Consider the following 72,089-nt stretch of genomic DNA (forward strand, 5'->3'; position numbering starts at 1 on the left):
TTCACCGAGTCGGGTGGGAAGCTTGCGCGTGAACCTGCGAGGCTGCGCAGGAACGGGCTCACCGACGATTCATTGGCGCCACTGTTTGGCCAAAAGAATGCCCCCGCACTCTGCGCAAGCTTATGCTGTAAGCCGTCTGCGGCAGCGGGGTGACAAGACGTGGGAGAGGAGGACGAAAGGACACGTACAGATACGGTTAATAAAAAACGTTTGCAATTTAATTACCTACTATGCCCCTGTCCTGATTTATAAGTAGGATTTAACAAATAAAATACGAATGCATGTCGCCAAAGATTATATCTTTGGAGTCGTATTTTAACATAGTTTCCAGCTATAAAATTTTTGTAACATGCATTAACACTATTTTGGTTAAATCTAAGGTTATATACCAGCAAGCGTTTGCCCGCAACCCACACGGCTTATTCCATCACAAACAGCTCGGATGGATCAACTGTATGCCACGTATCGCACACGCAACTCTAATATGATTCGTGCTTGATGTCTCCGACATCGCTCGCACAGTTTGTCTTATTTGCCACGTATCACTGTGCCAGCCTCTTCTCGCGTCCCTCAGCAAGCTCTGCTCGCCGTTAGCTGCCGCAGCGCGCTGTGCTCGCTGATACGTCTCCAACGTATCTATAATTTATGAAGTATTCATGCTATTATATTATCCATCTTGGATGTTTAATGGGCTTTACTATGCACTTTTATATTATTTTTGGGACTAACTTATTAACCCAGAGCCCAGTGCCAGTTCCTGTTTTTTCCCTTGTTTCAGTGTTTCGAAGAAAAGGAATATCAAACGGAGTCCAAATGGAATGAAACCTTCGGGAGAGTTATTTTTGGAACGAAAGCAATCCAGAAGACTTGGAGTGTACGTAAGGGAAGCAACGAGGAAGGCACGAGGCAGGGGGGCGCGCCCTCCACCCTCGTGGGCCTCTTGTGGCTCCCCTGATGTATTTCTTCCGCCTATATATACACATATACCCAAAAACCATCGGGGAACAGAATAGATCGGGAGTTCCGCCGCCGCAAGCCTCTGTAGCCACCAAAAACGAATGGGGACCCTGTTCCGGCACCCTGCCGGAGGGGGGATCCCTCACTGGTGGCCATCTTCATCATCCCGGCGCTCTCCATGACGAGGAGGGAGTAGTTCACCCTCGGGGCTGAGGGTATGTACCAGTAGCTATGTGTTTGATCTCTCTCTCTCGTGTTCTTGAGGTGATACAATCTTGATGTATCGCGAGCTTTGCTATTATAGTTGGATCTTATGATGTTTTCCCCCTCTACTCTCTTGTAATGGATTGAGTTTTTCCTTTGAAGTTATCTTATTGGATTGAGTCTTTAAGGATTTGAGAACACTTGATGTATGTCTTGCATGTGCATATCTTTGGTGACAATGGGATATCACGTGATCCACTTGATGTATGTTTTGGTGATCAACTTGCGGGTTCCGCCCATGAACCTATGCATAGGGGTTGGCACATGTTTTCATCTTGACTCTCCGGTAGAAACTTTGGGGCACTCTTGAAGTACTTTGTGTTGGTTGAATAGATGAATCTGAGATTGTGTGATGCATATCATATAATCATACCCACGGATACTCGAGGTGACATTGGAGTATCTAGGTGACATTAGGGTTTTGGTTCATTTGTGTCTTAAGGTGTTATTCTAGTACGAACTCTAGGATAGATTGAACGGAAAGAATAGCTTCATGTTATTTTACTACGGACTCTTGAATAGATCGATCAAAAGGATAACTTTGAGGTGGTTTTGTACCCTACCATAATCTCGTCGTTTGTTCTCCTCTATTAGTGACTTTGGAGTGACTCTTTGTTGCATGTTGAGGGATAGTTATATGATCCAATTATTATTGTTGAGAGAACTTGCACTAGTGAAAGTACGAACCCTAGGCCTTGTTTCCTAGCATTGCAATACCGTTTACGCTCACTTTTACCACTTGCTACCTTGCTATTTTTTATATTTTCAGATTACAAAAACCTTTATCTACCATCCATATTGCACTTGTATCACCATCTCTTCGCCGAACTAGTGCACCTATACAATTTACCATTGTATTGGGTGTGTTGGGGACACAAGAGACTCTTTGTTATTTGGTTGCAGGGTTGTTTGAGAGCGACCATCTTCATCCTACGCCTCCCACGGATTGATAAACCTTAGGTCATCCACTTGAGGGAAATTTGCTACTGTCCTACAAACCTCTGCACTTGGAGGCCCAACAACGTCTACAAGAAGAAGGTTGCATAGTAGACATCAACCTCTTTTCTGGCGCCGTTGCCGGGGAGGCGAGGAAAGTGGCACTAACACCCCGTCAACGAAGCTCTGTTCTGGCGCCGTTGCCGGGGAGGCTAGGTAAGCGGCACTCACACCCCGTCAACTAAGCTCTTTTCTGGCGCCGTTGCCGGGGAGGTGAGTGCTTGAAGGTATATCTTTAGATCTTGCAATCGAATATTTTAGTTTCTTGTTTTATCACTAGTTTAGTCTATAAAAGAAAACTACAAAAAATGGAATTAAGGGTGCCTCATATGCTTCATCTTTTTAATGTCTTTCGTGAAAATGATGGGAAGGAAAATTGTGCTCAAGTACTAGAAGAAGAATTACATAGAATGCTTGGCATAAAATATGTGAATGATGAGCATGATTGCAATGTTGTTAGTATTAATTCTTTCAATACCCATGATGCTAACGATATGCAAAGCCACAAGCTTGGGGATGCTATGTTTGATGAAGATGATATGTTTTGTCCCCCAAGTTTTGATGAGCAAATTTATTATGATGAAAGCATGCCTCCTATTTATGATGATTATTGTGATGACACGCATGCTATAAAGAATAAACATAACCATGAAACTTGTCATCATGATTTTAATTTTCAATTGGATTATGCTTCACATGATATTTATTTTGTTTAGTTTGCTCCCACTACTATTGATGAGAATAAATTTGCTTATGTGGAGAGTAGTAAAATTTCTATGCAAGTAGATCATGAAAAGAATGCTTTATGTGCTGGTTATATGGTTTAATTCATTCATGATGCTACTGAAAATTATTATGAGAGAGGATCATATGCTTCTACAAATTGCAATAATATCAAGTTTCCTCTCTATGTGTTGAAAATCTTGAAGATTTGCTTGTTTTACCTTCCTATGCTAGTTGTTTCATGTTCCCATAAGTTGTTTGCTCACAAAATCCCTATGCATAGGAAGTGGGTTAGACTTAAATGTGCTAGTCATATTCTTCATGATGCTCTCTTTACGTTTCAATTCTTATCTTTTATGTGAGCATCATTGAAATCATCATGCCTAGCTAGGGGCGTTAAGCGTTAGCGCTTGTTGGGAGGCAACCCAATTTTATTTTTGTTCCTTGCTTTTTGTTCCTGTTTAGTAATAAATAAATCCTCTAGCCTCTGGTTAGATGTGGTTTTATGTTTTAATTAGTGTTTGTGCCAAGTAATACCTATAGGATCTTCTTGGATGATAATTATTTGATCTTGCTGAAAAGGACAGAAACTTTCTGCTCACGAAAACAATTGTTAAAAATCACCAGAAAGTGATAAAATACTGATTCCAATTGCAGTAGATCAATAATCAAATTATCTAGGTCGCCTATTTTCTCAGAATTGTTGGAGTTCCATAAGTATACGTTTGATACAGATTACTACAGATTGTTCTGTTTTTGACAGATTCTGTTTTCTATGTGTTGTTTGCTTATTTTGATGAATCTATGATTAGTATCGGAGGGTATGAACCATAGAGAAGTTGGAATACACTAGATATTACACCAATATGAATTTATAATGAGTTCACAACAGTACCTAAGTGGTGATTTATTTTCTTATACTAACGGAGCTTACGAGTTTTCTGTTGAGTTTTGTGTTGTGAAGTTTTCAAGTTTTGGGTAAAGATTCGATGGACTATGGAATAAGGAGTGGCAAGAGCCTAAGATTGGGGATGCCCAAGGCACCCCAAGGTAATATTCAAGGAAAACCAAGAGCCTAAGCTTGGGGATGCCCCGGATGGCATCCCCTCTTTCGTCTTCGTTCATCGGTAACTTACTTGGAGCTATATTTTTATTCACCACATGAGATGTGTTTTGCTTGGAGCGTCATTTTATTTTGTTAGTATTTGCTTGCTGTTATCTAGAATAATGTTTTCCATTTTTATTTTCAATAAAATGTCAAGGATAGCCTTTACCATGCTTATTTTGCAAGTATACATGTTGCTGTTTCAAAACAGAAAGTTTACCGCTATTGCAAAAATTCCCTAGAAAAGTCAGAATATGATAAAATGTTGAAACTTTTTGCATAATAAGATATGATAAATTTACTACAGTGGGAATTTTCTTTAATAATTTTTGGAGCTAGGGAAGTATGGATCTTGCTGCATTCTTTACAAACTGTCCTGTTTAGGCAGATTGCTATTATGTTTGCATTGTTTGCATATGTTTGCTTCTTTAATGATTCTATTTGAGGATAGGAGTATTAAATATGTAGAGGCATTTAGTATGCAATGTTGAATAATAATTTTAGTGATTTTCTACAGTATAGTATGATAAGGTTTTTGCATTGGTTTATACTAACTTATCTCACGAGTCTTTGTGGAGTTTTGTGTGGATGAAGCTTTTGTGATTTAGGGAAATCGCGATATAAAAAGAATTAAGGAGACGCAGAAGTTCAAGCTTGGGGATGCCCAAGGCACCCCAAGATAATATTTCAATAAGTCTCAAGCATCTAAGCTTGGGGATGCCCCGGTAGGCATCCCACCTTTCTTCTTCAACAATTATCGGTTAGTATCGGTTGAGCCTAAGTTTTTGCTTCTTCACATGATGAGTGCTATCCTTGAAATGTCGTTTTATTTTGTTTTGCTTGCTGTTTGAATAATATCCCAAGATCTGAAATTCTTAAATGAGAGAGAGTCCTCACATAGCTACATAATTATTTAACTACTCATTGATCTTCACTTATATCTTTTTGGAGTAGTTTGTCATTTACTCGTGTGCCTCACTTATATCCTATGAGTAAATGGTTGAATGATTTGAATGTCATAAATCTGAAATTATATATGTTTCATATGCCTTTCCCATGGGGAGTAATGCCTTCACATATAAGAAGTAGAGGTGGTAAATTTATTGAAGGTTAGCAAACATTGTATTGGTCACTTGAACAATTCATGAAAGAATATTGAAGGAAGAGAGATTTCACATATAAATATTCTATCTTGGACATCTTCTATGATTGTGAGCCCCATTAATTATTTTCAAACCTGAGCAAATTATTTGAATTTGGACAAGGAAGACAACATAATGAGTTATGCTTGAGTATATTTGTATATAAGTTATATTGTTATGGATCCTCTAACATGTGGTGCTTGCTATTTAGAATCCTTTGGTAGCCAAAATATCTGTACTAAGCGGGAATACTGCTTGTGCATCCAAATTCCTTGAACCAATTTTCTTCCATGAGTGTCCACCATATCTACCTATATGCGGTATTTACCTGCCGTTCCAAGTAAATTTGCATGTGCCAAACTCTAAACCTTCAAATAATAATCTGTTTTGTATGCCCAAATTGCTCATGTAGCGACTAGGGGCTGTCAGTATCTTCCATGCTAGGTGGGTTATTCTCACGATGAGTGGACTCCGCTCATCATTCACGAGAAAATGGCTGGTAACTGGGATGCCTAGTCCTATGATCAAAAGATCAAAAACAAATTCGCAAATAATTTAAACAAAACTCCCCCAGGATTGTTGAAAGTTGGACGGCACCCGTTGTTTCGGACAAGCCGTGGAGTGTGATTGTTGGTGGAGGGGGAGTAAAATCTTTACCTTTCTGTTTGGGAACCACCTATAATGTATCTAGTATGGAAGATATTGGGAACTCCTGGTCGTTATGTTGACAATGAAAGCATACCTCTCAAAATTATTTTCATCTCTGTTTTAGCTTTGAGCTTTGGCACCTCTGCAAATCCCTGCTTCCCTCTGCGAAGGGCCTATCTTTTACTTTTATGCAAGAGTCAGTAGTATTCCTTCTCATTCCAACCTACTTTTTAGTTGGCAAGCATCATGTGATGGAAAGATCTAAGCATATATGGCCATTCAAATATATTTGAGCATGAATTATTACTGTTGACATTACCCTTGAGGTAAAAGGTTGGGAGGCGAAACATTAAGCCCCTATCTTTCTTTGTGTTCAATGAATACTATTTGTTCTAAAAATATGCTTTGAGTGGTAGCAATCATGGAAGACTAAATGATAGTTGAGTATGTGAAGTTTGCTGAATCAAAGCTCTGACATAGACTCTTCCTGAAAATAAGATGAATTGCAATTGTTTGATGACTGAGAACATAGTTTGTTAGTTTTCAAGAAAGTTTATGATCTATACTTTAACATGTGAATAGTTTGTTACTTGATCATGCAAAGTTTTATGATATGGGCCACTGTTATGACATATAGTGATGCTAGAAAAGGTGATTGAAATTATCATTGATCAAAATTGTGAACCTGCTAGCATTCACACTTCATAAATTCTTTCTTTTATCATTTACCTACTCGAGGACGAGCAGGAATTAAGCTTGGGGATGCTGATACGTCTCCAACGTATCTATAATTTATGAAGTATTCATGCTATTATATTATCCATCTTGGATGTTTAATGGGATTTACTATGCACTTTTATATTATTTTTGGGACTAACTTATTAACCCAGAGCCCAGTGCCAGTTCCTGTTTTTTCCCTTGTTTCAGTGTTTCGAAGAAAAGGAATATCAAACGGAGTCCAAACGGAATGAAACCTTCGGGAGAGTTATTTTTGAAATGGAAGCAATCCAGAAGACTTGGAGTGTACGTAAGGGAAGAAACAAGGAAGGCACGAGGCAGGGGGGCGCGCCCACCCCCCTGGGCGTGCGCTCCACCCTCGTGGGCCCCTCGTGGATCCCCTGATGTATTTCTTCCGCCTATATATACCCATATACCCAAAAACCATCGGGGAACAGAATAGATCGGGAGTTCCGCCGCCGCAAGCCTTTGTAGCCACCAAAAACCAATCGGGACCCTGTTCCGGCACCCTGCCGGAGGGGGGATCCCTCACTGGTGGCCATCTTCATCATCCCGGCGCTCTCCATGACGAGGAGGGAGTAGTTCACCCTCGGGGCTGAGGGTATGTACCAGTAGCTATGTGTTTGATCTCTCTCTCTCTCTCGTGTTCTTGAGGTGATACAATCTTGATGTATCGCGAGCTTTGCTGTTATAGTTGGATCTTATGATGTTTCTCCCCCTCTACTCTCTTGTAATGGATTGAGTTTTCCCTTTGAAGTTATCTTATCGGATTGAGTCTTTAAGGATTTGAGAACACTTGATGTATGTCTTGCATGTGCGTATCTGTGGTGACAATGGGATATCACGTGATCCACTTGATGTATGTTTTGGTGATCAACGTGCGGGTTCCGCCCATGAACCTTTGCATAGGGGTTGGCACATGTTTTCGTCTTGACTCTCCGGTAGAAACTTTGGGGCACTCTTGAAGTACTTTGTGTTTGTTGAATAGATGAATCTGAGATTGTGTGATGCATATCATATAATCATACCCACGGATACTCGAGGTGACATTGGAGTATCTAGGTGACATTAGGGTTTTGGTTGATTTGTGTCTTAAGGTGTTATTCTAGTACAAACTCTAGGATAGATTTTACGGAAAAATAGCTTCGTGTTATTTTACTACGTGCTCTTGAATAGATCGATCAAAAAGGATAACTTTGAGGTGGTTTCGTACCCTACCATAATCTCTTTGTTTGTTCTCCTCTATTAGTGACTTTGGAGTGACTCTTTGTTGCATGTTGAGGGATAGTTATATGATCCAATTATGTTATTATTGTTGAGAGAACTTGCACTAGTGAAAGTATGAACCCTAGGCCTTGTTTCCTATCATTGCAATACCGTTTACGCTCACTTTTACCACTTGCTACCTTGTTGTTTTTATATTTTCAGATTACAAAAACCTTTATCTACCATCCATATTGCACTTGTATCGCCCTCTTCGCCGAACTAGTGCACCTATACAATTTACCATTGTATTGGGTGTGTTGGGGACACAAGAGACTCTTTGTTATTTGGTTGCAGGGTTGTTTGAGAGAGACCATCTTCATCCTATGCCTCCCACGGATTGATAAACCTTAGGTCATTCACTTGAGGGAAATTTGCTACTGTCCTACAAACCTCTGCACTTGGAGGCCCAACAACGTCTACAAGAAGAAGGTTGCGTAGTAGACATCACTCGCCATTAGGCGTCGCGGCGGGCACTGCTCGCGTCCGTCGGCGGGCTCTGCTCGCATCCGTCGGCGCGCTCGGCTTGTGGATAGCTTTTTCTTGCGTGTTCAACTTATATATATATATATATATATATATATATATATGTATATATACATAAACACTATTCTGATCACGGGACCTGAACTGCCTGAGTAACGCGTCTGAACTTCCCTCTGTACGAACCCGACCTTCGGTCTATCTTCGCAACAGTGGCTTCCCCCGCGAATTATTCTTGTTAGTCATGTTCTATATGATGTTAGTGTAATCTAGAAACGTTTTTAGCAACTAAATACCAGTTTTAAATAGGAATCTCGCTCGTTGGCGGATTTTGCTCTCGGGTCGTGATGAATTTGCGTTTTTTGCAATTTTACTGCCTGAGTTGTTCGACCTGAACTTCTCCCAGTGCGAGGTTGAACTTCTGCCAACATTGCCCAAATGGGGCTAGCGATATACCATTGGAAAGCTATGGACACCAGTATCATGGCCCAAGTTAAATTTTTGGCAAAATGTAAGCGGTTTAAGAGCAGTTTTGAAAACCATTTTTTCTTCATACAAAAAAGGTGAATCGTATTTTCAATCGCATTTCTAAACCGTTTATCGGAATGAGGCAAATAATATGGCGTTGGAAAACTGCTGCAAAACCGCTCCTTCCACATGTTGAAAGTTTTTTTAATTCCCTATGGTTAAAGAGTAATTTGGAAAATCGTTGAATTTCATAAACCGAACAGCCGAGTTCATATTTACGATGTCATTTCTCAGTGGCTAATCCAATTGAGGCAAGTGATATGGCATTGGAAAGATTATAAAAAATGCGCTACTTTCTCATGCTGAAAGTTTTTTCTAATTTTGAACGGGTTAAAAGTAATTTAGAAAACGGTACAAGTTCCACCGAGTTCGTATTTTTGAGATAAATTTTTAACCGTACGTCCGAATGCCACAAATGATATGGCGTTGGAAAGCTTGAGGAAATGTGAAACTTTTTGTTATATATTGTTTCTCCCAATTCATTACTGGTTTATGTCAATTTTGAAAATGGATTAAAACGTATTTTCTCCGTAATGTTTTCAAACTTTATTGGAATGGAGCAAATAATATACCATTGAAAAGCTGCGGAAAATGCGAAACTTTTTTGTATTGATGGTTTTCTCTGATTCCGAGCCTTTTTCAAGTAATTTCCAAAACGGCGGGATCATTCGTTCTGCCTTTATCGCGAAACAGATTTTTCAAAATGCACCGCGTGAAGACTTGAACTTCTCGGCATGTCTACTTGAAGTTCACTCTGTTTTTCACGTGATTTTTTTGCTCGTAGCTCTCCATCCAATCACCGAAATTGAGCAAGTGATATACCGATGGAAAGCTGCTGCAAAGCAACTTTCCCGTGTTGATCATTTTTTCATACTCGCGACGATTTTAAAAGTTTTTCATCTGAATTCATTCAGCGTAGTAGTTGAACTTCCTGCTGTTTTCATGTTGAACTTATATGACGTATTTTCGTTTTTAATTTTCTCATCCATTCGTCAGTGTTACACCAATGATATTTCTTTTGTACAAACATCTCTCACAATAATTTTTTTTAACTTTCTCCAACCGAGGACTTGAACTTACACAAATGATATTCCTGCCGTTTTGAAGTAAATTATAAAATGACAAGATCATGATTTCTGCCTTCATCGCGAATTAAAATGCACTGTGTGAAATAGTTAACCTTCTCGGGCTTGTCAGTTTGAACTTCACTCTGTTTTTGACGTGCGGTTTTTTGCCTGTAACTCCCAAACCACTTACCGGAATTGAGCAAATGATATACCGATGGAAAGTTGTTGAAAATACGCAACTTTTTCATGTCGATCAATTTTCATGCGTAAAAAATGTGTTTTTAACGGTATACATAAAACTTTTAAACCATTCATCGGAATATAGCATATAATATACCGTTGGGAAGCTTATGAATAGGAGCATCTTTTTCATGTAGACATACATTAAAAAGTTTTGTCGTTCGAGAGCAGTTTCAAAATGGCAAAAACAACGTTGTTTTTCGCCTGTTTTTCATGTACTTGAAGGTCGGATGTCTTGCACTAGAGATCTTGAACTTCACCGGTAGGAGCACATGAACTTCTTACAACAAACCTTTTAAGCTTTTTGTTTTCTATTCTTATATTCCTATCTAAAACGTATTTCGTGTAGTAGTTGAACTTCCCGCTGTTTTGATCTTAAACTTCTGTCACGTATTTTTGTTCAACCTCTCTAACAAGAATTTTTGAACTTCCCGGGCCAAGCACTTGAACTTCTAGCAACAAATATTTTAAACCTTGCCTTTTCATTCCTGTATTCTCATACGAAACGCACACGATGCAGTACATGAACTTCTAGCTATTAATAATTTGAACTTCTCTCTATTTCGTTTTACTAACGGAAAAAGACTGGGTTTTTTATAGAAATCGAACCGCTCTAACTTTTTAATTTGAACTTCTTTGTGTATTTTTAGAAATGTTAAAATTGTAGTTTTGTTAGAAACATCGAACTTCTTCGTTATTTTGAATTGAACTTATTGGTTTTATTCTTTAGTAATCGGAAAATTCCGAGTTTTTAAATAAATATCAAACTGCTATGCTTTTTCCAAATGAACTTCTTCGTTATGTTGAATTGATCTTATTGGTTTTATTCTTTAGTAACAGAAAAAAATCTGAGTTTCCAAATATAATATCAAACTGCTCCATTTTTTAAATGTGAACTTCTTGGTTTTATTTCTTTCGTTAACGGAAAAAAATTCTAGGTTTGTAATAAACATCAAACCGCACATCTATTTTTAATTTGCACTTCTGGTTTTCTTTATAAATTAGAAAAATCCATCGAAATCCATGGAATTGTTTGAGCTTTTTAATTTTTTCATTTTCTTTTAACCTCTCCATTTTATAAATTTTAAACTTTTAGAGTTAAGGCAAGTCCATGTATACATGAACTTCTGGACGATATGTCCCCAACCGGCTCAAGTTTTATGCATTCTTATACATAGAAACAAAAATGAAAGGGAAATAGAAAAGATATTGCGTTCATACGGACACCACCAACACTTTTTTCAATTATCATTATGTTTCGTGTGAGCTCTGCGTTTTTAGTCCTCGGGGATGACTATATAAGTATCAAGAATTAGAGAACATGTACTTTTCAGTACATCTTTTTTTAGAAATACACCTTTTTCTCTAAGCGAACTTCAACTTTTTTTATATTTGAACTTCATTGTGAATTTACATTTTATTTCTGGACAAGAATTTCGTACATGAACTTTTTATCATGTTACATATTTTGAACTTTTGCATTTCATATATTTGAACTTCTTTCTTTTTCTCTTATATACATAAGAAAATAGAACCACCCATTTTCTGCAACCACACACACACACAACGCACGCGCACACATAGTTCTCATAAGTATAACATCAAATAGGTAGATGTCATCAACTCGTACACAAGAACAAAGGAAATGTGAGATATCTACAATGGTCACACGTAAAGAGAGCGGAGGAGATCTTCCACAAGCATTTTTTTTATACTTGACGCAAGCATTTTTTGTATCTGCCACAAGAATTTTTCTAGGCCTGCAATGAATGCTCTACAACTATGCGATGGTGAATAACAACAGAATTAGCGACGGTAGGATTCACAGGTTCACAAGCTTGTCGGAGTCGGCTGCCGCACACCGCGGTTGCAGGGGCTACTGAGGGAGTCCTGGATTAGGGGGTCCTCGGATAGCCGGACTATATCCTTTGGGCGGACTGTTGGACTATGAAGATACAAGATTGAAGACTTCGACTCGTGTCCGGACGGGACTCTCCTTGGCGTGGAAGGCCAGCTTGGCAATACGGATATGTAGATCTCCTCCCTTGTAACCGACTCTGGGTAACCCTAGCCCCCTCCAGTGTCTGTATAAACCGAAGGGTTTAGTCCGTAGGACAACAACAATCATACCATAGGCTAGCTTCTAGGGTTTAGCCTCTACGATCTCGTGGTAGATCAACTCTTGTAATACTCATATCATCAAGATCAAATCAAGCAGGAAGTAGGGTATTACCTCCATCGAGAGGGCCCGAACCTGGATAAACATCGTGTCCCCCGCCTCCTGTTACCATCCGCCTTAGACGCACAGTTCGGGACTCCCTACCCGAGATCCGCCGGTTTTGACACCGACATTGGTGCTTTCATTGAGAGTTCCACTGTGCCGTCACCATAAGGCTTGATGGCTCCTTCGATCATCGGCAATGATGCGATCCAGGGTGAGCTTTTCCTCCCCGGACAAATCTTCGTATTCGGCGACTTCGTACTGCGGGCCAACTCGCTTGGCCATCTGGAGCAGATCGAGAGCTACGCCCCTGGCCATCAGGTCAGGTTTGGAAACTTGAACTATACTGCCGACATCCGCGGAGACTTGATCTTCGACGGATTCGAGCCCATGTCAGGTGCGCCGCACAATCGCGACAAGCATGATTTAGCTCTGCTGTCGAACAGTGTTCGGGAGATCACACCTGCAACTACTCCGGCCCTCAATCCGGAACAAATTGCGCCATCTGAGGATGGGTGGATGGACCCCGCCACGGAGGCCGCACACTCAGTTGCGATAGAGCCGAATACTGACTTAACCTCCTCCGAGACCCATGTTGCCGAACCGTTGGATTCGTCCCCGACCATGGACTCCGAGCCGCCTGCGTCCGTGCCTATCGAATCCGATTGGGCACCGATCATGGAGTTTACCTCCGCGGATATCTTTCAGTACTCGCCTTTTGACGACGTGCTAAACTTGTTGAGGTCACTCTCCCTGTCGGGAGACCCTTGGCCGAACTATGTCCGGCTAGAATGGGATGCAGACGACGAAGAAATTCGCTCCCCACCCACCACCCACTTAGTAGCCACTGTCGACGATTCAACCGACATGCTTGACTTCGGCTCCGAAGACATCAACGGTATGGACGACGATGCAGGAGACGAACAAGAACCATCGCCCACAGGGCGCTAGACTGCCACCTCATCATATGACATATACATGGTAGACACCCCCAAAGAAAACAATGACGAGGAATGGAAGGATGCAGCGAAGGATAGCTCCCTCGAGAAGCAACTAAAGCAACGGCGTAGGCGCCGCTCCAAATCCCGCCTCGGCAAAAACAGCGATAACAGCCCAAGAGAAAATAACACCCCAGTCGACTCTAGAGGAAACGTCGACCACATTGACCCAGCGATAGAGCAGGATGAACCAGCGAACGGCGAACATAGTACGGATCCGCTGTCCGAACACGGTGACACCAAGGATAAAGCTCATCAACCTCTCTCCGGAGAGGAAAACAGTCCGGACGGGGATGCACACATCATCCCGGAAAAGCACTTGGAACAAGAGAACCTCCGTAGAAGGCTTATTGCCACCGCGAGGATTCTGAAGAAGCAGAAGCAAAGGGTTAAAGCCGCGCAGAATACGCTCAACAGTAGATGGAACAAAGTGCTTGACACTGAAGAAAAGTATGGTGGCAGTCGCCACACAAAGAGCTATCCAAAGCGCAAGCTATTGCCTGAATTCGATGATGAGGCCTTAGAGCCCACACAGCCGAAAAATAAAACGGCCGACCGGTCGGATCGACTACCTCGTGGCCGCGATAGGGCGGCTAACGAGGCTGCACATAAGTCAGCACATGATCCAAGCAAGGACTTGCATCAAAAGGCTGGCATGACCAGATCCATCTACGGATCTAGGAAGCGCGCTCCAGCGCATAATCAAAACCGAACTCTACAACCGTCAGAACGCCATGACACATCCAAATACAGGGGTGACGCGCACCCCCTATGTTTCACCGATGAGGTGCTGGATCACGAATTTCCAAAGGGATTCAAACCCGTGAACATAGAGGCGTACGATGGAACGACAGACCCTGGGGTCTGGATTGAGGACTTCATCCTCCATATTCATATGGCTCGCGGAGACGATCTCCACGCCATCAAATACTTGCACCTCAAGTTGAAAGGACCAGCTCGGCACTGGCTGAAGAGCCTCCCCAAAAATTCAATTGGAAGTTGGGAGGAGCTTGACGATGCTTTTAGGACTAACTTTCAAGGGACCTATGTCCGACCTCCGGATGCAGACGATTTAAGTCATATAATTCAACGGCCCGGAGAGTCAGCCCGAAAGCTTTGGAACAGATTTCTCACTAAGAAGAACCAAATCGTTGACTGCCCGGACGCCGAAGCCTTAGCACCTTTCAAACACAGCGTCCGAGACGAATGGCTCGCCAGACACCTCGGCCAAGAAAAACCAAGGACAATGGCAGCCCTACAAGCCTTATGACCCGCTTTTGCGTGGGCGATGATAGCTGGCTGGCCCGTAGTAGCACCAGCGACCCAGGCACATCTGAAGTCAGGGATGATAATGGAAAACCACGACGTAATAAAAGCAATCGTCGGAATAACGAAGACATCCCAGACAACATAGCGGTAAACGCCGGATTTAGGGGCTCTCAACCCGGTCAGCGGAAAAAGCCTTTCAAAAGCAACAGAGATGGACCGTCTAGCCTAAACAAGATTCTAGACAAATTATGTCAGATTCATGGCACCCCCGATAAACCTGCAAATCACACCCACAGAGAATACTGGGTCTTCAAGCAGGCCGGCAAGTTAAACGCCGAACACAAGGGGAGGGATACACCAAGTGAAGATGAGGATGAGCCTCGCCAGCAAAGCACTGGGGACAAAAAAAATTCCCACCAGAGGTCAAAACAGTGAACATGATTCACGTGACGAAGAGGAGAAGCAAACATGCACTCCGAGACATACGTGCCGTAGAGCCCGTCACCCCTAAATTCAACCCTTGGTAGGCCTACCCGATCACTTTTGATCGCAGGGATCACGTGACAGGTATCCGTCACGAAGGATTGGCTGCCTTGGTGCTAGACCCAATTATTGAAGGATACCATCTCACCCAAGTCCTCATGGACGGCGGCAGTAGTCTTAATCTGATATATCAGGACACAGTCCGCAAAATGGGGATAGACTTGACAAGAATCAGCCACAGTAATACTACCTTTAAAGAAGTAATACCAGGCCCAGAGGCCCACTGTTCGGGCTCTCTAGTACTAGAGGTTGTATTCGGTTCTCCCAAGAACTTCTGAAGTGAATAGTTAACCTTCGACATCGCTCCATTCGGAAGCGGCTATCAAGCACTACTCGGAAGAACAGCTTTTGCTCGTTTTAATGCAGTACCACATTATGCTTCTCTTAAGCTTAAGATGCCCGGTCCACGTGGCATCATCACAGTTAGCGGAAATATTGAGCGTTCCTTGCGCGCGGAAGAACGTGTGGCGGCTTTAGCAGCCGAACACTAAACGTCCTCTCCAACCAGAATAAATGATCGGTCGTCAAGACCGCGGACACGGCTAGACGAGTCCGGCGCATCACTAGCTGTAACAACTTAGTTAAACATGAGATCAGTTTGATGGATATACCCCCATAGGCGGTACCAGGGGCTTCCCGCATGTAAAAAAGACTACAGTTCGACTCGACCTTACTTATCTTGAATTTTAATGGTTTATCGAGAATAACCAATTTTTCGCACGACAACTTTTACCTAAGTTCTTCTCTTTTACAGATGATAATCGTGCCGCACCCTTCCAGGATACGGCACAACGGAGACAGAGGCGCAGACGTGCAACAGGGCCCCGCTCAAAGGTTTCTTTTTTAGATTAAGACCCTGTGTAAACCTTTTTTACTGTCTCTTGTTGTTTCACATCCTCCGGATACTGAGTATAACCGAGAGAGATGCTGACGTTATTGGCATTTCGCCACGTCAGAATAATGCATGTACCTGGACACTCGGGGTTCATTATCAAGGGCGTTACTTACCCCGGTATATGTTGTAAAGATCGAATACCTTAGGGAGTGTTCGGCGTCGCGAGTTTGGCCTTATATGCATCAGCTCCGAATCATGTCTTTCCTATTCTACGGTTACGACTACAATAATAATTATTTACTTTGCAAGGACGTAAGTGTGTCAGACTGCTAAATTGTTTTATTATTCCTACAATATAAACTAGGGGATATAGGGGGTAACACTGTCCCTATAAATTCCTTTTTCCTTTTCTTTTTTTGTCCAGAATTGAACAAAAAAGAAATTATGGAAGATGTTTTCTTCCCCCATTAAGTCCGAGCCATAGAGTAAGAGTGAGATGAGTTTTCCAAATTCATCATAGACTTTCCCTACGGCTTGATAGATGGTCAAATGTTGGGTTTGCCCGGCTCCCGCATTTTGCTACCTTACGTTCCGCTCTATCGGCTAAGGTGGCACCGGGAGAACTACTGCGATTGTGCCCTGGTTCATCCGGACGAGCACCTCAGTAGAGAAAGCCGAAAACTAACTGTCATGATAAAGCGTGAGACTGGTCAACCACTCGAGGACTCATCAGAATCTTCAGGATTCCTCCGCATTAACGAAGGACCAGTTTCCCCGGTCATGTATGTACGCGCACCGTACTTGGATAGCCGCGGAAATACCAGGGGCTATATAGTAGCCCCACTGTCAAACTCCTATGGTTAAGTGAAAGTGTTAAAGCAATATAGTCCGATTGCCTCGTTCGCCGCGCTACCACCTCCTTAATGGACCAAGACGTCGGATCAAGTGTGAAGACGCGCTTTGGCGAACACCCCCGCATTATATGCGTGGGGGCTGAAGCCTATACATAAATGACCGCACATGAGGCACAATAATGCTTTCAGTCAAAAGTATGAACACAGCCTTTATAATTCAAATAATATTGTTAAAATTGGGATACATGTCACTAGAACATGATACTCTTCGAGCAGTGAGCCTCTATTAAACGAGCGCCTTCTAACACTTCTTCAAAATAGTGCTCAGCCAGTACCCGGCTTACCGCCGAACTCTGGGATGCAATAGCGGTGGCCTCCATCTCTGCCCAGTATGTCTTGACACGGGCAAGAGCCATCCGCGCACCCTCTATGCACGCGGACCTCTTCACAGCGTCGATATGCGACACGGCACCAAGGAATTGTTGCACTAAGCCAAAATAACTATTTGGCTTTGGTCCTTCCGGCCAAAGATGATCCACAACAGACCTCATGGCAAGCCCGGACAACCTATGGAGCTCGGCCCACTCGGCCATTTGCTCATTTAACAGCAGCGGACGCGCCGGAGCATTGAACTGCGACCAGAACAACTTTTCCACTTCGTGATCTTTTTGATCTTTGAAAACTTGGTCGCATCAGCAGCACTTGCTGCCAAATCCAGGTACACATCCGCAGAACTCCATAATTGCTCCAGAAGGGCATACTTAGGATCTCCGAACTTTGTCCGGAACAAAAAGGGCTTCCCAGCCGTGATATTTCCGGCTTGACGAAGCTCCTCCTTCGCCGCTCTGATTTTAGAGCGGGCTTCCTTTTTCTGCTACCGTGGCTTTCTCCAGGTCCGCCGTCTTCGTTCGGTTTTCCTTTTCAAGAAGCTCATAACGGTCGGCGGAATCTTTCAGCTCAACAACCATCTTGGATATTTTCTCTTGCTCTGGTAATGGGTGGCCTGTTCGGCTCTTAGCTCTTCAACCGCCTTTAGGGCGGCCGCATCACTCCTCCTGGCTTGTTCCTTGGCTCGGGCAAGTTCCGCCCGAAGGTTCTCCACGGCGGCAGCTCCATCTGTAGTCACAGCATATTACAGATACTAGCATCATGCTCCTCTTAATATGTGTTGATCATAGGCGAATACATACCCTGTGCCTCGTCAAACCGCTTGTTTACAAGCATGATGTCAGCATCCGCCGCATCAAGTTGCCGCTTCAGTTTGGCAAACTCACTAGTCCGGCTAGCCACCGGACCCTGGGCCGCCTGCACAAGAAAGCAACACGGTTATTACCTGGGACTATGATCCTCTATTTGCCGTCTTTTTTGACAGCAACCAGAGTCTCAGGGGCTACTATCTGCATAGGGCACACCTAGCGTCTACGGTACCGTCAAAAATACATATTACTTTGCGTACCTGGAAGCCTCTCAGCAGGCTCATAAAAGCTTCATGCAGCCCGCTTTCGGCGGAAGAAATCCTCTCAACCACCGTACCCATTAGCGTACGATGCGCTTCTGAGATAGCCGCTTGCTCCAGAAGATTCATCAGTGCGTCTGGTCGCGCACTGGGCAGTCCTGGACTCTTTCTGTTGCTCTCCTTAGGAGCCGAATACTCCGGACTCCGGGTGGCCTAAGGGTTACCCTCTGGCCTGGGCGGATCAGGAGAAATCCTCCGTGACGACACCTCAGGGTCGTCCGCCTCACGAGGCGGGGAGGCACGGGGAGGCGTTTCGCTCTCCATCATCTCCGAAAGAAGATCCCCCGAAGACGAACTCTGTCGAGAAGGGCTCGATCTGGACTACAAGACAAACGTCTCGGTTATTGTTCTCGGAAATAAAGCAGGGTATATTTACTATGAAGTACTTTTGTTTACTTACAGCTCGGTGGAGGGTTGGTCCCCTTGCGGGTACTGTGCGGTAAGGACGCCCTTCGGGGTAGGGCCCCCTGACGAAGGTTTCTTCCCTCGTTTGGAAACCATTGTTTCCAAGTCTTCAGAGGCGGCCCTCTTCCTTCCTTGGGGAGAAGGAATTTTAAATTCTTCTCCCTGGTTATCCTCCTTCACGGAGGCACTAATTCCCCCGGTTTGGATGAATAATGAGTGAGGCTCGCTTTCGGCTTCTTTAATCCCCCCTTTGTCCTCCCCTGATGGCGCTTGATAAGGCGCGAGCTCAAGCATTCTGGCCAGTACTGGATCTGTTGGGCCTTCGGGAAGGGGGGCCGAACACCTGATCATCTTCGCCTTTCTTACCCAGTCCTGGTCAAAGAGCGACTTCTCAGAATGATGTTGTGATAAATAAAAAGACATCATGTTCGGCTGAAGAGTTACTTACTTGGGTATCTGGACGATTACAGCTCAGACCCGCATCCTCGGTGGTGTCCGGACACTTTATTTGTGATCCGAAGAACAATCCGTACATCTCTTCGTGCATCATGCCGAAGAAGTGCTGAATAGTTCACGGTCCTTCCGGGTTGAACTCCCACATGCGGAGAGGTCGACGTTCGTAAGGCAGGACTCGACGAACTAGCATGACTTGCATTACCTTGATAAGCCTGACATCTCTCTCGAGGAGATCTCGGATGCGGCTCTGCAACGTCGGCACATCATTTACTGCCCCCCGGTCCAGCCCCTTGTTGACCCATGACGCCAGTTGTGGCGGAGGGCCCGAGCGGAAAGTAGGAGCGGCAACCCACTTAGTACCACAGGGAGCTGTGATGTAAAACCACTCCCGTTGCCATAATATGGACACCTCCGGGAAGGAACCCTTTGGCCATGGAGCATCAGCGCCTTTGCTTATTATGGCACCTCCGCATTCTGTGTGTCGCCCATTAATCATCTTCGGCTTCACATTAAAGGTCTTGAGCCACAAGCCGAAGTGTGGGGTGACGTGGAGGAAGGCCTCACACACGACGATGAACGACGAGATGTGAAGGATGGAATCCGGGGCCAGATCATGGAAATCAAGCCCGTAATAGAACGTGAGCCCTCTAACGAAGGGATCTAGACTAAAACCTAGCCCTCGGAGGAAGTGGGAAACGAATACGACGCTCTCGTTGGGCTCGGGAGTAGGAACGACCTGCCCTCGAGCAGGCAGCCTGTGCGAGATCTCGGCGGTCAGATACCTGGCTTCTCTTAGCTTCTTGATGTCCTCCTCTATGACAGAGGAGGGCACCCACCGACCTTGAAGGTTGGATCCGGACATGGTTGAAGGTCCGACACGCCTAGCCTGAGCCTTGGTTGTTGGAGCTCGAGGTGGGGGAAGGATTCGATTGAGTGCGAGAAGACAAGGACAGGCCTTGGCCCCTTTATAAAGAGGGTGAATATCAAGCATCCTCCGCGTGACCGTTTGAACTTTCCTAAAATCGAGGAGTCATACCAGCAGGCACGATGGGGTTACCCACGCCCGTATTGATGAGAATCCCGTGAAAAAGGGACACGATCTCTGCTTCGACAGGACGTGCCAATAAAACCGCCTCGCGACACGTGTAGTGGTAGGCTCGGAAAAACTGTTCGTCATGACCAGACCACGGCAGTACGTCACGTTATGAAAAGCTGTCAGCAGATTAGATTTGTGGAAATATTATTCTCTCTATGGTGGTATGTGGAATTTGTTTTGCAGAGCCGGACACTATCCTTGTGTTCAAAAGCTTCTGTGGAGTATTCGGAGAAGGAACCCGCCTTGCAATGCCGAAGACAATCTGCGCGCCGGACTCCTCGTCATTGAAGCCTGGTTCAGGGGCTACTGAGGGAGTCCTGGATTAGGGGGTCCTTGGATAGCCGGACTATATCCTTTGGGCGGACTGTTGGACTATGAAGATACAAGATTGAAGACTTCGACCCATGTCCGGACGGGACTCTCCTTGGCGTGGAAGGCAAGCTTGGCAATACGGATATGTAGATCTCCTCCCTTGTAACCGACTCTGGGTAACCCTAGCCCCCTCCAGTGTCTATATAAACCGGAGGGTTTAGTCCGTAGGACAACAACAATCATACCATAGGCTAGCTTCTAGGGTTTAGCCTCTACGATCTCGTGGTAGATCAACTCTTGTAATACTCATATTCATCAAGATCAATCAAGCAGGAAGTAGGGTATTACCTCCATCAAGAGGGCCCGAACCTGGGTAAACATCGTGTCCCCCGCCTCCTGTTACCATCTGCCTTAGACGCACAGTTCGGGACCCCCTACCCGAGATCCGCCGGTTTTGACACCGACAGCGGTGACAGACGCGCAGATGCGCGGGAGGTGAAGACGTGTTGCGGTAGGCAGCAGTCGGCATGGGTGGCGCGCACGGCGTGGACCAATAGCGGTCGATCTATGCTTTGCTTCTTCTCCATTTCTTCCTTGTGTGTAGCAAGAACCAGGCAAGATCCGGCTGGATTTTTTATTTCAACAAGTGAGTGGAGTAGATAACAACGTATACTGCTCTCTTTTTTGTAGCTGAACTAGCGCATCAGGTGATGCCGACCTTCGACAATGGCCGTTTTTCAGAGGACAGACACAAACAGATGAGATGCACTGGAGTTTCGCTGCATACAAAGAAGTAAACTTCAGTAATTCGAAAATAAAAAATAGCACAAAAGTGCGAAGCAAGTGATCACACGTTTTTGCACAGGCAACAATGTGCAGATTTTAAATTATTCGGCGGCCACGGTTGATTGATTTTTGGTGACTCATTCCTTGTTGTTGGACCTAATATATCTTCAAAGAAAGCACACAATCAAAAATATATAAAAAGAAACCCGGGATGTTTACTGGCATAGTAAAAATCTTGAAGTTCATAGGTGGAATGTTTGAACTACTACTACTGGACAAATTAGATAGAGGTAAGTCCATGGAAAAAAATTAGATAGAGGTAAACACATACATGGTTCGGTAACAATTTTGTTCCTAGCCTGATCTATCTTGAACAGTAACAATAGAAACTAGCTATCCAGTGCATTGAGGCAAACTAACAAACATATGGTGTGCAGTTCACTCACAGATGGCCATGGAATCTTGCTCGTCGTTGCCTACAACTGGCTAATGCCCAGCAACGACCACGAGGAACTCGCAGCTGTCTTCCATTGCCCATACTCCTGGCTGCCTAGTCTAAATTGGTGACAGAAGAGAGGAGCCGCCGGAGCGAGCCAGATCAAGTCGCAAACAGGATAAGAAATTGTTCAAGAACTGTAGAACATCTAAAAAACTAAATACTTTGAAAATAAAAATCAAACTATATGTAGTGAGAGTTTAACTTGAACTGCTCATCCAGCCAGACTCTCCCTTCTTTCTTTCATACATTTCCACATGGAAAAATTATGAAGAAGACGCCATGAGCTTTGCTCGAGGTGGATTATTGGAGGAAATTCCTTTCATCATATATGAAAAATTCATAGGTGAACAGCCTTCTACCGCATACGATGCTCACCCGCACGTGTATGACGACGACGACGGCAACCTGTGTCAGCCATGACACTCCGGTGGTGGCAGCATAAGTTGCTACTAGTGGTCGAGGTGGCCACGATCTCCTCCTCTCTTGCTGCTCATAGCCTCCAACAAGCACACCTGCGACGATAGCTGGGGTGGTTGTGGAGGTGGGGCTGCCGGCTACGGCGGCGAGGCCCATGGCAGTAGGGTCATCCCCACACTACCCGACCACCCACACACAATGCTGCCTGCCTATAGCACCCCGCTGTTGGCTTGGGTGGTGCGCACGGCGGTAGCTGGTGGTGCTGGATCAGGCGGGGCTGCGGGAGTAGGCCAGCGGCCGGGCCGCACGAGGATGGCGGTGGTGAGGCCGCGGGAGGAGGCCAACGGGGCAGCACCGGGAAGTCGGGAGGAAGATGCACGGGAGGCGGATGATCCTAGTGGTGGGGATGCGAGCAGCCAACGACGACGAGCGCGGGGCGGCGGCGCCGGTTGGAGACAGGGCGGGGGCGGGGGCGGCAGCCGGATCCTGGCCGGCGGAGCGGTGCGCGGGGTTACAGCGGGCGGCGGCGGCGTGCTGGTGGGGGAAGGCGCCGATGTGTCGGGGTGGAGTGGATCGAGGGACTACGGGAGGTGGGGATCGAGGGACTGCGGCCTGCGGGAGGTGGGTCGTGGGGATTTTTTTTCTTCCTTCCAGCGTGTTCGGAAACTCGGGAACATCTGATCCGCGCTATATATATATGGTTGCTCGTCATTGAGGCGACCCTGGAGCGCTCTGCTCGCGTCTCTCCGCACGCGCTCTGCCAGCGGTTGGGCGTGCACACGATCACGTCGGGGGGCCCATATGCATGCGGTTGCGCTGTGCGCGTTGCCACGCGATGCAATTACGTGCGGCACGATGGAGTACTGATAACCCACAAGTATAGGGGATCGCAACAGTTTTCGAGGGTAGAGTATTCAACCAAAATTTATTGATTCGACACAAGGGGAGCCAAAGAATATTCTCAAGTATTAGCAGTTGAGTTGTCAATTCAACCACACCTGGATAACTTAGTATCTGCAGCAAAGTATTTAGTAGCAAAGTAGTATGGAAGTAACGGTAACGGTAGCAAAAGTAATATTTTTGGGTTTTGTAGTGATTGTAACAATAGCAACGGGAAAGTAAATAAGCGAAGAACAATATGTGAAAAGCTCGTAGGCATTGGATCGGTGATGGAGAATTATGCCGGATGCGATTATTCATGCAACAGTTATAACATAGGGTGACACAGAACTAGCTCCAATTCATCAATGTAATGTAGGCATGTATTCCGAATATAGTCATACGTGCTTATGGAAAAGAACTTGCATGACATCTTTTGTCCTACCCTCCCGTGGCAGCGGGGTCCTAATGGAAACTAAGAGATATTAAGGCCTCCTTTTAATAGAGTACCGGACCAAAGCATTAACACATAGTGAATACATGAACTCCTCAAACTACGATCATCACCGGGATTGGTCCCGATTATTGTCACTTCGGGGTTGCCGGATCATAACACATAGTAGGTGACTATAGACTTGCAAGATAGGATCAAGAACACACATATATTCATGAAAACATAATAGGTTCAGATCTGAAATCATGGCACTCGGGCCCTAGTGACAAGCATTAAGCATAGCAAAGTCATAGCAACATCAATCTCAGAACATAGTGGATACTAGGGATCAAACCCTAACAAAACTAACTCGATTACATGATAAATCTCATCCAACCCATCACCTTCCAGCAAGCCTACGATGGAATTACTCACGCACGGCGGTGAGCATCATGAAATTGGTGATGGAGGATGGTTGATGATGACGACGGCGACGGATTCACCTCTCCGGAGCCCCGAACGGACTCCAGATCAACCCTCCCGAGAGAGTTTAGGGCTTGGCGGTGGCTCGGTATCGTAAAACGTGATGAATCTTTCTCTCTGATATTTTCCTCCCCGAACACGAATATATGGAGTTGGAGTTGAGGTCGGTGGAGCTCCAGGGGGCCCACAAGGCAGGGGGCGCGCCCAGGGGGGCAGGCGTGCCCCCCACCCTCATGGACAGGTGGTGGGCCCCTGGCCTTGATTCTTTCGCCAATATTTATAATATTTTCCAAAAATAAGCTCCGTGGAGTTTCTGGTCATTCTGAGAACTTTTGTTTCTGCACATAAATAACACCATGGAAATTCTGCTGAAAACAGCGTTAGTCCGGGTTAGTTCCATTCAAATCATGCAAGTTAGAGTCCAAAACAAGGGCAAAAGTGTTTGGAAAAGTAGATACGACGGAGACGTATCAAGTACGCGCTGCAAATTAGAACTGCCATCAGGGCCTGCCGATATTCCTGCCGTCTGACTTCCCCTTTAATTCTCGCGGCCATTATAACCTTAGTCTCTTCAACCTTTTGATCGTGGCCCACAACACAACAAGCACACCCACGACGACACATAGAGAAGGGATGTCCAGCGGCGCTCCAATGGACTTCGGCGAGCATACATTGGAGACCCACGCGAGGGAGACAGATCTCTCGGTGGTGTACACCATCGACCCGGCTGTGGTGGACGACTACATCAACAACGTTGAGCAGTTGCTTGCTCGAGACAAGTACAAGGTGGTCGGCATCGACCTCCAGTACACCGCCAGTCGTCCCGGCATAGATCAGAAGGTTGCCGTCGCCCAGTTGTGCGTGCGCCATCATGTCCTCATCTACCACTATTGCATGGCCACAGAGCCTTGCGACCGTGTCAACAAGTTTGTCAACAGCACCGACTACAAGTTTGCCACAGTGGAAACCAAAGACGATGTAAATGCACTCTGTGTTACGGGCTTGGCCTGCAAGAACCTTGTCGAAATCTGTGACCACTACAGGGTCTGGGGCAGCACGAAGAAGGACTCCCTGGTCGAACTCACCTCGGCCATCATCGACCCCTACTAGGAAAAGATGAAGCAGGATGCCCAGAGAACAAGTCCCCTATCCTGGCACAGGGCCAGGATGTGGCAACTGGATGAACCTCAGCTGAGGTTCTTGGCCAAGAGCGTGTACACATGCTACGAGATGCACATGCATATCGTTGACATGAGGAAGTTCCTCGTTACCCAAATCGACGAGCCTGGATCGAGCCACAAGCAGAGCAAGTGTCACAAGAAGTAGTAGATGATCAGATGATCGTTTATGCTAGTTAATCATGCATGTAATATATAGTTTACTTTCTTGGTGTGTGGAAATGTCATGTGTGTAGTAGCCACCTATGTAATTATGCATGTAATAGTTTACTTTGGTGTGTGCAAATGCCATGGTTGTAGTAGCCACCTATGTAAGTGGATGTTTAATTTGGTTATGCAAGCATGTCCTTATAAGTGTGTGTGTGTGTGTATATATATATATATGTTGTTGTTCTGTATGCAATCCCATCACACTTCACACATGTCTTATTAGCCGCAACCGTCTGTGTTATTATCGGTCTTCACACACATTTCTGATTACAGACCTGGTTGCCGCGTATCACACACATCTTATTAAGTTGAACTGTTTCCGTTCTCATGTCTCAACGCAAACAGTTCATTCGAGTGAACCGCATGCCGTATATCGCACACACCTTCATCTGGCTGACCGTTTCTTTTGTGTTGCCTAATCACAAACTGTTCATCCGATGAATCGTATGTTGTATATCGCACAGACCACCATCTGGCTGCTAGTTTCTTTTGTTCCTCCTCATCGCAAACAGTTAATTGAACTGAAACGGATGCCCTGCATCGCACACGCAACTAAAATATAAACCGTGTTTGATGGCTCCGCCATCGCAAACGTTTTGCACCTTTTTGGTGGTTTTTTTCACCACCATTTGCGATTATGGCATCACACACAATTTCATCGAAGGGTCTCTGATTGTAGTGTCGCGTTAGCAGCATCCTGCAGTAGTGAGTCCTATTTCTAAGGAAGATCACAGAGAACACCATTGAGAACCTCATTGCTAAACAGCTACACCTGGAAGCTATGACCGACATGCTAGGCTGATACGTCTCCAACGTATCTAAATTTTTGATTGTTCCATGCTATTATATTATCTGTTTTGGATGTTTTATTTTCATTAATATGTTATTTTATATTATTTTTGGGACTAACCTATTAACCTAGAGCCCAGTGCCAGTTCCTGTTTTTTCCCTGTTTTTTGATTTTCATAGAAAAGGAATACCAAACGGAGTCCAAATGGAATAAAACCTTCACGATGTTTTTTGTTGGATCAGAAGACACACCAGAGACTTGGAGATCAAGTCGGAGGAGCCATGAGGCGGCCACAAGGACGGAGGGTGCGCCCCCACCCTTGTGGGCCCATCATGCACTTCCTGACCTAGTTTCTTTGCCTATATATTGCCATATATCCCCAAACCAACAGAGGCATCCACGAAAACACTTTTCCACCGCCGCAACCTTCTTTACCCATGAAATCCCATCCAGGGACCTCTTCCGGCACCCTGCCGGAGGGGATTCAATCACGGAGGGCTTCTACATCAACCCTAATGCCCTTCCGATGAAGCATGAGTAGTTTACCTCATACCTACGGGTCCATAGCTAGTAGCTAGATGGCTTCTTCTCTCTCTTTGATTCTCAATACCATGTTCTCCTCGATGTTCTTGGAGATCTATTCGATGTAATACTCTTTTGCGTTGTGTTCGGCGAGATCCGATGAATTGTGGATTTATGATCAGCTTGTCTATGAATATTATTTTAATCTACTCTGAATTCTTTCATGCATGATTTGATATCTTTGTAATTATCTTTGAACTATCGGTTTGGTTTGGCCAACTAGATTGGTTTTTCTTGCAATGGGAGAAGTGCTTAGCTTTGGGTTCAATCTTGCAGTGTCCTTTCCTAGTGACAGTAGGGGTAGCAATGCACGTATTATATTATTGCCATCGAGGATAAAAAGATGGGGTTTTCATCATTTTGCTTGCGTTACTCCATTCTTTATGAACTTAATACTCTAGATGCATACTGGATAGCGGTCGATGTGTGGAGTAATAGTAGTAGATTCAGGCGGGAGTCGGTCTACTTGACACGGACGTGATGCCAATATTCATGATCATTGCCTTAGATATCGTCATAACTTTGCGCTTTTCTATCAATTGCTCCGCAGTAATTTGTTCATCCAACATATTATTTTCTATCTTGAGAGAAGCCTCTAGTGAAACCTATGGCCCCCGGGTCTATTTTCCATCATATAAGTTTTTGATCTACTATTTTGCAATCTTTTACTTTTCGATCTATAAACGAAAAATACCAAAAATATTTACTTTACTGTTTATCTATCTCTGTCAGATCTCACTTTTGCGAGTAACCTTGAATGGATTGACAACCCCTTAATCGCGTTGGGTACAAATTGTTTGGTTGTTTGTGCAGGTATTCGGTGACTTGTGCGTTGTCTCCTACTGGATTGATACCTTGGTTCTCAAAACCTAGGGAAATACTTACTCTAATTTGCTGCATCATGCTTTCCTCTTCAAGCGAAAAACCAACGCAAGCTCAAGAAGTAGCACAAATAATTTCTGGCGCCGTTGCCGGGGAGATCTATGCCAAGTCAAGACATACCAGGACCCATCATAAAGTCTCATCTCTTGCATTACATTATTCACCATTCGCCTCTCGTTTTCCTCTCCCCCACTTCTAACTCGATTTTCGAAAAAGATTTGCCTTTTCTGCGGCCCTCTTCCGTTCGTCTTCCTCGCTTTCTTCTTGTGTGATCGTGTGTTGGATTGCTTGCTTTGTCACGATGACTCAAGAGAATAACAAATTGTGTGGCTTTTCCAACACCAATAATAATGATTTTATTAGTACTCCGATTTATCCCGCAACTAATGCGGAATCTTGTGAAATTAATGCCGCTTTGCTGAATCTTGTTATGAAAGATCAATTGTCTGGCCTTCCTAGTGAAGATGCCGCTTCCCATCTAAATAATTTCATTGATTTGTGTGATATGCAAAAGGAAAAAAGGCGTGGATAATGAGATTTTTAAATTGAAGCTATTTCCGTTCTCGCTTAGATATCGTGCTAAAACTTGGTTTTCATCTTTGCCTAAAAATAGTATTGATTCATGGAATAAGTGTAAAGATGCTTTTATTTCCATGTATTTTCCTCCCGCTAAGATCATCTCCCCTAGGAACGATATTATGAATTTTAAGCAACTTGATCATGAACATGTTGCACAATCTTGGGAGAGGATGAAATTGATGATACGAAATTGCCCTACTCATGGTTTGAATCTGTGGATAGTTATACAAATTTTTTATGCCGGATTGAATTTTGCTTCTAGAAATCTTTTAGATTCCGCCGTGGGAGGTACTTTTATGGAAATTACTTTAGGAGAAGCTACTAAAGTCCTAGATAATATTATGTTTAATTATTCTCAATGGCATACCGAAAGATCTTCCACTAGTAAAAAGGTGCATGCGATTGAAGAGATTAATGTTTTGAGTGGAAAGATGGATGAACTGAAATTATTTACTAGCAAGAGTGCTCCTATTGATCCTAATGATATGCCTTTGTCGACTTTGATTGAAAATACTAATGAATCTATGGATGTGAATTTTGTTGGTAGGAACAATTTTGGTAATAACGCGTATAGAAGTAATTTTAATCCTAGGCCGTTTCCTAGTAATTTCTCTAATAATTATGGTAATTCCTACAAAAATTCTTATGGAAATTATAATAAGATGCCCCCTGATTTTGAGCATATTGTTAAAGGATTTATGAGTTCGCAAAAGAATTTCAATGCTTTGATTGAAGAAGAATTGCTTAAGATTGATGATTTGGCTATGAACATGGATACAATTTCTCTTCATGTTGATTCTTTGAAACTTAGATCTATTCCACCCAAGCATGATATCAATGAGTCTCTTAAAGCTAAGAGAATTTCCATTGATGAGTGCAAATAAAGAACCGCTATGATGCGTGCTAAAATAGATAGGTTCACAAAAGCATGTTCTTCTAGTTTCCGTGAAAATAATGATGAAGATCTTAAAGTGATTGATGTGACTCCTATTGAATCATTTTTTCCAATATAAATCTTGATAAATATGGGACTGGAGATGAGTCAACTTTAGTTAAAAGGCGCCTCAATGATTCTGAGTTTTTAGATCTTGATGCAAAAATTGATAAAGTGGCATCAGATAGGTCAAAACATTAAGTAGCAATGAACCCACTCTTTCGGATTTCAAGGAATTTAATTATGATAATTGTTCTTTAAAATATTGTATTTCCTTGTTGCAATCCATGTTGAATTCTCCTCATGCTTATAATCAAAACAAAGCTTTTACTAAACATATCGTTGATGCTATGATGCAATCTTTTGAAGAAAAGCTTGAATTGGAAGTTTCTATCTGTAGAAAACTTTATGATGAGTGGGAACCTACTATTAAAATTAAGATTAAAGATTATGAGTGCCATGCTTTGTGTGATTTTGGTGCTAGTGTTTACATGATTCCGAAAACTTTATGTGATGTGCTAGGTTTCTGTGAATTTGATGATTGTTCTTTAAATTTGCATCTTGCAGGTTCCACTATTAAGAAACCTATTGGAAGGAATAACGATATTCTTATTGTTGCAAATAGGAATTATGTGCCCGTAGATTTCATTGTTCCTGAAAAAATTGCAATCCTACATGTCCTATTATTCTTGGTAGACCTTTCCTTAGAACGATTTGTGAAATTATTGATATGAACGAAGGAAACATTAGATTTCAATTTCTGTTAAGGAAGGGCATGTAACATTTTCCAAGAAAGAAAATTAAATTTCCATATGAATAGATTATTAGAGCTACTTATGGATTGCATACCAAAGATGAGAATACCTAGATCTATTCGTGTTTTTATGCCTAGCTAAGGGCGTTAAACAATAGCGCTTGTTGGGGGGAAACCCAATTTCATTTTTGTTTTTGCTTTTTAGGTTCTGTTTTGTATTAAATAATTCATCTAGCCTCTGGTTATATGTGGTTTTGTGTTTTAATTAGTGTTTGTGCCAAGTAAGACCTTTGGGATAGCTTACGGTGATAGTTGATTTGATCTTGCTGAAAAACAGAAACTTTGGCACCCAGGAAAATAATTCTCATTTTTAACATAAGTGTGATTTTGAGTTGATTCTTTTATCAGAAGACTAATGAACAAATTTCTTAGGTTATCCTAATTTTTCAGATTTTTTGGAGTTACAGAAGTATTCTAAATATCCAGAATTCTACAGACTGTTATGTTTTTGACAGATTCTGTTTTCTACGTGTTGTTTGCTTATTTTGATGAAACTATGGGTAGTATTGGGGGGTATGAACCATGGAAAAGTTGGAATACAGTAGATATTACACCAATATAAATAAAGAATGAGTTCACAACAATACCAAAAGTGGTGATTTATTTTCTTATACTAACGGATCGTATGAGATTTTCTGTTGAGTTTTGTGTTGTGAAGTTTTCATGTTTTGGGTATGGATTTGATGGACTATGGAATAAGGAATGGAAAGAGCCTAAGCTTGGGGATGCCCAAGGCACCCCAAGGTAATATTCAAGGACAACGAATATCCTAAGCTTGGGGATGCTCCGGAAGGCATCCCCTCTTTCGTCTTCGTCTATCGGTAACTTTACTTGAGGCTATATTTTTACTCACCACATGATATGTGTTTTGCTTGGAGCGTCTTGTATGATTTGAGTCTTTTCTTTTTAGTTTGCCACAATCATCCTTGCTGTACACACTTTTTGGGAGAGACATGCATGAATCGTGACTTATTAGAATACTCTACGTGCTTCACTTATACCTTTTGAGCTAGGCTATTTTGCTCTAGTGGTTCACTTATATCTTTTTAGAGCACGGTGGTAGTTTTATTTTATAGAAATTTTTGAACTATCATGATTCACTTATATTATTTTGAGAGTCTTTGAACAACACGGTAACTTGCTTTGGTTATAATTTTAGTACTAATATGATAGGCATCCAAGAGGGATATAATAAAACCTTTCACATAAAGTGCATTGAATACTATGAGCAGTTTGATTCCTTATGATTGTTTTGAGATATGAACATGGTGATATTAGAGTCATGCTAGTGATTAGTTGTGAATTTGAGAAATACTTGTGTTGAGGTTTGTGAGTCCCGTAGGATGCACGTACGGTGAACCGTTATGTAACGAAGTTGGAGCATGAGATATTTTTTGATTGTCTTCCTTATGAGTGGCGGTCGGGGACGAGCGATGGTCTTTTCCTACCAATCTATCCCCCATTAGCATGCGCGTAGTACTTTGTTTCGATGACTAATAGATTTTTGCAATAAGGATGTGAGTTCTTTATGACTAATGTTGAGTCCATGGATTATACGAACTCTTACCCTTCCATCATTGCTAGCCTCTCTTGTGCCGTGCAACTTTCGCCGGTACCATAAACCCTCCATATCCCTTCCTCAAAACGGCCACCATACCTACCTATTATGGCATTTCCATAGCCACTCCGAGATATATTGCCATGCAACTTTCCACCGTTCCATTTATTATGACATACATCATCATTGTCATATTGATTTGCATGATCACGTAGTTGACATCGTATTTGTGGCAAAGCCACTGTTCATCATTTTTTATACATGTCCCTCTTGAGTCATTGCACATCCCGGTACACCGCCGGAGGCATTCGTATAGAGTCATATTTTGTTCTAGTATCGAGTTGTAAGTAAATAAAAGTGTGATGATCTTCATTATTGGAGCATTGTCTCATCTGAGGAAAAAAAGAGAGAAGGCCAAATAAAAAAAGAGAAGGCCCAAACAAAAGGAGAAAAGAAAAAAAATGAGAGAAAAAGAGAGAAGGGGCAATGTTACTATCCTTTTACCGCACTTGTGCTTCAAAGTAGCAGCATGATCTTCATGATAGAGAGTGTAACGCCCACGATGCGGCTATATCTCCCACGTGTCGAGGCACGACTTAGAGGCATAACCGCATTGTGGTTTTGTCGCAAGAAGGGTCATCTTCACACAATCCCATGTAATGCACAAGAATGGGATAAAGAGTTGGCTTACAATCGCTACTTCACACAATACATAAATATAAATCATACATCATCCAAAATACACACATAGACCGTCTACGGTCAAGATCCAAATGAAAATAAGATAACCCCAAATGCTAGATCCCCGATCGTCCCAACTGGGCTCCATATTGATCATCAGGAAAAGACACATAGTAACGACCACGTTCCTCATCGAACTCCCACTTGAGGTCGATCCCATCATCTGCACTGGCATCGTCGGCACCTGCAACTGTTTTGGTAGAATCTGTGAGTCACGAGGACTCAGCAATCTCACACCCGCGAGATCAAGAGTATTTAAGCTTATAGGAAAGGATGGTGTAATGAGGTGAAACTGCAGCAGGCACTAAGCAGATATGGTGGCTAACATACGCAAATGAGAGCGAGAACAGAAGCAACAGGACGGTCGCCATCTAGTAATGACCAAGAAGTGATCCTGAACTCCTACTTACGTCATCCATAACTCAAACCGTGTTCACTTCCCGGACTCCGCCGAGAAGAGACCATCACGGCTACACACACAGTTGATGTATTTTAACTGGGTCAAGTGACAAGTTCTCTACAACCGGACATTAACAAATTCCCATATGCCTCATAACCGCGGGCACGGCTTTCGAAAGATAATACCCTGCAGGGGTGTCCCAACTTAGCCCATCATAAGCTCTCACGGTCAACGAAGGATAAACCTTCTCCCGGAAAGACCCGATCAGTCTCGGAATCCCGGTTTACAAGACATTTCGACAATGGTAAAACAAGACCAGCAAAGCCGCCTGAATGTGCCGACAAATCCCGATAGGAGCTGCACATATCTCGTTCTCAGGGCACACCGGATGGGCAAGACGTTGGGTTGGCATAGACCCTGGTTGCCCAGGGGGCGCCGGACATCGCCCAATTTGGGCCAGCACTGGAGGGATCACTGGTCCGGGGGTTTAAAATAAAGATGACCCTCGGGCTCGCGAAAACCCGGGGGAAAGGCTTAGGTGGCAAATGGTAAAACCAAAGTTGGGCCTTGCTGGAGGAGTTTTATTCAAGGCGAACTATCAAGGGGGTCCCATAAATCACCCGACCGCGTAAGGAACGCAAACTCAAGGAACATAATACCGGTATGACAGAAACTAGGGCGGCAAAAGTGGAACAAAACACCAGGCATAAGGCCGAGCCTTCCACCCTTTACCAAAATATATAGATGCATTAATTAAATAAGAGATATTGTGATATCCCAACATATCCATGTTCCGACATGGAACAAACTTCAACTTCACCTGCAACTAGCAACGCTATAAGATGGGCTAAGCAAAAGCGGTAACTTAGCCAAACAACGGTTTGCTAGGAAAGGATGGTTAGAGGCTGACATGGCAATATGGGAGGCAAGATATAGCAAATGGTAGGTAGCGCAGCATGGCAATAGAGCGAACAACTAGCAAAGCAAAGATAGAAGTGATTTCGAGGGGTGGTCATCTTGCCTGCAAGGTTCTCAGAGTTGTCGAAAGCTTGATCCTCGTAAGCGTACTCGACAGGTTCCTCGTTCACGAACTCGTCTCCCGGCTCTACCCAAGACAAGAACACAAGCAACGGAACCACAATCAATCACGAGAAATGCACAAGCAACATGATGCAATACATGAATGATATGCAAGATATGAGATGCGGTGCGTATGCGTGCTCTGGAAGGAAAATGATGAACAAGGCAGTAACTTGGCAACCAAGCATGCCACTGGAAAGATGAGATGATTTCGGTCGAAATCGATATAAAGATCACCGGAAACGGATGCACGGTTTGCAAATGGCAAGCAAAACAAGAATGACACGGAATCTGTGATTATCAGCATGATAGCACTTAAAATGCAACAAGTAACAATGCTACTGCACTCCAACGTAGCAACAAAGCATATGGCAGTAATCTACAGGAGATGCTTGACAAAAGATGAACACTGAGCTACGGCTAGATCACAACATAACAAGCTCAAACAAGCATGGCAAAAGTGCAAAAGATAACAGGTTCACAGACTTGGTGAAATTACTGGACATGGCAGAAAACAGCATCAGGTAGCAATGTTTAGAGCACGAAAACAACATGCTACAGGAACTTAACATGGCAAAACAAGGCATAGAAGTGTTCTACTAAATGCATATGACAAAAGTCCCTTACTGACCATAAGCCAAAAAGGACCAGAAGATATGATGGCGACCATGTAAACATAGCAAGTTTCGTTAACAGGTTCCAGACTTTGCAGAAAACAGAGCATGGCAGAAACAATAATATGAGGGCATCTTGGTGAGCTTGATGCACTCACCACAAAGCAATGCATGACAAAACAAGCATACCTACAGTAAGATGGCATGTTTATGAAGCTATGCATGGTAAGAACAAAAGCATAGCATTTATGGATCAACTACAACAAGCTTGGCAAATATTTTATAGCAAAAGTAGAGCAAGATTGAGTCATGTTATGGCACTCCATAATTGCAAACAAGGGCAGGAATGGATCAACTACAACAATATCTACAAAACATCCTTACTGAACATCACCAAAATATGCATGGATCTCTCTGTATCATCAAGTTTACAAGGCAACAAAATAACAGCAGACAAAGACTTATCTTTCCAGCGTTCAAAGCTCCAAGTGCTAGAATCAATGGATGCATGCCCAGCTCCAAATATAGATGCAAAGCCTCCAGACGGAGAGAAAATACCAAGTCCCTGAAATCAGAAACATTACGGAGCCTAGTTTGCATGCTTGTGCTAGTCACCACAGAGACCACAAAAATACATGGCATACACCACTGGAAAGATAGTAGGGCATACAACAAAACACATGTAGAGCTCATGCCCAAAAGATGCACAGATTAAATGATACAAAAATAACAAATCTCCAAGTTCTGCTAAGTAACAGCAGATAACAGCAAATAGCACTCTTGCACCAGAGATTTGGGCATCAAGATGGACTCAAATGAACATGGTGCAATTTAACAAAATGTAGAGCATCACGAGACAAACAATTTGACATATTACACGTGCCAAACGGAGCTATATGCAGAGAGTTATGATGCTATGAACATGAGCACATACTGAAGAATTCTCAGGACACTGGGATTTTTGGGGAGATGAAAAGTCAACCTTCGGCAGTTTTCCAGATCCGATCGGGATGGGGCTCGAGGGAGCTCGCCGGTGGCGAGGGAGGACGCCGGAGGAGAGGGACGGCGAGGGGAGGACGGTGGCCGGAGGGGGGGCGGCGAGGGGAGGACGGTGGCCGGAGGGGGGGCGGCGTCGGCGTGGCGGCGGCGGCGAGGCGCAGGGCGCTGGAGGCCGCGGCTCGCGGGCGGCAGGGCCGGCGGTGGCGGCGGCGGCGCAGCGGCGGTGCGGCGGCGCGGCGAGGCGGCGGGGCAGGCGCGGCACGGGCGCGAGGAGGCACGGCGAGGGCGCCGTGGGCCGCGGGGGCCGGCCCCGGGCTTCGGCGGGCCGCGGCGGCGCGGGCGTACGGGCGGCGGCCCGGGACACGTGGCGCTGCGCGATTGGCCGGGCGGCGGAGGCGACTTCGTCCAGCGGCGGGCGGACGTGTCCGGCGGCGGCGGGCGGAAAAATGCTAGGGTTGGTCTGCGAATGTTTTCGGGAGGGGATGCAATTATATAGGTAGAGGGAGCTAGGAGAGTCCAAAGGAGGTGCGGTTTTCGCCCACACGATCGTGATCGAACGACCTACAGCATGGAAGAGAGTTTGGTGGGTTTTGGGCTGGTTTTAAGGGGGGTTTTGCTGCAACACACAAACGGATTTTGCGGTTACCCGGTTAACCGTTGGAGTACCAAACGACCTCCAAATGGAACGAAACTTGACCGGTGGTCTACCGGTGGTATACCAAGGCCACTTGACAAGCCTCGGTCCATTCCGAGAACGTTTGACACCCACACACGAAAGAAAATAAGAGGGGTGCGCCGGAGGAGGTGGGAGCGCCGGATTGCAAAACGGACAACGGGGAAAATGCTCGGATGCTTGAGACGAACACGCATGCAAATGCAATGCACATGATGACATGATATGAAATGCATGACATGAACAAAATGCAAAACGAAAGACAAAACCCGACCACGGAGGGAATATCATAACACATAGCCGGAAATGGCAAGAGTTGGAGTTACAAATATGGAAAGTTACATCCGGGGTGTTACAACACTCCACCACTACGAGAGGATCTCGTCCCGAGATCTAGGACTGAAAGAACTCCGGATATTCGGAATGGAGGTGGTCCTCGCGTTCCCAGGTGGCTTCCCGGTCGGAATGGTGCGACCACTTCACTTTCAGGAATTTGATTGACTTGTTGCGAGTCTTGCGCTCAGTTTCTTCAAGAGTAGCAACGGGGTGCTCATGATAAGACAGATCTTCTTGGAGGTCAATCTCTTCGAAGTTGATAGTGCGCTCAGGCGTCTTGAAGCACTTGCGGAGCTGTGACACGTGGAACACATCGTGCACGTTCGCGAAGTTGGAAGGAAGCTCAAGTTGATAGGCGAGGTCGCCTCTTTTGCCAATGATCTTGAAAGGACCCACGTATCTAGGGGCAAGCTTCCCTTTGATACCGAAGCGACGAGTGCCTTTCATTGGAGAGACGCGGAGGTAGACATGGTCTCCGATCTCGAAAGCCAAATCACGGTGCTTACTATCATAGTAACTCTTCTGGCGCGATTGCTCGGCTTTGAGATTATCATGGATGACTTTACACATTTCTTCAGCTTCTGTGATTAAGTCATTGCCAAGAAGTTGGCGTTCACCAGTCTCTGACCAATTGAGAGGAGTACGACACTTTCTGCCATAGAGAATCTCGAATGGGGCTTTGCCCGAACTTGCTTGGAAGTTGTTGTTGTAGGAGAATTCAGCATATGGAAGACAATCTTCCCATTTCATGCCAAAGGAAATGACACAAGCCCTGAGCATATCTTCAAGAATTTGATTGACTCGCTCGACTTGGCCACTAGTTTGAGGATGGAAAGCTGTGCTGAAGCGAATGTTTGTGCCCATGGCCTTCTGGAAGGAGTCCCAGAACTTAGAGGTGAAAATGCTTCCACGATCTGAAGAAATCAATTGTGGAATGCCGTGCAAGGAGACAATTCTAGAGGTGTATAGCTCTGCCAACTGAGCTGCTGTGATGGATTCTTTGATTGGAAGGAAATGAGCCACTTTAGAAAGCTTGTCGATGACAACGAAGATAGCATCATTTCCGCACTTGGACTTTGGAAATCCAGTCACGAAGTCCATTTCGATATGATCAAACTTCCACTCTGGGATAGCAAGAGGTTGGAGGAGACCAGCTAGTCGTTGGTGTTCTGCTTTCACTCTTCGACAGACATCACATTCATTCACGAATTGAGCGATTTCTCGCTTCATTCGAGTCCACCAATACGACTGCTTGAGGTCAAGATACATCTTCGTACTTCCAGGATGAATGGAAAGGAGAGAATTGTGCGCCTCGTTCATAATGACTTTCCTTAGATCACCTTTAGGAACCACAATCCGGTCCTCGAAGAATAGAGTGTCTCTGTCATCAATGCGATAGCACTTGTATTTGGAAAGACCCTTGTCGATACCACGTTTCACCTTCTTCACCATGGCATGTAGGAGTTGTGCCTCACGAATTTGATCTTCCAAAGTAGGAGAGACTATGAGGTTGGCAAAGAAAGCCTTGAGGAACAACTTGGAGATTCAGCTTGCGGAAAACTTCACAAAGATCCGATTGGAATGGCTTGAGAATTAAGCTGTTGCAATAAGCCTTCCTGCTCAAAGCATCTGCAATGATATTGGCTTTGCCTGGAGTATATTCAATACTCGGATTGTACTCTTGAATCATCTCGACCCATCGAGTCTGCCTGAGGTTGGGTTTGGGCTGAGTGAAGATATACTTGAGACTCTTGTGATCGGTGAAAATGTCCACTTGTCTTCCCAACAAGAGATGTCTCCACGTTATTAATGCATGGACAACTGCCGCCAACTCAAGATCGTGAGTGGGGTAGTTCTTCTCATTGGGCTTCAACTGACGAGAGGTATAGGCCACAACTTTCTTCTCTTGCATTAACACAGCACCGAGACCTTGGAGAGAAGCATCACAGAAAACTTCAAATGGCTTGGCTTCATCAGGAGGAGTCAAGACATGAGCGGTGACGAGTTTCTCTTTGAGAGTGTTGAAAGCAACGTCACACTCAGGAGACCAGACATACTTCACATGCTTCTGGAGGAGGTTGGAAAGAGGCTTTGCAATCTTAGAGAAATTCTCAACGAATCTTTGACAATAGCTTGCAAGACCAAGAAAACTGCGGAGCTGCTTGACATTCTGAGGAGGTTCCCAATTCACAATTGCGGACACCTTCTCGGGGTTAACAGTGATGCCCTTGGCAGAGATGATGTGACCAAGGTAAAGAACTTCATCCAGCCAAAACTCACATTTGGAGAACTTCACATAGAATTTATACTCTCTGAGCTTGTCGAGCACCAATCGCAAATGTTTGGCATGGTCCTTCTTATTCTTGGAGAAGACCAATATATCATCGAGATACACCAGGACGAATTCATTGGTATAAGGGTTGAAAATGAAATTCATCATCCGAGAGAATGTTGGAGGAGCATTGACAAGGCCGAAAGACACGACAGTATATTCATAAGAACCAAAGCTTGTTCTGAATGCTGTCTTGGGAATATCTTCTTCACGAATGCGAATCTGATGATAACCCATACGAAGATCAAGCTTCGAGAAAACTTTGGCACCTTTGAGTTGCTCGAATAGCTCATTGATGTTGGGAAGTGGATACTTGTTCTTGATTGTCTTCTTGTTCAATGGACGGTAGTCGACACAAAGTCGGTCCGTGCCATCCTTCTTCTTTACAAAAAGAACACCACAACCCCATGGAGATGAACTCGGTCTGATCAAACCCAGACGCTCTTGTTCATCGAGCTGTTTCTTCAATTCCTTCAGCTCATTGGGTCCAAGCTTGTATGGACGCTTGCAAACGGGTTCAGTGCCCGGCTCAAGATCGATAACGAACTCAACTGGCCGGTGAGGAGGCATACCCGGAAGCTCTTCTGGAAAGACATCTTGGTACTCGCAAACGACTGGAATCTGAGATATGGCATTCAATTCGCCCTTCTCATTGAGAGAAAATAACCGAATGGTTTCATCACGAGCGGCATAAATGATCACATCCTCAGAAGAGTGTGTCAATTGAATTTCCCTGGCAGCTCAATCAAGTTGAGCCTTGTGCTTAGAAAGCCAGTCCATCCCGAGAATTAGATCAATATCCGAGTCACCAAGAACCATTGGAGAAGACAGAAATTTATAATTGCCCATCTTGATAGAAACATCCGGAGCCATCATTTTGGTATTCATGAATAATCCCGGAGAGGAAACCGCTATCGGTAGGCAAATCAACAGTATGCAAATTGTTCATGGATGCAAAAGGTCTTGATATGAAAGAAATAGATGCACTAGTATCAAACAAGACTTTTGCAGGAATATCATTAACAGGAAGATTACCCAATATCACATCAGTAGATTCCTCCGCTTGAGCTGCATTCATCATGTTCACCTTTGCAGACTTTGGATTATGCTTGACCACTGCATTGCTGGAAGATCTGACAGGAGGATGAGGCGGAAGGCGCCTTTGGTTTGAAGCATTTGTTAGCATAGTGACCTTTCTGCTGACACTTGTTGCAAGTCACCTCTGAGAGTGGACGATGATAAGGAGCATTGGACTTTGGAGCTTGATTCTGAGACTTGTTCTGATAGCCAGAGTTGGAAGAGTTGGAAGAACCATGGCCACCTTTGTTCTTCTGCTGGTAAGGCTGACGAAACAGAGGAGGAGGAGGCAACCAGAACTTCTGTTGCTTAGCAGCCACAAGTGAGGAAGAAGAAGACTGAACTGCGTCCCTGACTCTCTTCTTAGAAGCCTCACACTTGGGCTGAGCAGCCTCTTGCTTCAGTGCCATATTATAGAATTGATCAAACTGAGTAGGCTCAACAAGAACGAGAGCTAACTGCAGATCCTCTCTAAGGCCACCTCTGAAATGATAGATCATGCTCTTTTCATCAGGAACGTCTTGTTTAGCGAAGCGAGCAAGTTTCTGAAACTGGATGTTGAATTGATACACCGACATGTTGCCTTGCTTGAGATTGCGGAACTCCTCACGCTTGCTCTCAACAACACTTTGTGGAATGTGGTGCGCTTTGAAGTCCCGACAGAAGTCAGTCCAAGTGATCACACGACCTCCTCTGGAATCTTTGTATTGTTGATACCAATCAGCAGCTTGGTCCTTGAGCTGAAAAGAAGCGAACTTGACATAGTCCTCAGGCCTGACATTGCTACATTCAAAATGCTTGTTGATGTCCACGAGCCAATCATCGGCATCCGTGGCCTCGGCACAGTAGCTGAAAGACTTGGGCTGATTTGCGAGAAACTGGTTGAGTGTAGCGAAGTGAGGCTGATTGTTGCCTTGACCTTGATTTCCTTGATTGCCTTTCCCTTGGGTGTGTTCTTGCAAGAGTTGCAGAATCATCTGAGCATTGGCGTTGGTGGCTGCCATGATAGCTTGCCATGCCTCCGGAGGCGGAGGTGGTGGCGGAGGGTTCGCCTGACTCCCATCATTGCGTTCTGGATTCTGACGCGTTGGCGGAGCCATCCTGAAGAGGGTGACATCCGTTAGCATCTTGATAGACAAATAGACAAGTAGAATCAACGGATAGAAATTGCAACATATAGTCTTCACAATAAACATTCGAACGAGGATGAACGAATGAATTCCATAGTTAATCATCACACTTCCATAAGTTGAGAAGCCACTTGAAAAAGATATGGAATCAACATTTGACTTCGAAGCAACTCGAATACCACAAATCAAAACAAACAAAGTATTGGCTTGCAGAATAAGCCGGAACAAACATATGATAGATATTTCGTCCGAAGTTTTCGTGGTGGGGCCCACGCGGGCTCGATCATACAGCACAATCATGTACAAGGCTGTGCACATGACATACGAAGCGTCCCTGAGTCGGCATACCTAAGGACTCTTTAAGACACTACGAGACTACTGTAAAACCAACCATGTACAGGCGGACCACTAGACGTCGAACCCCAATCTCATATCATGCGTCTGTCGGAAAGATATCCTAAGAGCTACTTGAATTCCCACTTATAAACTCCCGAAACTTTCTGGTTATGCAATCTGGTGTTGGGGATACAGGGGACACAAAATATATCACCCAAACTAGCAATCCCTAGATCCAGCTGTATCCATCCGTCAACACATAACCAAGAAACCTTCGGAAATCGTTTACCTCAACCTTCGAAAAGCATCCGTTATACGAGTTATGGCAATACTCCCGAACTCCCGCCCCATTACTGGGTGGCATCAAGGTGATCTCACCAACAACTGCATAAAAGAGATTTCGATGTCGACGAAACTCAGGTATTCCAGAACTGGAACGATAAAATTGTGGCGACAACACCTCGGAGCTCAACTCCCCGGGACACTGCCACAACCCCTAAATGTCAGGAGGCACCAAGAACAATGTTCTCGTCACAAAACCATCGGAACGATTCCAAGATACCCGCGTGATCCTAAATTTTTTTAGTGAAAATTGAGGAGAGAATAGTCAAAACTTCTACGTCAGGAGACCTCACCAGAGCGACGAAGGGACTGAGGAGTAAAATGAATCCTACTCTCCGATATATATAATCCTAAGACTCAAAACATTTTTGTTCTAGACTCAACAACGCCAGCGATTCGATCAAGTAGGGGACTCCTAAGTCGGGGATGGCTCTGATTACCAACTTGTAACGCCCACGATGCGGCTATATCTCCCACGTGTCGAGGCACGACTTAGAGGCATAACCACATTGTGGTTTTGTCGCAAGAAGGGTCATCTTCACACAATCCCATGTAATGCACAAGAATGGCATAAAGAGTTGGCTTACAATCGCCACTTCACACAATACATAAATATAAATCACACATCATCCAAAATACACACATAGACCGTCTACGGTCAAGATTCAAATGAAAATAAGACACATAGTAACGACCACGTTCCTCATCGAACTCCCACTTGAGGTCGATCCCATCATCTGCACTGGCATCGTCAGCACCTGCAACTGTTTTGGTAGAATCTGTGAGTCACGAGGACTCAGCAATCTCACACCCACGAGATCAAGACTATTTAAGCTTATAGGAAAGGATGGTGTAATGAGGTGAAACTGCAGCAGGCACTAAGCAGATATGGTGGCTAACATACGCAAATGAGAGCGAGAAGAGAAGCAATGGAACGGTCGCCATCTAGTAATGACCAAGAAGTGATCCTGAACTCCTACTTACGTCATCCATAACTCAAACCGTGTTCACTTCCCGGACTCCGCTGAGAAGAGACCATCACGGCTACACACACAGTTGATGTATTTTAACTGGGTCAAGTGACAAGTTCTCTACAATCGGACATTAACAGATTCCCATCTGCCTCATAACCGCGGGCACGGCTTTCGAAAGATAATACCCTGCAGGGGTGTCCCAACTTAGCCCATCATAAGCTCTCACGGTCAACGAAGGATAAACCTTCTCCCGGAAAGACCCGATCAGTCTCGGAATCCCGGTTTACAAGACATTTCGACAATGGTAAAACAAGACCAGCAAAGCCACCCGAATGTGCCGACAAATCCTGATAGGAGCTGCACATATCTCGTTCTCAGGGCACACCGCATGGGCAAGACGTTGGGTTGGCATAGACCCTGGTTGCCCAGGGGGCGCCGGACATCGCCCAGTTTGGGCCAGCACTCGAAGGAGCACTGGTCCGGGGGTTTAAAATAAAGATGACCCTCGGGCTCGCGAAAACCCGGGGGAAAGGCTTAGGTGGCAAATGGTAAAACCAAAGTTGGGCCTTGCTGGAGGAGTTTTATTCAAGGCGAACTGTCAAGGGGGTCCCATAAATCACCCGACCGCGTAAGGAACACAAACTCAAGGAACATAATACCGGTATGACAGAAACTAGGGTGGCAAGAGTGGAACAAAACACCAGGCATAAGGCCGAGCCTTCCACCCTTTACCAAAATATATAGATGCATTAATTAAATAAGAGATATTGTGATATCCCAACATATCCATGTTCCGACATGGAACAAACTTCAACTTCACCTACAACTAGCAACGCTATAAGAGGGGCTGAGCAAAAGCGGTAACTTAGCCAAACAACGGTTTGCTAGGACAGGATGGTTAGAGGCTGACATGGCAATATGGGAGGCATGATATAGCAAATGGTAGGTAGCGCAGCATGGCAATAGAGCGAACAACTAGCAAAGCAAAGATAGAAGTGATTTCGAGGGGTGGTCATCTTGCCTGCAAGGTACTCAGAGTTGTCGAAAACTTGATCCTCGTAAGCGTACTCGACAGGTTCCTCGTTCACGAACTCGTCTCCTGGCTCTACCCAAGACAAGAACACAAGCAACGGAACCACAGTCAATCACGAGAAATGCACAAGCAACATGATGCAATACATGAATGATATGCAAGATATGATATGCGGTGCGTATGCGTGCTCCGGGAGGAAAATGATGAACAAGGCAGTAACTTGGCAACCAAGCATGCCACTGGAAAGATGAGATGATTTCGGTCGAAATCGATATAAAGATCACCGGAAACGGATGCACGGTTTGCAAATGGCAAGCAAAACAAGAATGACACGGAATCTGTGATTATCAGCATGATAGCACTTAAAATGCAACAAGTAACAATGCTACTGCACTCCAACGTAGCAACAAAGCATATGGCAGTAATCTACAGGAGATGCTTGACAAAAGATGAACACTGAGCTACGGCTAGATCACAACATAACAAGCTCAAACAAGCATGGCAAAAGTGCAAAAGATAACAGGTTCACAGACTTGGTGAAATTACTGGACATGGCAGAAAACAGCATCAGGTAGCAATGTTCAGAGCACGCAAACAGCATGCTACAGGAACTTAACATGGCAAAACAAGGCATAGAAGTGTTCTACTAAATGCATATGACAAACGTTCCTCATTGACCATAAGCCAAAAAGGACCAGAAGATATGATGGCAACCATGTAAACATAGCAAGTTTCGTTAACAGGTTTCAGACTTTGCAGAAAACAGAGCATGGCAGAAACAATAATATGAGGGCATCTTGGTGAGCTTGATGCACTCACCACAAAGCAATTCATGACAAAACAAGCATACCTACAGCAATATGGCATGTTTATGAAGCTATGCATGGCAAGAACAAAAGCATAGCATGTATGGATCAACTACAAAAAGCTTGGCAACAATGAATATCATGTTAAGAATCTGCCAGAAATATTTTATAGCAAAAGTAGAGCAAGATTGAGTCATGCTATGGCACTCCATAATTGCAAACAAGGGCTGGAATGGATCAAGTACAACAATATCTACACAACATCCTTACTGAACATCACAAAAATATGCATGGATCTCTCTGTATCATCAAGTTTACAAGGCAACAAAATAACAGCAGACAAAGACTTAGAGAAAATACCAAGTCCCTGAAATCAGAAACATTACGGAGTCTAGTTTGCATGCTTGTGCTAGTCACCACAGATACCAAATAAATACATGGCATACACCACTGGAAAGATAGTATGGCATACAACAAAACACATGTAGAGCTCATGCCCAAAAGATGCACAGATTAAATGATACAAAAATAAAAAATCTCCAAGTTCTGCTAAGTAACAGCAGATAACAGCAACTAGCACTCTTGCACCAGAGATTTGGGCATCAAGATGGACTCAAATGAACATGGTGCAATTTAACAAAATGTAGAGCATCCCGAGACGAACAATTCGACATATTACACGCGCCAAACGGAGCTATATGCAGAGAGTTATGATGCTGTGAACATGGGCACATACTGAAGAATTCTCAGCACTTTGGGATTTTTGGGGAGAGATGAAAAGTCAACCTTCGGCAGTTTTCCAGATCCGATCGGGATGGGGCTCGAGGGAGCTCGCCGGTGGCGAGGGAGGACGCCGGAGGAGAGGGACGGCGAGGGGAGGACGGCGGCCGGAGGGGGGCGACGTCGGCGTGGCAGCGGAGCCCGGCGATGGCAGCGGCAGCGAGGCGCGGGGCGCTGGTGGCGGTGGCTCGCGGGCGGCGGCGCAGCAGCGGTGCGGCGGCGGTGAGGTGATGGCGGCGAGGCACGGCGGCGGCGCGGCGAGGCGGCGGGGCAGGCGCGGCGCGGGCGCGAGGAGGCGCGACGAGGGCGCCGTGGGCCGCGGGGGCCGGCCCCGGGCTTCGGCGGGCCGCGGCGGCGCGGGCGTACGGGCGAAGGCCCAGGACACGTGGCGCTGCGCGATTGGCCGGGCGGCGGCGGCGACTTCGTCCGGCGCCGGGCGGACCTGTCCGGCGGCGGCGGGGGGGAAATGCTAGGGTTGGTCTGCGAATGTTTTAGGGAGGGGATGCAATTATATAGGTATAGGGAGCTAGGAGAGTCCAAATGAGGTGCAGTTTTCGCCCACATGATCGTGATCGAATGACCTACAGCATGGAAGAGAGTTTGGTGGGTTTTGGGCTGGTTTTAAGGGGGGTTTTGATGCAACACACAAACGGACTTTGCGGTTACCCGGTTAACCGTTGGAGTACCAAACGACCTCCAAATGGAACGAAACTTGACCGGTGGTCTACCGGTGGTATACCAAGGCCACTTGACAAGCCTCGGTCCATTCCGAGAACGTTTGACACCCACACATGAAAGAAAACTAGAGGGGTGCGCCGGACTGCAAAATGGACAACGGGGAAAATGCTCGGATGCCTGAGACGAACACGCATGCAAATGCAATGCACATGATGACATGATATGAAATGCATGACATGAACAAAATGCAAAACGAAAGACAAAACCCGACCACGGAGGAAATATCATAACACATAGCCGGAAATGGCAAGAGTTGGAGTTACAAATATGGAAAGTTACATCCGGGGTGTTATAGAGAGTCTCCTATTTTGTCACTTTCATATGCTTGTGGGATTTTTCATCATAGAACTTGGCTTGTATATTCCATCAATGGGCTTCCTCAAATTGCCCTAGGTCTTCATGAGCAAGCAAGTTGGATGCACACCCACTTAGTTTTCCTTTGAGCTTTCATAAACTTATAGCTCTAGTGCATTCGTTGCATGGCAATCCCTACTCACTCACATTGATATCTATTGATGGGCATCTCCATAGCCCGTTGATAAGCCTAGTTGATGTGTGACTATCTCCCTCTTTTTGTCTTCTCCACAACCACCATCTATTCCACCTATAGTGCTATGTCCATGTCTCACGCTCATGTATTGCGTGAAAGTTGAAAAAGTTTGAGAACATCAAAAGTATGAAACAATTGCTTGGCTTGTCATCGGGGTTGTGCATGATTCGAATATTTTGTGTGATGAAGATGGAGCATAGCCAGACTATATGATTTTGTAGGGATAAGCTTTCTTTGGCCATGTTATTTTGAGAAGACATAATTGCCATGTTAGCATGCTTGAAGTATTATTGTTCTTATGTCAATATTAAACTTTTGTTTTGAATCATACGGATCTGAACATTCATGCCACAATAAAGAGAATTACATGGATAAATATGTTAGGTAGCATTCCACATCAAAATTTCTGTTTTTATCATTTACCTACTCGAGGATGAGCTGGAATTAAGCTTGGGGATGCTTGATACGTCTCCAACATATCTATAATTTTTTATTGTTCTATGCGATTATATTATCTGTTTTGGATGTTTTATATGAATTATGATATTTTATATTATTTTGTGACTAACCTATTAACCTAGAGCCCAGTGCCAGTTCCTGTTTTTTCCCCGTTTTTGAGTTTCGCAGGAAAGGAATACCAAACGGAATAAAACCTTCGCAATGATTTTTGTTGGACCAGAAGACACACCAGAGACTTGGAGATCCAATCGGAGGAGCCACGAGGTGGCCACAAGGACGGAGGGCGCGCCCTGGGGGTAGGGCGCGCCCCCACCCTTGTGGGCCCCTCGTGCACTTCCTGACCTAGTTTCTTCACCTATATATTCCCATATATCCCCAAACCAACAGAGGCATCCACGAAAACACTTTTCCACCGCAGGAACCTTCTGTACCCGTGAGATCCCATCTTGAGATCTTTTCCGGCACCCTCCCGGAACGGGAGTCGATCACGGAGGGCTTCTACATCAACCCTAATGCCCTTCCGATGAAGCGTGAGTAGTTTACCTCAGACCTACGGGTCCATAGCTAGTAGCTAGATGGCTTCTTCTCCATCTTTGAATCTCAATACCATGTTCTCCTTGTTGTTCTTGGAGATCTATTCGATGTAAAACTCTTTTGCAGTGTGTTTGCTGAGATCCGATGAATTGTGGATTTATGATCAGCTTATCTATGAATATTATTTGAATCTTCTCTGAATTCCTTTATGCATGATTTGATATCTTTGTAATTCTCTTCGAACTATCGGTTTGGTTTGTCCCACTAGATTGGTTTTTCTTTCAATAGGAGAAGTTCTTAGCTTTGGGTTCAATCTTGCGGTGTCCTTTCCAAGTGACAGTAGGGGTAGCAAGGCACATATTGTATTGTTGCCATCGAGGATAAAAAGATGGGGTTTTCATCATATTGCTTGAGTTAATTCCTCTACATCATGCCATCTTGCTTAATGCGTTAGTCTGTTCTTTATGAACTTAATACTCTAGATGCCTGCTGGATAGCGGTCGATGTGCGGAGTAATAGTAGTACATGCAGGCAGGAGTCGGTCTACTTGACGCGGACGTGATGCCTATATTCATGATCATTGCCTCAGATATCGTCATAACTTTGTTCTTTTCTATCAATTGGTCGGCAGTAATTTGTTCACCCACCATATTATTTTCTATCTTGAGAGAAGCCTCTAGTGAAACATATGGCCCCCGGATCTATTTTCGATCATATAAGTTTTTGATCTACTATTCTGCAATCTTTTACTTTCCGATCTATAAACCAAAAATACCAAAAGTATTTACTTTACCGTTTATCTATCTCTATCAGATCTCACTTTTGCGAGTAACAGTGAAGGGATTGACAACCCCTTTATCGCGCTGGGTGCAAGTTGTTTGATTGTTTGTGCAGGTATTCAGTGACTTGTGCATTGTCTCCAACTGGATTGATACCTTGGTTCTCAAAACTGAGGGAAATACTTACTGTACTTTGCTGCATCACCCTTTCCTCTTCAAGGGAAAAACCAACGCAAGATCAACAAGTAGCATAGGCCGGTCTCACAGCCTTGCTTAACAACTTGCGCAGCAGCCCCCATGGAAGGCTAGCCTTTCTTGAACTGTCTTGGAAGTGGTCTTGCTTCAGTATTATTTCGTTACGCTACAGTGGCGCCCAGTTTTTGTAATCTGCTTCTTCGTTGCGCTTTATGATCACTGGTGGTGAACTTCGATGCCAAGTGGATGTAATATACCATATATCCTTTATTGTATAGTGCAGTTTATTCTAAGTTACTATGTCATAATTTCTTTATTGTATAGAGTAGGTTTGTTCTTAATTCCTACTAGTTACCGTATATGCCATCATTCGCTATCTAAAAAAACAACGAAAATCTATTGTAGTCGACTGGGCCGAAACATTCTCCTCTATCGGGCCTGCATTTTATTGGGCCACAATTGGGATGGCCTGCTACTTTCTCGGGCCTGAAAGGCCATTGGGGCGTGTAATAAGGATGCACTTCCTTGCGTGCGACGATGTAGCTGGTGGGTCCATCTGTTAGCCTCACCGCATACACTACTCTTCCGATGGCTATTGTTCATTGACCATGTTGACCATGCCGCGCGGACAACACCCAGGCGGTGGACGATGGCTGGGCCTAGGAAGGGAATGACGCTGAGCCAGGGAAGAAGAGGCAGGTGGATGCCCACGCGGAAGGGAGTACGAGGGTTCACTGGTTCAACTACAGTGTAAGGTTGCCGTCGTCGGAGAATAACATGGGGTGTGGGTGAGTAGAGGTAAGTCCTGGCTAGTGGTAGTATGGTTGGGCAGTGAGGCCTGCGCGGCAGCACAGCCAGCCACGTGAGGCTGGAGCAGGCGGTACGTGATAATCCACAAGTATAGGGGATCGCAATAGTTTTCGAGGGTAGAGTATTCAACCCAAATTTATTGATTCGACACAAGGGGACCCAAAGAATATTCTCAAGTATTAGCAGTTGAGTTGTCAATTCAACCACACCTAGATAACTTAATATCTGCAGCAAAGTATTTAATAGCAAAGTAGTATGGAAGTAACGGTAACAATGGCAAAAGTAACAGTGATAGTTTTGTAGTGATTGTAACAGTGGCAACGGTAAAGTAAATAAGCGAAGAACAATATGTGAAAAGCTCGTAGGAATTGGATCGGTGATGGAGAATTATGCCGGATGAAATTATTCATGCAACAGTTATAACATAGGGTGACACAGAACTAGCTCCAATTCATCAATGTAATGTAGGCATGTATTCCAAATATAGTTATACATGCTTATGGAAAAGAACTTGCATGACATCTTTTATCCTACCCTCCCGTGGCAGCGGGGTCCTAATGGAAACTAAGGGATATTAAGGCCTCCTTTTAATAGAGTACCGGACCAAAGCATTAACACATAGTGAATACATGAACTCCTCAAACTATGGTCATCACCGGGAGTGGTCCCGATTATTGTCACTTCGGGGTTGCCGGATCATAACACATAGTAGGTGACTAATAACTTGCAAGATAGGATCAAGAACTCACATATATTCATGAAAACATAATAGGTTCATATCTGAAATCATGGCACTCCGGCCCTAGTGACAAGCATTAAGCATAGCAAAGTCATAGCAACATCAATCTCAGAACATAGTGGATACTAGGGATCAAACCCTAACAAAACTAACTCGATTACATGATAAATCTCATCCAACCCATCACCGTCCAGCAAGCCTATGATGGAATTACACATGCACGACGGTGAGCATCATGAAATTGGTGATGGAGGATGGTTGATGATGACGATGGCGACGGATTACCCTCTCCGGAGCCCCGAACGGACTCCAGATCAGCCCTCTCGAGAGAGATTAGGGCTTGGCGGCGGCTCCGTATCGTAAAACGCGATAAATCCTTCTCTCTGATTTTTTCTCCCCGAACACGAATATATAGAGTTGGAGTTGAGGTCGGTGGAGCACCAGGGGGGCCACGAGGCAGGGGGCGCGCCCTGGGGGACAGGCGCGCCTCCCACCCTTGTGGACAGGGTGTGGGCCCCCTGGCCTTGATTCTTTCGCCAATATTTTTTACTATTTCCAAAAATAATCTCCGTGAAGTTTCAGGTCATTCCGAGAACTTTTTTTCTGCACAAAGATAACACCATGGCAATTCTGCTGAAAACAGCGTCAGTCCGGGTTAGTTCCATTCAAATCACGCAAGTTAGAGTCCAAACACAAGGGCAAAAGTGTTTGGAAAAGTAGATACGACGGAGACGTATCAACTCCCCCAAGCTTAAACCTTTGCTTGTCCTCAAGCAATTCAGTTGATAAACTGAAAGTGATAAAGAAAAACTTTTACAAACTCTATTTGCTCTTGTTGTTGTAAATATGTAAAGCCAGCATTCAAGTTTTCAGCAAAGATTATGACTAACCACATTCACAATAACATTTAGGTCTCTTGTTTACTCATATCAATGGCATAATCAACTAGCGAGCAATAATAGCAAATCTCAGATGACAACACTTTCTCAAAAAAATCATGATATGATATAATAAGATGGTATCTCGCTAGCCCTTTCTGAGACCACAAAACATAAATGCAGAGCATCTTTAAAGATCAAGGACTGACTAAATATTGTAATTCATGGTAAAAGAGATCCAGTCATAGTCATAACCAATATAAATTAATAGTAATGGATGCAAATGACAGTGGTGCTCTCCAGCTGGTGCTTTTTAATAAGAGGGTGATGACTCAACATAAAAGTAAATATATAGGCCCTTCGCAGAGGGAAGCAGGGATTTGTAGAGGTGCCAGAGCTCGATTTTTGAAATAGAGATAAATAATATTTTGAGCGGCATACTTTCATTGTCAACATGACAACCAAGAGATGGTGATATCTTCCATGCTACACACATTATAGGCGGTTCCCAAATAGAATGGTGAAGTTTATACTCCCCCTCCACCAACAAGCATCAATCCATGGCTTGCTCGAAACAACGAGTGCCTCCAACTAACAAGAGTCCCAGGGGAGTTTTGTTTGCAATTATTTTGATTGTATTTTGCTTAGAGCATGGGACTGGGCATCCCGGTGACCAGCCATTTTCTCGTGAGTGAGGAGCGGATTCCACTCCTCTTGAGAATAACCCGCCTAGCATGGAAGATACAGACAACCCTAGTTCATAAATGAGCTATTCGAGCATGCAAAACAGAATTTCATTTGAAGGTTTGTAGTTTGGCACATACAAATTTACTTGGAACGACAGGTAGATACCGCATATAGGAAGGTATAGTGGACTCATATGGAATAACTTTGGGGTTTAAGGGATTGGATACACAAGCTGTATTCCCGCTTAGTACAAGTGAAGGCTAGAAAAAGACTGGGAAGCGACCAACTAGAGAGCGACAACAGTCATGAACATGCATTAAAATTAATAAACATTGAGTGCAAGCATGAGTAGGATATAATCCACCATGAACATAAATATCATGAAGGCTATGTTGATTTTGTTTCAACTACATGCGTGAACATGTGCCAAGTCAAGTCACTCGAATCATTTAAAGGAGGATACTACCCTATCATACCACATCACAACCATTTTAATAGCATGTTGGCACGCAAGATAAACCATTATAAACTCCTAGCTAATTAAGCTTGGCAAAAGCAACTATAATCTCTAATTTTCATTGAAAACATGTCTATTCATAATAGGCTGAATCAGGAGCGATGAACTAATCATATTTACAAAACAAGAGAGGTCGAGTTCATACCAGCTTTTCTTATCTCAATCAGTCCATTATATATCGTCATTATTGCCTTTCACTTGCACAACCGAACAGTGTGTATAATAATAGTAGTGCACGTGCATTGGACTAAGCTGGAATCTACAAGCATTCAATACAAAGGAGAAGACAAGGCAATATGGGCTCTTGGTTAAATCAACAATAATGCATATAAGAGCCACTTTAACATTTTCATTATGGTCTTATCCTCTCGACCCCCAAAGAAAAGAAAAGAAATAAAACTATTTACATGGGAAAGCTCCCAACAAGCAAAAGAAGAACGGGAAATCTTTTTAATTATTACTACTACAGCGTGGAAGTAAACTAGCTAAAAGCTACTACTAATTTTTTTTGGTTTTTCTTAAAGTTTTTCAAGCACACAAGAAGAAAGCATAAAAAGGAAATAAACTAGCATGGATATTACAGTGAAAAAGTATGAGCACCGACATCTAGCAATGAGTGTGTAAACATGAATGTAATGTCGGTGAGAGATACGTAGTCCCCCAAGCTTAGGCTTTTGGCCTAAGTTGGTCTATTGCCACGGCTGGCCTGGCGGATATCCGAAGTTGTAACTGGGGTTGTACTGAGATGCAGCGGCTATTGCATCATGGGCTGCAGCTTCGAGGCGAGCTGCCCTTGTCCTCCTCTCGTACTCATTTGCCTCCTCCCTGGTTATGACATATCTCCCCTTTGCCTGAAAGTCAAAGAGATTAGGAGCAGGGAGGATAATATTGACGGCGTGACGCCTGTCAAAGATTAGCCGGTACTGGAGAGGCGGTTCATTCCTCTCAACAAACTGATGGTGAACCATAGCATTAAAATCTAGAAAAGTAGGAGGCAATTCCATATCATAATCACGAATAGGTATTCCAAGAAAATTAGCTAGACGGGTTGCATAAATTCCGCCAAAGAAATCTCCATTAATTCTATTGTTATGCAACCTACGTGCAACAATGGCTCCCAAATTATAATGTTTATCTCCTAATACAGCCCTCCTGAGAACACTGAGGTCAGGGACACACATGTGGCATGCTTCATCCTTACCATTTATGCACCTACCTATGAAGAGAGCAAAATAATGTATAGCAGGAAAATGAATGCTCCCTATGGTAGCTTGTGTTATATCTCTAGACACCCCCACAGTTATACTAGCAAGAAAATCTCTAAATTCAGATTTGCGAGGCTCACTAGTGCTACCCCATTGTGGAAGTTTGCAGGCAGTATTAAAATCCTCTAAGTCCATTGTATAAGAATTTTCATAAAGATCAAACAGGACAGTTTGAGAGTTGCGTGATGATGAAAATTCAAACCTTCTCACAAAGGAATCAGTGAGATAGTGGTACTAGCAGCACTTATCTGCCTCGAAGCTCACAAGATCAGCGTTACGCACGTACGCGTTAAATTCTTCCTTGGTTCCTGCTCGATCCATGAAGTCCTCTGAAGGCCATTCACAAGCCCGCACTTGAGCTTCCCTCGGTGGTACATCGTCCGCATCGCGTATTGCGGGCCTGGGCCCTTGCTTCCTTGAAGGACCACCTTGGTACATTTTCCTAAACATATTTCTTCCTTTGAAAAATTTCTGAAATTTTTAGTAACTTCAAATAAAAGTGAACCAAACTCAAAAAAATTGATAGCAACTACTCCTACAAGTGCCTAGAGACTATGTCATGCATTAGAATTACTTGGGACCATATAAATTTGACATGCAAGCTCAAGAACAGGGTCACCTAGGCAGCAAAAATTTGCAATGAATAAATCACTAGAACAAAAACTAATTGGACCATTGGAGGAGTCACATACCGAAGAACAATCCCCCAAAGCAGTTTCATGAGTGGAGCTTCGAGCAAGGAGATCAAAAATCGCAGCAAAATGAGCTAGAACTCGTGCTTGAGCTGGTTGGTGATTTTTTGGGGAGGAAGAAGGAGTGTGTGGGTGCAGGAATAAGTGGAGGGGAGCCACCATGGGCCCACGAGGCAGGGGGCGCGCCCTGGACCCTCGTGGCCAGGTGCTTGCTCCCCCTGCTGTGTTCTCAGTGCCACATATTCTCAAATATTCCATAAAAAATCATATTTCAATTCCGGGGCATTTGGAGAACTTTTATTTTTGGGGTATTTTTTATTGCACGGATAATTCAGAAAACTGACAGAAAATACTATTTTTTCTTTATTTATTCTAAATAACAGAAAGTAGAAGGAGGGTAGAGAAGGTTGTGCTTTCTAACTTCATCCATCTCATGCTCATCAAAAGGAATCCACTAACAAGGTTGATCAAGTCTTGTTAACAAACTCATTCCGAATCACATGAAACCGGAGAATTTTCGAATAGCACTAAGTTACCTCAACGGGGATTTGCACATCGCCAATAATAAGAATATCATATTTCTTCTTGACAGTAGGTAGAGGAAATTCAAAACCTCCAAAAATAATCGATGGAATTTTTCCAATAGAGTTTATACTATGAACTTGAGGTTGTTTCCTCGGAAAGTGTACCGTATGCTCGTTACCATTGACATAAAAAGTGACATTGCCTTTGTTGCAATCAATAACAGCCCCTACAGTATTCAAAAAGGGTCTTCCAAAAATAATAGACATACTATCGTCCTCGGGAATATCAAGAATAACAAAGTCCGTTAAAATAGTAACGTTTGCAACCACAACAGGCACATCCTCACAAATACCGACAGGTATAGCAGTTGATTTCTCAGCCATTTGCAAAGATATTTCAGTAGGTGTCAACTTATTCAAATCAAGTCTACGATATAAAGAGAGATGCATAACACTAACACCGGCTCCAAGATCACATAAAGCAGTTTTAACATAGTTTCTTTTAATGGAGCATGGTATAGTGGGTACTCCTGGATCTCCAAGTTTCTTTGGTATTCCACCCTTAAAAGTATAATTAGCAAGCATGGTGGAAATCTTAGCTTTCGGTATCTTTCTTTTATTTGTAACAATTTCTTTCATATATTTAGCGTAAAGATTCATTTTGAGCATATCAGTCAAACGCATACGCAAGAAGATAGGTCTAATCATTTTAGCAAAGCGCTCAAAATCCTCATCATCCTTTTTCTTGGATGGTTTGGGAGCAAAAGGCATGGGTTTCTGAACCCAAGGTTCTCTTTCTTTACCATGCCTCCTAGCAACAAAGTCTCTCTTATCATAACGTTGACTCTTTGATTGTGGGTTATCAAGATCAATAGCAAGTTCAATTTCTACATCATTGTTACTGCTATGTTGAGCATCAACATGAACATCATCATTAACATTATCACTAGGTTCATGTTCATTACTAGATTGTGTTTCAGCATCAGAAATATCATTGGGATTCTCAGGTGTGTCTACAACAGGTTCACTAGAAGCATGCAAAGTCCTATCATTTTTCTTTTTCTTCTTCTTGGAAGAACTAGGTGCATCTACATTTGTTCTCTGAGAATCCTGCTCAATTCTATTAGGGTGGCCCTCAGGATACAAAGGTTCTTGAGTCACCTTACCTCCTCTAGTTGCAATTCTAGCCGCAAAGTCATTATTCTTACTATTCAATTCATTGAGCAAATCATTCTGAGCTTTAAGTACTTGTTCTACTCGAGTGGTAACCATATAAGCATGTTTACTAATGAGTTTAAGTTCACCTTTAACTCTAGACATATAATCACTCAAGTGTTCAATCATATAAGCATTGCGTTTTAATTCTCTACCAAAATAAGCATTGAAGTTTTCTTGCTTAACCATAAAGTTATCAAACTCATCCAAGCATTGGCTAGCAAACTTAGTAGGAGGGATTTCAGCTTTATCATATCTATAGAGAGAATTTACCTTTACTACCTGTGTCGGGTTATCAAGACCGTGTGTTTCTTCAGTAGGTGATGAATTAAGACCATGTATTTCTTCAACAGGTGGCAAATTAAGACCATGTATTTCTTCAATAGGAGGTAAATTCTTAACATCTTCAGCTTTAATACCTTTTTCTTTCACAGATTTCTTTGCCTCTTGCATATCTTCAGGACTGAGAAATAGAATACCCCTTTTCTTCGGAGTTGGCTTAGGAGTTGGTTCAGGAAGTGTCCAATTATTTTCATTAGTCAACATATTATTCAATAGAATTTCAGCTTGATCAGGAGTTCTTTCCCTGAAAACACAACCAGCGCAACTATCCAGGTGGTCTTTGGAAGCTTCAGTTAGTCCATTATAAAAGATATCAAGTATTTCATTTTTCTTAAGTGGATGATCAGGCAAAGCATTAAGTAATTGGAGAAGCCTCCCCCAAGCTTGTGGGAGACTCTCTTCTTCAATTTGCACAAAATTATATATTTCCCTCAAAGCAGCTTGTTTCTTATGAGCAGGGAAATATTTAGCAGAGAAGTAATAAATCATATCCTAGGGACTACGCACACAACCAGGATCAAGAGAATTAAACCATATCTTAGCATCACCATTTAATGAGAACAGAAATAATTTAAGGATATAATAGTAGCGAGTTTTCTCATCATTAGTGAACAGGGTAGCTATATCATTTAATTTAGTAAGATGTGCCACAACAGTTTCAGATTCATAGCCATAAAAAGGATCAGATTCAACCAAAGTAATTATATCAGGATCAATAGAGAATTCATAATCCTTATCAGTGACAAAGATAGGTGAAGTAGCATAAGCAGGATCATATTTCATTCTAGCATTCAGAGTTTTTTTTTCTTTCAGCTTAGCTAATAATTTCTTAAGATCACTCCTATCATTGCAAGTAAGAAAGTCTCTAGCAGTTTCTTCATCCATAACGTAACCCTCAGGCACAACAGGCAATTCATATTTAGGGGGAGAATCTTCATCATCACTTTCATCAATATTATCAGTCTCAATAATTTACTTCTCTCTAGCCATAGCAAGTTGTTCATCAAGAAATTCACCAAGTGGCACAGTAGTATCAAGCATAGAAGTAGTTTCATCATAAGTATCATGCATAGCAGAAGTGGCATCATCAATAACATGCGACATATCAGAATTAATAGCAGAAGCAGGTTTAGGTGTCGCAAGCTTAATCAAAACAGAAGGTGAAACAAGTGCAGAGCTAGATGGCAGTTCCTTACCTCCCCTCGTAGTTGAGGGATAAATTTTAGTGTTCTCGTCTTTCAAGTTCTTCATAGTGACCAGCAGATATAAATCCCGAGTGACTCAAAGAATAGAGCTATGCTCCCCGGCAACGGCGCCAGAAAATAGTCTTGATAACTCACAAGTATAGGGGATCGCAACCGTTTTCGAGGGTAGAGTATTCAACCCAAATTTATTGATTCGACACAAGGGGAGCCAAAGAATATTCTCAAGTATTAGCAGTTGAGTTGTCAATTCAACCACACCTGGATAACTTAATATCTGCAGCAAAGTATTTAGTAGCAAAGTAGTATGGAAGTAACGGTAACAGTGGCAAAAGTAACAGTGATAGTTTTGTAGTGATTGTAACAGTGGCAACGGTAAAGTAAATAAGCGAAGAACAATATGTGAAAAGCTCGTAGGCATTGGATCGGTGATGGAGAATTATGCCGGATGTGATTATTCATGCAACAGTTATAACATAGGGTGACATAGAACTAGCTCCAATTTATCAATGTAATGTAGGCATGTATTCCGAATATAGTCATACGTGCTTATGGAAAAGAACTTGCATGACATCTTTGGTCCTACCCACCCGTAGCAGCGGGGTCCTAGCGGAAACTAAGGGATATTAAGGCCTCCTTTTAATAGAGTACCGGACCAAAGCATTAACACATAGTGAATACATGAACTCCTCAAACTATGGTCATCACCGGGAGTGGTCCCGATTATTGTCACTTCGGGGTTGTCGGATCATAACACATAGTAGGTTACTAATAACTTGCAAGATAGGATCAAGAACTCACATATATTCATGAAAGCATAATAGGTTCAGATCTGAAATCATGGCACTCGGGCCCTAGTGACAAGCATTAAGCATAGAAAAGTCATAGCAACATCAATCTCAGAACATAGTGGATACTAGGGATCAAACCCTAACAAAACTAACTCAATTACATGATAAATCTCATCTAACCCATCACCGTCCAGCAAGCCGACGATGGAATTACTCACGCACGGCAGTGAGCATCATGAAATTGGTGATGGAGGATGGTTGATGATGACGATGGCGACGGATTCCCCTCTTCGGAGCCCTGAACGGACTCCAGATCAGCCCTCTCGAGAGAGATTAGGGCTTGGCGGCGGCTTCGGATTGTAAAACGTGATGAATCCTTCTCTCTAATTATTTCTCCCCGAACACGAATATATAGAGTTGGAGTTGAGGTCGGTGGAGCACCAGGGGGGCCCACGAGGCAGGGGGCGCGCCCTGGGGGGCAGGCACGCCTCCCACCCTCGTGGACAGGGTGTGGGCCCCATGGCCTTGATTCTTTCGCCAATATTTTTTATTATTTGCAAAAATAATCTCCGTGAAGTTTCAGGTCATTCCGAGAACTTTTGTTTCTGCACAAAGATAATACAATGGCAATTCTGCTGAAAACAGTGTCAGTCCGGGTTAGTTCCATTCAAATCATGCAAGTTAGAGTCCAAAACAAGGGCAAAAGTGTTTGGAAAAGTAGATACGACGGTGACGTATCAGTACGGCGGGCTCAAGTTTGGGCGGCTTGAGCAAGAAGACCAGAGGTTGAAGATGCAGCTCGGCTGTTGGATTAACATCCAACGGTCACTGCAACTAGAATCGTTTATTGACTAAGTTGCCAATGCCCTGCTTATGCGTTAACTTCCACTACAAAAAATACACTTCCGTGATGATACGTGTTTGTCACAGTAGGTAACGTTTTCTGTCATGCATGTACATCCATGACGATTTTATGACAGAATCAAGATAGTCATACCTATGCTGTCATAGGAGTGTTCCATGAAATTACTAAAATTATCATCATGGAAGTGTCCACTTCCATGACGATAAATCACGCGTCATAGAAGTGCTTTCGTCAAGGGTGACCGACACGTAGCATCCACCGTAACGGGTCGCTGTTAAGCTACTTGGATCCGATAACCCGTTAATAGTCCGGACCAATGGCAATTTTTCACTTGTAAAATTCTCATTCACCGACGAACCAAGTGTTGGCTCAGTGTTGGGACAGATGTCAACCGTCCATTTGACAAGAATCGCCAATGAAACATTGACACATGGGACGGCCCAATGCAGGCCCATATAGGTCTAAGGGTGTGTTTGGTTTACAGCCAACGATGACCACACCAAAAAAATTGGCGTGCCCGTGAGATTTGGCTGTTGTTTGGATCGCGACCAAACTTTGGGCTCGCCCTGCATGCGCGGGAGTCCTCCATGTTATTTTCGCCAACCTGCGGGCGCGCGGAGGGCGAGAAAAATGCTCGCAACAAAATTGGCAGCCAGACTCTCTCCAAACATGGCTACTATTTCCTGCTATTATTTATGTAGGTAGCCAAATTAACCGCTAATTAATCACTAACGAGAGCACAACGACTCCCACGTACTTAGCGGCTGTTTGGATATTCTTAGAGGTGGTTGTTTGGACTTTTTTCTTCTGAATTTGGGTTGTTCAGATCTACTAATACATTGCAAGCGGTCAAGAAATTACTCCATTTTATTAGGCAGAGCTGCCTACTACCAAAAAAACATTTTTTTCTCTCAAAAAAGGGGGTTTCCTGAGGGAAAGGAAATAATTATTTGTGACAGATGTAATGTGCATGCGAGTCTGGTTTCTTTTAATCTTATTGTAGCTAATAACAAAAAATACATGACTTTTTATTGACTCAAGAAAAATGAAGCACCAACAAATACTAAATTTCCAAAGTTTGCCACCATGGTTGGCAGCAAACCAAATGGTAGCTCAGGGATTTTGCCACAAAATTGGCATGTACAATGGTTGTAAACCAAACAAGAACAACTTACCAATTTTTTGGTCACGCCCTAGCTTTGGTCATGCCAAAATTTTAGTGGGGCTGATTGCGGCACAAACCAAACACATCCTAAAAGCTGGCCCAGGAATAGGCCCACAAGATTTCGTCAGATCTAATGGGCCAGCCCGTTAACAGCCTAGCATTTCCTGGACCAAATTATAGCCCACATCAGATACGGGCCATTAAATGACTGCAATATTCCGGTCCAGTTTATGGCCCATATCAGATCCAGCCCGTTAACAGCCTGCAATAGTTTGGGCCAAATTACGGTCCACACCTGATCCGACCCGTTAACTGACTTTTATTTCTTGGGCCAAATTACGGCCCATAACAGATACGACCCTTTTAACAGCTACTATGCCATTGGGCCCATTGGCGGCCTGATTTTGCTCTTCGGCCTCTTAATGGCTTGTTTAACAGTTCGGCACGATATTAGTTTCGGCCTGTCAGCGGCGCTGTCTACATATGGGCCTCTTTCGGCCATTTAATGGCCCGAGTTGCACCTGGGCCTAATTATGGTCCGTAGTTACTTTCGGCCTCTTAACGACCCATAGTCTTCATGGATACATTCTAGCCCAAACTGCCTATCGGCCCGTTAAAGGCCCTTGAGAGTGTTGGGCCTAATTTAGGCCTGTTATACATCCGGCCTACTTCCTGCCCGTCATGTAATTGGGTCAGCCAAGGCCCAAAAACATTTCACCCAGGTAATGACCCGCCACCCGAATGGGCCAATAATGGGCCGATTTATATTACAGCACGCTGTCGGCCCATGATTTGTTCGCCACAACTAGGGCTGAATCTAGTTCTCAATCTGCTAAAAGCCTATTTAATTTTCAGGCCCAATTAAGGCAAGTGGTTTACTCGGCCTTTTAAAGGCTCGAAACTAATAGTGGGCCAGATTAAGACTAGACCTAACTAATGGCCTAAGATGATTGTAGGCCCATGGTTCGGCCCGTACTAGCGATTGGTGACCGGCCGGTTTTAGTACAGAAATTATTATTTTGTAAACCAAACCTATTGGCTCCTCGCGCATCGATCTACGATTATGACCTTTTCTCAGAGCGACGACAGCAAAAATAGCAAATAAATTACAACATCGTGACAAAGAATAAACCTAGACTATACAACAAAGAAATTACAGCATATTACATCCCCTGGGCATCAAAGTTCACCGCAAGTGATAATAAATGGCAACCAGACTGCAGATTACATAAACTGGGCAGGTGGCCACCAGTGGAAGTTAACAGGCCAAGAAAATAATAGACAGAACCGACAACACTTGAACACAGTTTAAGAAAGGTTAGCCCGGCCCAGGAGCTGCAGCGCAAGCAGTTTAGCAACCTGATGAGACTGCTCTTCTTTGGCGCTCATATCCACCAACTTAAGCTTCATAGCATCAACAAACGTCATGTACTTACGGTTAATCTTGCATAGAGATTGGAGTTCCAGTCGGATTTGAGCGGAAGCATGTATTTCTGCTTGAATTTCAGACTGAAGATGTAGAACAGATTCTGGCGGCGACTTCATCGAGCTTGTGTCACTGAGTAAGTTTGAAAATACATCAAGATGTGACTTTGTGGTTGTGTCCCTACCCTCAAGATGTGTTGCCTTCTTCTCTGAAATAAGTGTTAGAGGGACAAACAATGGGTTCGTCTCACTATCATTGTGGCAGTTCTTCCTAGCAGCAGTGCTGTCACCCTGAAAGAGGAACAAGTAGGTAGATAACAGGTTTTGCATGTATAAGCATCAGCGTTGTCAATTCATCTCATTTCTTTTTCAGAAATAAAGAGACACAGTTTAAAATAGCATTAACATGATAGGCATTGTTCATAGTTAAGACGGCAGGAAATGGCATTGTGGAGGAGCGGCCAGCTTCACCAGACCACTGGATTACAAATTATGAACACAACCATAGATGTAGTTCTAAACAACGTATAAGCATGAATGGTGAGTGTACTATCGATTTATACCATTTCAGATTGGTAAATAAAGAGACACGATTTAAATAACATTAATGTAATATGGCATTGTTCATAGTTGAGACATAGCAGGATTTGACATTGTGCTGTTGTTGGTAGTTTCACCATACCAATGGATTACAGATCAAGAACACAAGCATACAGATAGTGCTAAAGAAAATAACTTGCTATGTTTAGTTTAATTTACATGGTACGAATAAGGAACTAGGTCGTACAACTAAAGACTGAAAATGAGAAGGACAAACTTATGTTTATGTACTTCTACTTTATAAACTTTGAACAAGCAATTTGATGCAGACGACAAAAATAAATAGCATTTGTGCTCATAGATATCCAAATATACACAACAAAGTTTGAAGGCTCGAGGAGGACAAACTTACAGTAGTAGTGAAGACAGGCTCTATAAAGGCCTTGTCCATATTAATGGGGGGCAATTTAAGAAGTTTACCGTACACTCTTCTTCAAGAGTATTGCCTTTATTCTACATTTCGTTAAGAGTAAATGTAGATGTGAAAATATAGGAACAAATGGCGATTATTTAACTTAAGATGCAGAGTGCAAATGTAAATACAGCATACAGGCAGAAGTCACTAACAAGACCAATACAGAGCTAAAGTTCTTCAATAACATTGGTTTTATTCAATATTTTGGCAAGAGTAAATGTAGATCTGATGTGTTGAAAAATGGAGGACAAGGGAAAATAAGCTGCAAAGTGTACATGAACAACTAGCTAACAAATATAAGTATAGTGATGAAGGACAACAGATACTTACAAGAACAATGCAGAACTAAATTTCTTCATAAGCATTGAGTTTATTCTACATTAATTTAAGCATTAATGTAGATCTGATAATTTGGAACGAACAGTGGATAAGCAAGCTATAATTTACAATGATGTCACATAATCCACCAAGTATGAATGTAACGACAACGATAGGACAATAGGTTCTCACAAGAGCAAAGCAGCAACCAGCATAGTTGTGATATCCAAGGTTTTGCGGCGCTGGTGCTATCGCCAATATACGTCAGGTGCTATGTGATTTCTCTGGTAGCACCACCTTTTTCAAGGATTTTGCTTGTACTCCTTCAGGTTCTGCATTGACCCTCTTCCGTTTGGATGTCTGAAACACAAGAATAAACATTTGAATGGAAAACACATGGTATGACGACAAATGGAATAGGTGTTGATAATGGATGGGCATGGCATCTTCACATATATCAAGAGTAAACTAAGGAGATGGCGGTGCAACGAAGCAAAAGAAATGCAAGATACCTTACGCAAGATATGTGCAACCAATAAAACATTGCCAAATTAGAACAGGCAGCTTATTGGGTGAACATGATAGGCCACCTACCTTTGACTCCTTGAGCTCACAATAGTCATTAGGATCATATTCTAAATTCGAATATATAGGTCGGGAGCATGTGGGTTTCATTGCATCCACAATGGACCTCAATCCCTTGATGCCAAGTTTGTTACCCATTGAACTGTTCCGCAATATTCTTCTTGTGATTATGTACAATATCTGTAAAGCATGAACACAAATAGTAGTGAGATTATCTTTGTAATGCAGAGGATACTGTAATATAATAGAGGCTACCTGTAAACCCTTGTGTGCTATCACTAGATTCTGATGAGAGAGCCCATGTGTGTTGTAATATTGTGACTAGATTAATATAATCTGGCACAACTACACAAAAAATAGGCTCCCTGTTGGGAGCCCCAGATGTAAGGATAGTTGGCAGATGATAGGTTCACAATATACCGTATAGAAATTTTATTGCCAAACCATGATAACGAGAGTGCAGAGCCAGTAGGCAGATTGTAGTGTAGATAATAGTACACCATAATAACGGGAAAATGGAACTGGCTGGAAAACACAAGGTTTTGCCGCTACTAATATGCAGCCTATCGATCACCTACAGGTCAGCTCTATTCATCTAAAGGCGCACAGCTGTTACTATCAGTTTAGTCTATCAAAGACCGCGCGGCTCCCACCATTTCCGGGGTATTATGGCAGACCAACTCGAAGTGCGAAATCATTTAGCAAAACCGGCCCAATAGAGCCGTCGACTGCAGATGTCCCTGCTCCCCTTCCTGACAAGGAACATACCGTGCTTACTAAAGAAGAACAGAAGAGGAACATGTTAAAGAATTGAAGGGGAAGCATATTATTGAGATTCCCCTTCTTTCTATACAATGTTGGTTGCCCACGCATGATGAATTAGAGCGCCCAAAGAAATGCAATTCCATGATGTCTCTCTATATGTGGCCACATGCATTTGGAAACTCAATTGGGAGCATTAGCTAACCAATTAAATGTGTGTCTCTTAGCTAATGTCAGTATCATATCACATTCATATTCAAAGAACCTTAGGACGTATGATTGGTGTGTTATTTAGATTTAAAGGGTGGACAGCTGCTAGTAGGACACAAAGCACCTATGCAGATCATAGTGTAGATATAATGGGAAAACCCTAAGCATCAGGAGTAAAATCAGGAAAGTGGAACTTGCTGGAATATATGTGCTAGTATTGCCGGTACGGCTAGAAAGGCTTCGCATACCAGCTCCCTACAATTGAAGGCGCAGTACAATTACTATCAGTCTGACTCTCAAAGGCGACACATACGATCGAATACGAAGATTTGAAAGCGTCCATGACAATCGATATGAAGACCAACACGAAGAGTTGAAAGCGTCCATGACAAGCGACCGAATAGACCTATACACTGCAAATGTCCCTGCTCCTCTTCACTACAAAGAACATATTGTACAACTATTATACTCCCTATGTTCCTAAATACAAATCTTTGTAGAGATTCCACTATGGATCACATATGGATGTATATAGATACATTTTAGAGTGTAGATTCACTCATTTTGCTCCGTATGTAGTCCATGGAGGAATCCCTACAAAAACTTATATTTAGGTACGGAGAGAGTACTTACAAAGGAAGAACAGAAGAGGAGCATGCTAAAGAAGAGCAAGCAGATTTTGGATAATAAAATGTTGGTTGGCCACACATGGTGAACCAGAGCACATAAAGAACGGAACTCCATGTTGTCCCTCGATATGTGGCGCATGTGCTTTTCGAAAGTAAAGTAGGAACATTAACTGACCAATTAAACATTCTCAGTTTTAGTACATCTTAGCATCAAGATTCGTATTTGAGCATCTAAGTTTGGAATTATGAGTGGCATGTTGTTTAACTTGATGGGTTGAGGAGCACTTCTTTCACGTACGTCTCGAAGCACTTATGATAATAGTACTGAATATATGGGAATGTCTACATGCAACTCGCCTGACTTTCGTCATTTGGGTCAGTCGACCATTTCAGGCAGTTGGATGAAGATCCTACGTCTCCTAACCCTTCTTCTTCCTCGCCTCTTATTCTTCCCCTAAAGACCACCGCACGGGTCGCCGGCCGAACCACCGGCCCTTGCCCTCCCCTGAACCGCCCACCGCCTCCGATCTTCTGCCGCCCCGGGCCATCCCTCTAGCTAACCCTACCCCCCACCGGCGTCGAGTTTTGCCTCCAGCAAGGCCCCACCATAAACCTGACGACAACCGCCCACAACCACTATCCCCACCCGAAACCCTAAGATAGATAATGGGGCAGCCCTCCGGCGAGCCCCTTCCTTCGCACCGGCGAACTCCGGCGAGCTCTCAAAAATCGACTGACCCAATTTTGAAATTTAGTTTACTGTCATTTAACTAGTGTGGAATATAAAAGGGGAAAATCATAAGCATTGCGAGTATAGTGTTGAGCGTGCCATGGCGGATCTGAAGGTGCAAACCGGACAAAGGCAACTTTGCAACTAATGTTTGCTTTCAACTAAGAAGTAAGTGATGGACAAGAAATCAAAGTAAAGCAGTGGCGATCTATTTTCTTACTGCGATAAATATGTGGAGTAGATACTAAAGAGTACGACCTCTGGTGCGGCGCCGTGTATGCGTCTACAAAGAATTTGACTTTGCTGCAGTAGCGATGGCTGTCGGCGGCGTGGAAGCAGATCTTGGAGTCTAGACGGTGGCGGCGGGGGAAATATCCCGACGCGGTGGATGAGACGGTCATAGGAGTGGCACCGGCAAGGTGGACGATAGCGGGGATGAAGCGAGAGGACAGGATGCAGGGATCCCGGTCCGATGCCGTGGATGAGAAATGTCAATCTCTTGTAATGTACGACGGCATTGGGGTATCAGCTCCGGCATGGTGGAGGACGACGGCGGTGGATGGGGTGGTGGACGGAGGAGGCTGGGGTGGAGAGGGAGTTTGGGTGCCCACGGAGTACGAATGGGGAAATGGAAGGAGAGAGGAAGGGGGAACCATGTCTTCAGGGTGCTCTTCTCTCAAATGCGACGAAATTTACAAACTTAGCCCCCGTTTAAAATTTCCTACATCATAGCAATATTAGTCGGTTGGGGATAGGACGGTAATCTCGCATACACCGAATATTTGCCGACGAGAGTTTGTTTTGGCGCCCTTCGTGTATGAATCAGGGAGGGAGTCGACTTCGGCCGAGAAGACACTGTGTTTTTGCGCCCACCGTGTATGAATCCGGCTGAGAGGCGGTTATGTCACGTTTGAGTGAAATTACAAACCTACCCCTATCGAAACCTATAGAAACCGAGCCGATAGGCTTTGCGTGTCAGGGATAGGCAATAATTTCCATCTCGCGGGTTTTGGTTTCGGGCGGTTACTGCGACTTCCCCCGCTTCGTTCAAATTCTTGAAGAGCAAGAGTGCACGTTGACCGTGCCAACTCAATTCGAGTCCAGTTTGTATTCTATTTTTGTTCAGGAAGGATTCACTTTTTATTGGAATAAAATTCTATATACATCATTTTTATATATACTTGCGAAAGCACAACACCCACTACTGCAGGATACTGCTAACGCGACACTACGATCAGAGACCCTTTCACGAAACAGTGTGTGATGTATTAATTGCAAATGGGGACGTAAAAAAACCATGAAAAAAGGTGCAAAACGTTTGCGATGGCGGAGCCATAAAACACGGTTCAGATCTTAGTTGCGTGTGCGATGCAGGGCACGCAGTTAATCCATTCGAACTGTTTGCGATGAGACAGAACAACAGAAACGGGCAGCCATATCAATGTGTGTGTGATATATGGCATACAGTTCGCTCCGATGAACTGTTTGCTTTTAGGGAGTGTGACGGAAATGGTTAGCCAGATCAAGGTGTGTGTGATATACGGGATATGGTTCACTCGGATGAACTGTTTTCGATGAGGGAACACAACAGAAACGGTTCAACTTAACAAGATGTGTGTGATACGTGGCATATAGCTGACTCGGATGAACGGAGCGCGCCGCGGCCGCCTCAATGGCGAGCAAAACGCTCAGACGAATGCGAGCAAAGCGCGCCGCGGCCGCCTCAACAGCGAGCAACCATGTGGTCAACCTTCTGCCATCAATAAATTTTGACCTTGTTTCTCGTCACATTGCAGAATACAACGCAATAAGTAATTGCAAATCTATTCACACCTATCAAACTAATATGTGTTCACACTTAGCACTGGGCTATAAAAACTACCCACGCAAAAATTACTTCACAATTACCCTCCTCATCACCCATAAAACTGGTCTTTCATGTCAAGTCGTTCCGCCATGACCGGCAGCAGGAGTTTAGGGTGGACATATAACCAGGCAGCAAAGACCAAGGCCGCGGAAGGACTAGAGAGGTCCAGCCGCGAAGCCGCAGATGCAGCAGAGATGTCCCAGCGCGCCGTGGAGCCCTCGAACGAGCTCTCACGGGCACGCGAGGGCTCTCACAAGCACACTCGCGGCGTCGGCCATCGCGACGAGCTGGTGTTCCTGAAGTCCTTGGCCGGCGACGACGACATTCTCACTGGCGTCACTAAGCAGCAGGAGCTGGTCGACGGCTTGATGAAGCTGCTCAAGATCGGCGATGCCTCAGTTGATAAGGTGACCGGCCTCGTCGAGCCAATCATGGGTGGCACTGCGAAGCTCCTCAAGGCGCTCGCCGAGAAGGAGGAGGAGGCCGTCGGCTAGAAGATGCTGCATGAGCAGAGCAGTGCCTCGAGGATGACGCTGACAACGGTCGTCGAGGAACTGATGGGTGACTTGAGGAAGCTCTAGATCGAGCACGAGCAGGAGGTGGAGGAATCCGTGGCTTCTTTCAAGCAAAGTCGTGAGGAATGGAAGAAGGAGCTGGAGGATGTCGTCGCCCGATGATCCATCGACGAGTAGAGATAGTAGTGACCTAGATCATTGTCTGCAATTTCCTTCTTCTCTTGCCCCCATGTCTTTCAGGCTTTTCCACATGCAGCATTTTAAATTATCCGGAATATGTAAGACAATTATTATTTGCGCCATTGTAAATTTGTTGTTGTATTATCCGTTGCCATTTTATTTGTGGTCATATTATCCGTTGCCCTATGTGGCAATTTAAATTAGGCCGGAATACAAGTTGAAAACACGAACAAAGCAAATGCTGCCATGGGATCACAAGAAAACACCCTCCGTCCAGGTGCTTTAATTAACCCATTAATGGAGAAGTTGTGAGCAAGGCGGGCGGAGGCTGGTGCATGAAGGTCAAAGAGCTCACTTCCCGGTGAGCATGGGCGGCCTTGCTGCTTGCACGTGTCCCATCGAGCCTGCGAGGTGGACATGATGCATGCGTCCCGTCGAGCTTGCACGGCATACTTCTCGCACGCGTCCCGTCAAGCCTGCACGGCGGACTTCTCGCGCTCGTCCCGTCTAATCAAACAACTGGATGCACGCCACCGAGTATGGTTAAATTTCGACACGGTTAATATAATACAACCATTTGCGATATTAAGGTGTCACCTTTTTATTTCAAAAAGGACTTCGTTGGCTACTAATGCGTTCGCCTCTTCTCAAAGTGGACAATTTTTTTACCACAACATATATGTGCCATGTCATGAAACCATGCCAACTATCATGTTTTTTTGGGTGAGTTTTTGATTTACTGGGATTTAAAAACCGAGATTCTCAATGTTTCAGGACGACGACAAGTTTGTAATTCATTCCCATTCCTTAAATGAGACATAAACATGCACCCAATGACACATGTACGATTTCCCACCCATTTGGCTTCACTTGAGCATGTGCTTGTAGTTCAAATTTGAATTATGGACCTCATTAAATGCGTAGAAAGCTTAATTAGTAATATATACAATGGCCAAACGAACCCTGAACAGTTTCAAACTTCAGCACGACACTCCTGTTATTCTATGTTGCCTTTAGAAAACAAAGTTCAAGGCGAGAAGAGGCAGCGATTATCATTTCACCCACAAGAGGGGCATGTTTCCCTACCGGAACCACTAGGGTTGCGGCAGGCTCCTGTTTGTAAGAGGCTTGTAATATGGCTTCGCCCAAATTGGACAATTATATGTACCATGTAGTGACACCATGCCATGTTTCATGATTTCCTGGTGAGTTTTGGATTTACAGAGATTTAAAAACCGAGATTCGCAATGTTTGTGGCCAAGCTAGGATGGCGAGACGGTTGAATTCGTTACAATTCGTTCCATGGGACCTAAACATGCACCCCAAGGAAATATGTACAGTTTTTCTAGCCATTTTGGTGCACTCGAGCATGTATTTGTAGTTCGGATTTGAATTATGGACATTAAATGCCTAGAAAACTCAATTAATGAATAAAAAAGGTCAAACGAATCCTCAATAATTTCAAAGTTCAGTGCGAATCTCCCGTTGTTCCGTGTTGCGTGTAGAAGAAAATACGAGGCTAGAAGAGGGAGTGATTATTGTTTGGCCCACAAGGGGACATGTTTCCCTATCGAAACTACGAGGGTTCTTGCGACAGGCTCCGGTTTGTAAAAGGTTCGTAATAAAGCTTGGCCCAAATTGGCAATGTTTTTACCATGACATATATGCGCCATGACGTGACACCATGCCACCTTTGATGACTTTCTGGTGAGTTTTGGATTTACGGGGATTTAAAACCGATATTCGAAATGTTTGAGGACGAGCCAGGACACCAGTACGGTTGTAATTCGTTCCCATTCCTGGCATGGGACCTAAACATGTATCCAAGGACACATGTATAATTTTTCTAGCCATTTTGGTGAACTGGAGCATGTATTTGTAGTTCAGATTTGAATTATGGACATTAAATGCCTAGGAAACTCAATTAGTGTATAAAAAGGCCAAACAAACCCTGAATAAGTTTAAATTTCAGCATGGATATCCTGTCGTTCCATGTTACCCGTGGAAGAAAATACAAGGCGAAAAGAGGCAGTGATTATGTTTCGCCCACAGGGGGAACACGTTTCCCTATCGGAACCACGAGGCTTCTTTGAGAGAAGCTCCGGTTTGTAAGAGGTTTGTAATAATGTTTGGCCCAAATTGGACAATGTTTTTACCACGACATATATGTGCCATGACGTGACACCATGCCACCTTTGATGAATTTCTCGTGAGTTTAGGATTTACAGGGATTTAAAAATTGATATTCTAAATGTTTGAGGACGAGCCCGGACACAGGTACAGTTGTAATTCGTTCCCATTCCTGGCATGGGACCTAAACATGCACCCAAGGACACATGTATAAATTTTATAGACATTTTGGTGAAATGGAGCATGTATTTGAAGTTCAGATTTGAATTATGGACATTAAATGCCTAGGAAACCCCATTAGTGTATAAAAAGGGCAAACAAACCCTGAATAAGTTTAAATTTCAGCACGGATATCCTGTCGTTCCATGTTGCCCGTAGAAGAAAATACTAGGCGAAAAGAGGCAGTGATTATGTTTCGCCCACTAGGGGGACACGTTTCCCTATCGGAACCACGAGGCTTTGTTGAGAGAAGCTCCGGTTTGTAAGAGGCTTGTAATAAAACTTGCGCCAAAATGGACGAAAAAGTTCCTTCACATATATGTGCCATGTCATGATACTATGCCAGGTTTCACGATTTTCGGGTGAGTTTCGGATTTACGGGGATTTAAAAACCGAGATTCTTCTCACGAAATGTTTTCAAATAGCACACGGTTCACTCACGAAAGCCGTGTGCCTACCAAACCGTGGCCGATGCCCCCTCCCCCGCCCCCTTGCTGTGCGCGTGATCTGAGTCATGCGTTCCTATTGGCCAAAACCCAAACCCCACGGATCATACGTGTGCATCGTTGGATGCTCCCAGATTGAACGGCAACCCTGAGCCCTTTCGACAGCACATGCAATACATGGGTAAGCACTGTGTGCATGCGTCGTGCTAGCTCACGCTTCCTTCTCTACTAGGTTTTATAAACAGGCTACCGTTTCTCGCCACTCCTCTCATCGGTTTCCCACCTCTTCTCCCATCGTTTTCCCGCTACCAGTGTCAATGCTCATTGAATGCTAGCAGCAACACACCGGCCATGTAAATATCCCACACAGTTTCTAAAAGCTCAAATGTGTGTGATAGGAGGGAGTAGGTCCCATAAGGTGACCAGCGTGAAACACCTTAATGACAAGGAGGCAATTATTATCAGCAAGGGCGGCTTCCCATCCGCTAGCCTAGTCGAATAGCACACGGAAGTTAAGCATGCTTGGGCTGGAGTAGTCCAAGGATGGGTGACCCGGTGGGAAGTTGCATATCTCAAGCTTCATTTAAATGCCATGACACGGTCATTATAGATATATATTATATCTCTATAGTGACCTATCATGGCAATTATATAAACCTTGGGATCCTTGTTTTGATAATTTGTAGACTATGTTTTTATGGGTTATTTTTTGCTCTAAAAAAGTAAGGAATGATTGACTTGACCTATCATGGCGTTTATATAAACCTACTATGTT

Source organism: Aegilops tauschii, chromosome 5, assembly GCF_002575655.3.
Source record: "Aegilops tauschii subsp. strangulata cultivar AL8/78 chromosome 5, Aet v6.0, whole genome shotgun sequence".
Classification (NCBI taxonomy): Eukaryota; Viridiplantae; Streptophyta; class Magnoliopsida; order Poales; family Poaceae; genus Aegilops; species Aegilops tauschii.